Source organism: Lygodium microphyllum, chromosome 15, assembly GCF_053477565.2.
Source record: "Lygodium microphyllum isolate KBCC chromosome 15, Lygodium_microphyllum_v1.1.10, whole genome shotgun sequence".
NCBI classification, from domain to species: domain Eukaryota; kingdom Viridiplantae; phylum Streptophyta; class Polypodiopsida; order Schizaeales; family Lygodiaceae; genus Lygodium; species Lygodium microphyllum.
The window spans coordinates 41519377-41591465 of record NC_141149.1 but is presented as its reverse complement, the minus strand read 5'-3'; the positions used below and the strand labels follow the sequence as shown (position 1 = coordinate 41591465).

Genomic DNA, 72089 nt, shown 5'->3' with positions numbered 1-72089 from the left:
TACTTCGATGCTCGATATGAGGCGCGCAAGTGCTCAAGCTTGAATCCGTTGGTCCCAACAATATGGAACCAAAATGTGGGAGCCATCTCTCAACTGCCAAGACCCATGGAACGCTTATCGTTTCAAGCGTTCCAAGCGAGCTCTAATGGCTATCTCTCACCTAGCCGACGCGTCGTCGATCCTACGAGTGTAGTGAGCTTACCTTGATGCTTGATCAAGTACCCTCCTCTCTCTTGCACTCCGGTAGCTCCATGATTCTTGATGCTAGCTCAAGCATCCTCAAGCCTCCTCCATCTCCAAGCTCCATCCTCCATAGCCGCGCGCGCAAGAGAAGAGAAGAGAAGAGAAGAGAATAAGAGAAGAGGAGATGGTGAAGAGCTTCACCCTCTTGATCCCTCACTCCCACACACACTCACTCCCTCACACTCTCATACTCCCTCTCTCAAGAGCACACACAAGCAAGAAGGAGAGAAGAAGAGAGGAAGAAGAAGGCTCTTTTTGCCACATACCAAAAGAATGAGCTTCTCATTCACTTTTCAACTTTATATACAAAGCCCTAAATCCTTTTTGGGCAGTCATCCCCTTTTCCCTTTTTTGCATGGCCGGCTATAGCCTAGGTCCTTTTTTCCATTTCCCACCATTCTAATTTATCCTATTCCCAACTAATGCGTACATTTTGCACAGGAGCAAGCATGGCGCTCTTTTACAAGGATTCGGGAACACTTCCACATTTTAATGGTGCACCTTTTACTCTTTTATTGTCTCAGGGCGACACTGATACTTTCTGAGGGTCGTGCCTGCACATTTAAATTTTTCAGGGTCTTGTTACCTGTCAATGCGTCTTTTTCTGCATTTATCCTGCACCTTTTTTGCTATTTCCTTTTTTCCATTTTTCACTCCTCTGTGCTGCGAAAACATGGTAACAATTGTTCTAGTGCCAAATTAGCTCGATCGAAGCTCAAAAGGTATTCTGGAGCAATACAAGACATGTGCCAACCTCCGTATATATCCATGTAGTCATATGAGTCACCCAAGAAGCACCCATGACCAATAGATAGAGCATACACTATTGTTGACCAAATAGGCTTCATCCCTGGTTATTACAACAATCAACTCACTATCAAAACTAAGTAAATCAATCCTCAAATCAAGCTCAAAGCCACCTCAAATCATGGCATATGATATATCATTGTACTAGCATCAATGGTACACAACAATAGTGCATATAGAACACCCGAATCATGGCTAGGAGCAATAGCATATAAAATCCCTATTAAAAGAGATTCATACCTACTATATACAGTAGTGAATAGACCATCAAGCCAATCTATTTTAGTACCAAAATCACCTCCAAATCCAATCCATAACATGGGCATAGCATTCCCATACATGTAGACATCAGCCCAGCATAACCATGCATCATAAGACCAACAAAGCTAACCATAGAATCATCAAATAGAGTGCCACCCTGTATTTCCAACCAACAAACCTTAGCCAAAATAGAGTAAATGAAGTGGTTAAATCAGTCCAAAATCAACTCCAAGCAATGACATGCCATCCCCAAATATATAACCATCAACCGGGCATAACTGGGCATCATCCAACCAATGGCAATGATTGTAGACATCAAATATAAGTGTGCTACCATGTTTTATGATAGTTTATGGATTATTAAAAAAATTCAAAATTGAAGCTTAACACTCAAATCGAATTCCAAGAGTGAAAGGACCAATGCCAAGCATAAAAACCAAGTGTATAAGTGCTTATATAGCTGCCCAATGAAGAAGATATGTTGTAGGAGATGAAAAACGTGAGCTGCTACTAAAAAATGGCATATTTCACACAACATGATGCTGCACTAGCAAGGTGAGGGCTATGGAGGGCTGCTCCAACTTTCTCGAGAAGGCTTAAAGAGTGTCGAAGAAGAATGCAACTGATAGGAAGCTCAAACAGAGTGGCTATGACTGCCAACAAAGAGATGATTGCTACTCTAGGTATTCAAAGGAATGCTGCCAGACCAAGCTCAATCTCGCAAAGAAGAAGGATTTGATATCAGTTGAAGGGAGGTGAGCCTTGAAGTGGAAGCACAAGCAAGAGCAAGAGCTATGGTGGAAGGAGTAAGAGCAAGAGAGAGAGACACACACAATGTGGAAACTCCAACAGACACAATGTGTGATGCCCTTCCCTTTATTCGAATGTCACTGAAAAAATAAAGAATGAAGTGACATTGATGGGTGTTGCAATGTGTAGGCATATTGTCAGTGTAGTAATACACGGGCGGCTAGGTAGAGGCGCCTTTACCCCCAACATCTACTTGCAAATCGACTTTGATTTTTGGTCTTTTGTAAAGTCACTTATAGCTTAAGCCTTTATGATCATCTAGTTTGAGATTCTTGGTCTTTTTTAATTCTAAGAACCTTACAAGTCAATTTAGGTAGTCTCTTTTAAGGCTTTTGCCGCTTTAGAGCTAGCCACTCTTGATATGATGTATTTTCCCAGTCTTGTTTGCTCTTCTTGGTCTCTAATATTCTCAGTCTGTGTTTATGGATAGGTCTAAATCAACTTAAAGTGTCAAGGTATTTTGATGCACTTTCTAACACTCTTGATGGATATGAAAAATCAAACTCACAAGTGATCTAATTCGTGGCTTTGACTAGTTAATGGTCTTCTAATGCACTAAGGCAGTAGATGGAATTGGTGAGTTCAATTTGAGCCATTAATCAATGATGTAGAGTTAGCCTAAGGTACTCTAGTAGAAAGTGGTAATGTGTATTGAATGTAGCTCACGGAATTAGGCTCTACTAGTGACTGTTTGGAATCAATTAGAATCATCAAAAATCAAGGCACCACAAAGGATGCTTGCTCAAGGTAGAAGTTGCAAGCCACTATAGTTGCTTATACCTGCATAGGAAAACCTCTCATGTACTCTCTCTAGGGAAGTGCTAGTTTGATTGTGGACACAAAATATATGTATGGATCAAACTCAGGAAAAGCGAAAGTATTGTTCCACGTTTGAGGATCCAATCCGTGTGCAAGTTATTGTACGATTATTATGTGAGTACACATGCTTACATAAACTATTACATAGTTAGAAGACAATATGACGACTTCAGTTTGTCGATCATCAATGAAGTAGGGTGGCTATTGTTGATGGGTAGATGATTGGACACATTATCATTGTTGCTTAGGGATAGTGGAATCAATGGGGCATCATGAGAAAAATGTGGAAGTATTGTATTGCCCATGGGCCTTATATTCATGGATATAATGATAGATGTCCCTTTTAGTGAATAGAGATTACAATCTTAGTAGGAGTCCCACATTGAGCAATGTGCCTGGATGACTTGCTAGTTGTCATGCTTCCTGTATTGTTGCCATGGCCATGAGAGATTGGAAAGATTAGAACTTGTGTGAGTGACTTAGGGAGACATGTCTAGGCGAGTTGAGGTTCCCTAAGTATGTCTTTCCCTTGATGTGCCCTAACTTTACATGGGGGATTAGGAAGCAGAGCTAGGGGGTTAGGGATGGATCTTGCCACACATTAGGGCCAAAAACGTTTCAAAAATGGCACTTGTAAGAAAATGATTAAGTTACTAATTAGTTGAGGTTTTAAAATAATGAACCCTCCAAATTTGGCCATTCAGACGTGATTAATGAGAGAATTTATTATTCATTTAAGAGGTTAGCCATTAAATGCCTAAGGACGTTAACTCATGTCAGAGGTCACTTTTCGGCCATTATTCTTTCATTTTGAATATTTTACTATCACGTTTCCCACCAAAATCACGCTTCTTTTTTCTCATGCATTTATTTGAATCATCGTTCTCTCCTCTTCACTTTGTTTCTTAGTTCTTAAAGTAGATTTTACTCTGTCGTAAAATTTCTCACCAAAATCACGCCCAGTTCTTACTAGCAGCGTGCATTGGTCTCCCTTCGTCTCCTTTCACAAAATCTTGAGAAGGTGATCAACAATCAAAAGAGTCTCTACACAGAGGATCAATACCACTTACTTGCCGATTGAGCTATAGAGATATGGTCCTCCATGGACCTGAGACAAGATCATCTTGTTAGTTTTCAGCAAACCCAACTAGGTTGGGACATCCAAGCCGCATCTTTACTTCAACCCCTAAGATATCCATTCTGTAAGATTTTGTTTCAACTAAATCCAAGCTTTTTCTTCAATCTCTTCAATTTGATTCATAAGAAAATGAGTAAAAGAGTCCCATGGTGTTGATGCAAATTGGTAGGGATAGATATACTAAGGATAATCCTTAAGCTAATAGAATAGAAAGTGAAAATTTTCACTTTGATCTTGACACTTGAAAATAGAATATCTTCATTATACAGTGTTGTAATATCAACTTTTTAGCAAGGACTAATTGATAAGACAAGGATAATATATTATAATTAGAAGAAAGGAAGTACTTTGATTTCTGGGAGATAAAAATATTTACCTAGTAATAGATTAAAAATATTTATTATTCAATTTTCTCTTAAAATATAAAAAAATTAAACAAGTAATAGATAGAAGTATTAGTGATATTGTGTATCATATCAACTTTAGGACTAAGATGATTTTATGTGTGCAGGATGCTTCGAAGAATATGAAGGATACAACTTCTTACTTAATATTAGCTCTTGGGAGTATTTTTCTCATCATACCCTCAACTATGATTAGCACTATGGGGTTTCAAGTTTCAATATCTTCAATTGTGATTCTTATTAGCACTATCAGATTTCAATACCTAAATGGTGGCTTGATGTCATGGGATGATACTACTCATGATATCATATCCTAGCAAATCTCTTAAGATCTATTCCCTTGATTTGTAAGAAGAAATAGAAAGGACTTGAATCTATTTCTTTCTCTCAGAACTCTGATTCTAAAGCAGATTGATTTTATAATTGAAAGCATCACTACATTATTGATGCTTTATCCTTGTATATCTTTTTTCAAATGTAATATATCTCAATTTCACAAAAAAAAGACCATCAAAATAATTAGTCTCCATTTCACAAAAAAAATTACATAACTTTATTAGGCTTTGAAAAAATTTTAGAAATTTTTTAAGCTTTTTTTGAGCTCGTTTGCTATTTTAAAAATATTTTAAAGCAAAAAAGGCCTAAAAGAGACCCAAAAAATCACAAAAAAACCACCCAAAAATGTCATGGCCGATACAACGCGAATATGGGTAACCGAGCGTCTCGGTTACCCATATTCGCGTTGTATCGGCCATGACATTTTTGGGTGGTTTTTTTGTGATTTTTTGGGTCTTTTTTAGGCTATTTTTTGCTTAAAATATTTTTAAAAATAGCAAAAGAGCTCAAAAAATTCAAAAAAAAATTCCATGAGTTCAATAGGCTTTGAAAAATTTTGGGAAATTTTTTAAGATTTTTTTGAGCTCGTTTGCTATTTTTAAAAATATTTTTAAGCAAAAAATAGCCTAAAAAAGACCCCAAAAAATCACAAAAAAACCACCCAAAAATAGCATGGCCGATACAACGCGAATATGGGTAACCGAGCGTCTCGGTTACCCATATTCGCGTTGTATCGGCCATGCTATTTTTGGGTGGTTTTTTTGTGATTTTTTTAGGTCTTTTTTAGGCTATTTTTTGCTTTAAAATATTTTTAAAAATAGCAAATGAGCTCAAAAAAATCTTTAAAAATTTCTAAAAATTTTTCAAAGCCTAATGAACTCATGGAAATTTTTTTGAATTTTTTTGATAGGTTTAAGATCTCACAAAAAATAAGTCATTACAAGGGGGGTATACTTTGCACGCGCATGTTTACTTCTTCACGATACTGAGGGAGGAGGACCCCTACGGAGATTTTGTTGTGACACTCTTGCACCATATCAAGTCATCCATGATATGCAGCGAAAAGTATAGTACCAAACATTATGCTTTTTGCCATGCTCGCGCCGTATGAACTACTCCACGATACGGTGCGAATATGACCCTGCGAAAATTTGGCTTTGCTACTCTCACGTCATATCAACTTATCCTCACATGGTTGACTTTATGAATTTACGAATTATCCTTACATTGTTGCTGCTCATGCTCATAAGATCACCCTAATGAATAAAGATTTTAATATGATTAGCAGAATAAGGTACCGAGGATGATGTTTGCAAGAGAAAAATCGATGTACTTGGACTTGTTAATTATAAGAGAATGGGTGAGGTGTATGGGCAAATGGTTATTAATGTTTCTTGCACTTCTGAGAAAGAGGACTATCTTAGCATATCTCATGAGGACAAGTCCATGCTAGTTGTAAAAAGGATATTTAATTGTTAGATTCTGTAGTTTATTATTGCATAAGGGAAGGCATTTTGACTCTAAAAAATTTTAGTATATAGAATAATTGTGCTATTGATTGCAAATAACACTCCTTTATTTTTGCTATTAGCTTTAGGACATTGATTGCATCTCTTAGCCAATAAATCTCTAAAATTATGTGTATTGTTGATCCACTGTTATCAATGGATTTTTTTTTTAGATTTGGTTCAAATATAACAATGTCTTTCAAAGCTTTTGATTCCATCACAACTACCATAAAAAATTTTATTACATCGGATACACTCACCAGAGAAATTATCATCATGAACTCTCTAAGTGGTATCCATGGCCAAGGAAGAATGTGGGTTGAATGGAATACTGCTTGCTTTTTGGTTAATTATTTATTTTATTTTATTATCTATTTTAGTTACATGTTTCCATTTGCAGTGTTGGCAGGCTCCTGACTACCTTCTTGGACACCACATATGAGGATATTGTTGATCCTAGAAAACCATATAACTCTCTCTAACAAGAAGTACCATTGCAAAGTCACAAAGTCATACATATACTTATGGAAAAAGAGTGCTTTTCAAATGTCTGCAGGACAATAGATTCAAAGATACTCAAGATAGATGGGGTGAATGTAAGTCTCTTTCATATTGTTGGTTTTTTTAGGGACCCCTTTTTACCAACTTGTTACATTTTTTCTTGCAGTGCTGGCAGGCTCCTCTTCCGAAAAGTTTCTACTTAGCCAGGATACCTTCGTTCTTTGTAAATTTGCTGTTTTGAAGCAAGCCACGAAGATATGGAGGGGTACAAACCATGATAAACGTATTCTTCTTGAGATCCTTCCAGCTGTCATGGACTTTTTAATATCCTGAGATATTTTGAATTTGAAACTCTGCACCGTTACCTTGTCAGGAATCTCCCAGTTTAGAGATGATAGACTTGGCAATGGCAAATCTTCGATATTCCCATACCTATCCGCTTTAGAGGGAACCACATACTGTGCATAATATATAAAAACCTTGCATTCACTAAAAAAAGACACAGTTTGATCGGCATAAATAATGTCTGCCAATACCTTATGAATGGCATGGAAAGTCCCACTTAGGCTTTCCACAGGTTGCCATTCAATACTTGTTGACGGAAAGATATCTACAATGACGAACCGTTTGTTAGAACTTGCATAAATGGAAAAGAATTATATACGTTATTCAACTAATAACTTACAATGTGTTTGTTGGGGAACACATTCGTTTGGAGGCAAGTGCATATCCTTGGCCATGTAAACATGTTGCACCTTGACAAACCAGCCTTCGGGCATAATTTTGAAGGCAATGATACGCCCCTTCCAATGATGTTTTATATCATCTCGTTTTCTTCTTTTCACCTTATGAGAGCCCTTGCAAGATGGCAGCATGGTAACCCAATCGTTTACAGCAAAGGTTTTGGGCTCAAAATTTCCATCTGCTCCCTGGCTATAGACTGTGCAAGAGTGTATTAAATGAGAAGGGCGCCTGGAGGAAGCCATGAAAAGAATGAAAGCGTAGAGAAAGAAGCTCAAAGAGGGGTGAATGAACTAAAAAGTAGCGCCAAGAATACAAACGAGTATGTATTGGGCGCCAAAAACAATATTGAAAGATCTCCCAACTTTCAAAAAACTCATTATTAATTTCATCACATCTCTGTCACGTATTTTGTCAAATTTGTAAGTAAATAATGTCTTTGGGACTCCAAAACATGTCAGACTTTAGGGGTTTTGGCTTAAAAAGAAGAGAGAATCACGAAATGGACTCCACTATCTCTAAAAAAGAGGAGACAAGAATACCATATTCTTGCACACGTGGCGAACTCTCTTTGGCCCTTTCCTTAATCCCGTGATTAACAAAAGTGCATTTTTTGAAGCGTTTTTGGCCCTAATGACTAAGGCCAGTGGACATGCCTAACTTAAGGATCCCTAGATATGCAGTGATGTGTTTGTGCATGCATATTTTTCTTTTTCTCTCTCTTCTTTTTTTTTACATTGTTTTTTTTTTTAATACAATATAGTATAGGACTTTCCAGTCTCAATAAGAAGAATAGGGTGGCGATGTCAAAAGAGTTGAGGGTACTCTTAAGGAGGGATGCCTATTCGAGATTCAAGAAGTAATGATGGTGTAGTTTATGGGACTAAAGATGGGGTATCACTGAAATTATGGCCTAATTGATAAAGGAGCTCTTTCCATTAATAAGAGCTTGTCTTATTATTGGTATTGTGCTTGGTCTGTTGGCTGTGATTGATTTTTTCCAAATCCTTAAGGTAGACAAGATAACCAATAGATTCAGTTTTTATTTTTTATGAGTGTAAGACCTATGCACAAAGTGGGCTTGAGATTATTTTCTTTCTCCAAGTTTGGATCTTGGGATTATACAAAAACCTAGGTCTTGTGTAACAAGATAGCTACTCTTCATGGAGATGATTACAACTACCCTTTCTTATGAGCTTCTATGAGATTGATTTGAGTTGGTTTGGATGGGTCATTATGTAAGTATTAGCAGCAATGATGATTAGGCAATGTGCCTTAGTGCTTACAAGCACTCATCTGTAGCTCATGTTGCTAGAGATGGTAAATGTTGGTCTTAATGAGCTTGATGATGAGCCTTTGAGTAGAAGAACCTTTAAAATGAAGTTCCCAGGTTCATAACTCACTCTAGAAGAGTTAACTCAGTGATTAAAATCATTGTTGATGACCAAACATTGAAAAAATTTGAAGATGGAAGGAGATTGAAGCTCTTGGCTATGGATGCCAGTGAGAGTGACAGTTAGGGTTTGGCTTATAGCAACCAATAGAGGTTAAATTACCTAGATCCCTCTTAGGGGGCTACAAAAGCCCTATGCTGGCCAACTTCAATGCACCCTCGTCAGCACACCCGGCAGCACGCAATGTCTCGCCTACAGATCTGTGCCTCTTTCTGCGATTTTGATCATGCTGAATTTCCCAATGCTTAGGAGAAGATCTCCAAAAGAAACCTGAGTTTGAAACCCCTTCTATTGCCCACACCAGCTCCTCCAAGGTTAGGGGGTCTAACTAGCTATGGAGTTTGAAGGTCTAAAATGAGAGAGATGGAGATTGTATTGTGCACTTAGTGGAGCTGAGATTTGAGAAAGCTGAGGGGATCAGAGGAGGCTATGATACCATGTGAGAAAGCAGAGTTGCAGCATTGGAATGTGTGCACAAGAGGAAGGAGAGAGCTCAAAGTACAAGAACAATATCTTGTTTACTAAGTTGCTTACAAGTACAACTTGGGTACACTCCCACACATGATAGTGACCGATAGGCTATTTATATAGCCTTTGCCAAGCTAGGGTTAGGTTTTCCCTACCCCTAAGGCTATGCACACCCATCTGCCCTTATGCACCCTTGCTTATAGTGGGTTCCTATGCCTATCTTCTAACACTTGATTTGAAACTCATATTGTTGAGTATCTAGGTTCTGAGTATGAAAATATTGTGTTGTATCATAGTTTTGATGTTCTACGTGATTAATGTTTCTTATCTTGTTTTTTCTCTCAAGATATCGACGAGTATCGAATTGGTGGCAATGACTGCATAGAGGGGTTGATGAGGTGTGAAAACACAGCCGGCAATCACACCTGCCACTGCAAGTCTAGATGGCATATGAGGGACGGGAGGCGGAGCAGATCTGGCTGCCGATTCTCTCCGACAACAAAGACAGTGCTAGCTAGCATTGGAGGTGATTCAGCATACATGTTTTTCTTATGTTATATGAGGAATTCTGATACTATCATCATGACATACTTACTAATCTAGATATATGCAATTGAATAGGATCTCTTGCATTGATCTTGGCTATGATTGGGGTTGTCTAGTTGAATATTGTTTTGAATAGGAGGCGGAAATACTTCTTGCAGAATGGTGATTTTGAGCTACAAAAGTACATAGCTGTGGGGATGGGACACAATAAGGTTCTTCTCATTGGAAGAAGTGAAAGAGGCGATGCAAAACTTCGTGGAGCAAAGGAAGCTGGGTGCGAGGGGGTTTGGGACCGTGTAACAGAAGATTACATATCATGCCTTTGATGTAAATTTTTACATATCTTGCCTTTGATGTAAAATTGTATTTTCTTCTTCTCCACCATATAGAGTTGTATTGGATCAGTTCCTGTGTAAGACACAAATGTGCTGGATCGGTTCTTGTGTAAGACACAAATGTATTGGATCTGTTCCTTTCTAAAACACAAATGTATTGGATCAATTTCTTTTAGGGGACAAATGTATTGGATCAAATTTCGTCTCTCTTCTCTAGGCTTTTTCTATAGCAATATATATTTCTTTGGGACATCCTTGTTGGCTCTCAATGTGTGAGAAACTGTGCATTCTCTAGGTTACTACATTGTCCTTGCATGAGGAAGGTATTTACAATGCTAATCAAGGTATCGATTTAGCAATTTTAGTAAGCATTCAATATAAGCATTAATTGATTCAGAGTTAGAAACTCTAGATATTTAAGCATTTACTATATCATTAGAGTTTGTGCTAATTATAAGGGTTAGCTCAACATGATTTTATTAATTGAGAACATGCATACTTTTGAATTTCACGTATGGTATGCACAGTTGAGGGAGTTCTCATGGAGCCCCCATTGTATTTTTCCCCTCACCCAAGAAGGGGAAGAAGAGAAGAGCATGCACAAGAAAGGAGCTTCACCTCTCAAGTTCCTCACTCACACTTTCACTCTCAAGATGGAGCACAAGTAGATGGAATAGAGGCAAGAAGAAGAAGAATGCTCACAAGTTTGCACACCATAAGAATGAGTTTATCTATTGACTTTCTAGTTTTTATACATGGGATTTAGAGTTTGGGCTCCCACTTAAGTTGCACACCCATCTTTCATGTTGTTGACTCTTGGCCGGGGGATCTCTTTCCAGTTTATGCATATATATTAAATCATACCAACTGTCACAAAAGTGAATGAAGGCTAGTGCCCATGCCCTTGTCTAGCTATGAGTCTTCGTGTCTAGCGAAAAATATTACAGCTTGTACAGGTGCTACGCTTGACTTTCAAAATAATATTACAACTAATTGTCTGATTGGGCTTGATTTGCACTTCTCTTTGCTTTTCCCTCCTTTATATATCTTTGCCAATTTCTCTACTACTTACTTCTATCCTGTGGTTAACATGCCACTCCCTATGTGCTTGCTTAAGCCCATACAAACTCTTCTTCAATTTGTACACCATGTGTTTTCTACCTATTTTCACAAAGCCCTTGGGTTGTTGCATATAAATATCCTCATGTAGATCCCCATGTAGAAAAGATGTCTTTACATCCATTTGATAAATTTCCAAATCCAACTAAGCTACATGAAGGGAGGTGAGCCCTAAAGTGGAAGTAGGAGTGGGAGCAAGAGCTATGGTGGAAGGAGCAAGAGCAAGAGAGAGAGACACACACACACAATGTGAGAACTCCAATAGTCACAATGTGTGACCAACCTTCCCTTTATTCAAATGCCACTGAAAGAATAAAGAATGAAGTGACAATGATGGACGCATGTCACGGCAATATACATGCACGGGTACTGTCAATGTAGTAATACATAAGCGGCTAGGTAGAGATGCCTTTACCCCCAACAACCTCCCACTTAAAGGGAAATCTGCCTCAGTGAAGTAAAAAGGAAAAAAAATAGACAATACAATATATACATAGATACAACAGGATGAGTAAAGATGTCATCTCATCCAATGCCCATCAACGTCCTAAGGAAGGCAAAGCACTCTGTAAAGAGGCTTATCCTGAGAAAGTCTATAGGATTCTGGTTAGTTGAGATCTTGACAAGATTAACATACCTATCATCAATGATCTCACGAATGAAGTGATGCCTCACCTCAATGTGTTTCATCTTCACATGGCAGAAGACTGAATTCTTAGCTAATTGGATAGCACTCATAAAATCCGAATACAATGTAGAGATAACATCTGCAATACCAAGGTGAGCAACCAAATGACCTAACCAAATGGCCTCCTTGTAAGCCTCAGTGACTGCAACATACTCAGCCTCTATGTAGTAGAAAGGGTCATGCATTTCTATACCCTAGACATCTATGAAACAACACCTCCAACAAAAGTAAACACATAGCCAAAAGTGGACTTCCTACTATCTGCATATCTTGCATAGCTAGATTTAATGTATCCCATGACTCCTATATCTTGGCTACCATAACATATGCACATATCAACAGTGCCCTTCCTGTACCTCATGATACCCTTCACGCCATCCCAATGCCTCTTGCCAGGTGTAGCCATATAACGTGCCACAACACCAACTGCAAATGCAATATCTAGACACATGGCTATCATTACAAACCTAAGACTGTCCCACTACAGATGCATAGGGAATCTTGGCCATTTCAGCCTTCTGCTCATTTGTCTGCAGGACAACAATCGACCTGTGATACCTTTACATGAGAAAGAAATGAACAGCCAATAGGCTTCACATTCTACATACGAAAGCGCTCAAGGACTTTATGGATATACTCATTCTAGTGATAGATAGAGTAGTCCCTGAGACTTGTCACTAGGCATAATGCACATACCAAGTATATGAGAGGCATGTCCCAGATCTTTCATCTCAAATATCTTTTTGAGCTAAGCCTTAAGAGCATCTAGCTTATCATGATCTTTCTGTGCTAAAAGCATGTCATCCACATAGAGTACCAAAATCAGTAATGAACCATTACGGGCTTTCTTCTGTACAAGCAGCACGAATCCATACTACTATAGCTATAGCCATATGATGACTCTATGAATGCATCAAATTTGTGGTACCATTCCCTAGATGCATACTTCAAGCCACAAAGACTCTTCCTTAATCTACACACTAGGTGTTCCCTACCAGGATCTGCAAAGCCATTAGGCTACTCCATGTATATCTCATCATGCAAGTCCACATGTAAGAAAGCCATCTTGACATCCAACGGATACAAGTCCAAGTCAAGCCATGCAGCCAAACCCTAGACTAAGCATAGGATGGTCATCTTAACCAAAGGAGATGGGACCTCATCAAAGTGAACACCATGCTCCTACTTAAAACCCTTTGCTACCAATCTAGCCTTGTATGCCGGCCTGGGGTGTCCAAGGGTACTTTTCAACTCACACCCACTTGCAAGGCAAAGTCCACTTGCCACTAGGCAAGAAAACCAAATCCCATATATGATTCTTATACAACGATTCAATCTCAGACTGCATAACCCTCTCCTAGAAGTGGCTGTCACCCCTATGCATAGCCTCATCATAGGTTCTCCTACATCTGTAACTAAGACATAATTTATGGAGGGCTCATAATGGTCTCAAGAGGTCGTCTATCTCTAGTAGAACATATTAATGTAGGATGTGCTGCCTATCCAACATCTTGTCTAATATCATGTCTAACATCCTATCTAACATCTTGGCCATGAGGATCATCTATTGGTGTAGGCTGTCTAGCTAGCCGCGTGGGAGCAAGGGGCTTCTCCTGAAAGATAACCGTGTGTATCTCAACAACTTTTTTAGGCTGCATATGCATTTTTTCCTCATGGAACAAAACATCGTGGATGCAGATCACTTTCTACACCTGTGGATCCTGAAGATGATATCCCATCTCACCTGCATCTCCATAGCCAAGGAAAATGCATTTCACACTTTCAGGATCTAGCTTTTTGTGTTTGTCCTTGGGCACATGGCAGAAGGTCTCACATCCAATGACATGTAAATGATCATATAAGGGAGGCTTTTCTATCCATACCTCCTCTGCAACCTGGAAGTCAATACCACTGCAATATGACCTGTTAATGAGATGCATGGCAGTAGAGATTGCCTCAGCCCAAAAATGTTGTGGTAAGCTTGCTTGGCTAAGCATACTATAGACCCTCTCTTTGATAGTTCTATTCATATGCTCAACTGACTATTGTGCTCAAACAAGTTTATTCATTAACAATCAGTATCGTGAAAGTGCAAAAATAGTCTTTTTTATGCCATTCATCTAAATCATGATTGATGCGTTGGTTAGGGCTAGTACTAAGCATTCTTGTGTTACTAGACTCTCTTAATTTTAGATAACAATGTACCCTACAAGTTAAACATCATAAAATATCAAAATTTAGCGTACTTTAAACACTCAACAACCCCCTTCTCCCTACAATTTAAAGTTATGCATTTGTTGGTAGGTTTAAGACATATTCTTTATGTATTTTTCTTTTACAAAAGTAATAAAAAACCACTTTAACATAGATATAGAGCCGAAGTGAGGATAAACCTTATGCTTCAGCTCTACCATACATTCACAAACATAAATCTTATTTTTCTCTATTTTTCGAATGAGAAAAAATCTATTATTCTTTATTTTTCTTATTTTTTACCATTTATTTATAGATAATTACTTTTGTTTACTGATTTAGATTGATTGATCTTATTGAGAATGATTTTCTTATCATATTTCCACCTATAGGAATAACATATGCACGACAAAACCCCAAAACGTATAATTTTCCTCTAACCGCAATGTTGTAGGTTTTGCATGTTTAGCATAAAATTATTATACGATTGATTTTTCTTGATTACTTCAACATGGCTAATAAATCAAAGCATTGGCAACCAAATACAATCATTTCCAACCATTTCCAACCAAAATTTATCATAAAATAATGAAATCTACAATTTACTCATGAAATTGCACCTTATAACGTACGCATTTCGAAATTGGAGACCCGTTGACGCTCTCCAACAATCTCATTGATGATCCTTCCAACACCGATCTATGCTTCTTTGTGCTCCCACATCATCCCACGATGATCAAAATATTTCATCTCAGTCCACCCCTTTCTCTCATACATTAACCCATAGAAACACACAACAAGAGGAGAGGGGAGAGAGAAAGACTAAAATCAAATGGCTTCATTTAGTGCATCAATTTTTGCTCAATTTGTGGTGATGGAGTGTGAAGAAATTGAAGATCTTGTTGCCTTCTCCTTGCATCTAATCTCCATCGGTCAGAAAATGATTTAAAAATGGCAATTTAGAAGGCACCGAGAAAAACGACGCCTCCCTCCCCCGACATTTCATAATCTTATGTCTTTTCATTTCTTGAGCTAAACCGAGCTTGTTAAGCTAACCAAAAAAACTAGTTCATTCACTTGTGTTCACACTTAGCATAAGTGGTTTTTTTTGTTTTGGCGGAGCAAACGAGCTCAGTTTCGAGATGATCCAACTGGTCAGCTGACTTCATGATATCAAAATCTATAAAATGACCCCAGTCACGCACTTTTTGGCTCCCAGATCACATAGCTACATTATAACACCAAACCTTGCGGGGATTAAATAGGAGGTTAAATTAACTCCGATCGACGAACTGAGACTTGCGTTGGATTCCTAGCATCGAACTCCATTTAGGAAAACTTTAGCTTATTGATCCACAACCATTTCATTTTGCATGAAATTTGTTCCCCCATGTAACTTTTCAGCTTCAAAACAGGCTCTAAAAATCCACTCTCATTAGCGACCATGAGATAGGGTAACTTAACCCGTCAAATCCCACGAACTGATCTGCACAAAAAAACAACTACCATAAAAGCATCGATCTGCCACAAAAAGTATACTCAACAAAGCTCAAGAACAACTCTCACCCTAACCCCCCCTACAAAGTCAAGGAATGAAGCTCCACAAGGGATAGGCCTCGCATAATTTGATAGAAATCTAGAGCGTCACTAACCAACTACTCCAACACAGATTGGCGAAAAAAACTATCAAAGAGCTTATCCTAGTGGTGGCCTGAACTACCTACCTAACTTAGGATAGACCAAGAACTTCTACTAGGCAAGGACTCCTATAGCGTGGGCATCATCTATTGTCATTTGAGAATATTTTTCCTTCAAGTTTCCATACTCGAGCGTGTAAAAAGGAGGGAGCTGAGCATAGAGTGACCCACGAAGAACAAGGCATCGGCCTCAAGTCTTAACTCGGCACCCACAAGAACCTACCAAGCCCTCGCAATGCAACACTTAATTATTTTCTTTTCCGCTCACTTTTATTTTCGCTCCAACCTTCCTCATTACTTTATTTCTTGTTGGCCAACTGCTACTCCAAGAAAGACAAGGCATCGGCCTAGGACTAACTCATCCCCAAGAATCTACCAAGCCTTTGCAAGGCAATAATCAACTGCTCTTAGGCTCTTCCTTCCTTTTCTTTTCCATTTGAGGGGTTAGAACCCCTTTTTACATACCTCTGTATTGTTTTATTTTTAGAGAATTTTCTCTTCTTTTTATTTTATCAAGCTTCTCTAACTACCTCACACTAGCATGGACTCTTACAAACAGCTACCTAGCAGGCTAGCAGAACAAGGTCACTAGAACTGTCTTTTACAACAACAAGTCTCTCGATGCCTAACAATGTCTTGACAACTACTCGAATCTCCTCCATATGTACCTAACCTAACCCTAGGACTTCATGCCTTGATTGTCGAATCCCAACATAAGAACAACTCTCCCACGAGTACATAAACACATATAACAAAAAAGAAAAGTACTCGTAAAGGAAGAACATCACCTGGACTTGGCTACAAGAAGCTTTCATGCAGCAAGTGGCTCCCTCCATGTCCTTTATCAAACCTTTCTGATGCAATCACTAAAACAGAAAACTATTAAGCACACCCATACCTAATAGACACATGGCCCTTTTGGCCTAAATGAATATAGCATTTCACAATCAACAAACTGGCCCTCTTGACCTTATGAAATGAAACATTAAAACCCAATAGAAATGCCCTCTTGGCCTAATGCAATCAATCCTTGAAACCCAACAAATCGACCCTCTTGGCCTTATGAGATGATCCACTTCACTACCATTCACTAGCGTACTACTGAAACAAACCCTTGGTCCTAAGATAATTCAATTACAGCACAAGAATGACCAAGGATAAGGACTCCTCATGCCCTATACTAAATGCATCATGTTATTGGCTACATAAATAGCAAGGAGTGTCTGACAAATATAATGATAAACAATCCTATGCATCCATTACAAAGTAGGAAGGTGCTCAATTGCTACTTGACTCATAACCCAAACTAGCCATCAGTGGCCAAAATACCAAAATAGGACATGTCAACACGAAGACCCCAAAGTAGTCCAAGGCTAATGTTAAAATATAATTGTTAAAGCTCCCCCTGACCACAATTGAAAAAGGCATCTTCAAAGAAAGCATAATTGGCTAGGGAATCTGCAAAGTGATCCTACTATCAAGGAACTAGATGACAAGTCACCATCTCAAAATATACAACATATCCAATGCTGCACGACGATACATCCATAGGATGGGATCCTGCACACTATAGGTCCCATTCAAGTGATTGATCACTAATTGCAAGTCACCTTTCACCAATAATCGACGGATACCACCACATCAAGCTACATTTAACCCCATGATCAAGGCCTTGTATTCTACCATGCTACTAGTAAAATAATGTCCTAAATATACTCCCATTTTCATAACAACCCTTCATCGAGGATCTTTACTGAACACCCCAACACTCGCATGTTTAGCGGGTCCTCTAGAAGCTCCGTTGAAATACACAAAGTATAGATCCAGTCTTCAGTAATAGGCCATGCCATATTGATCAACTCACTTGTACTTATAATAATCAAAGTCAAGCCAAGAGAGAGGATGTATAACATGTACAATCCCTCCTTCCTCGTTGAACTCGATAGGAACGCTAGTTAGAATCTTTCGACAATGGTGGCAATAGACCTTAATCTCCCACGTGAAAGATTTGTCTTACCACTCAATAACTTGATAACCTTTACTCCACCAGATCACTCGACCTTGGCAGCAACGTTGCTCTAAATATGAATACTCAAGATAAGGAATGATTCTTCCCATCCGATCGTCTTGGTACCTAATGCAAGTTAAAGATGAATCATGAAGAACCTACACATGCACCAAGCCCAACATCAACCCTTACACATAGTAAGGCTTTAGCTGATTAAAGTTAACTTTATTCTTAAACTCTACTGCTTGCAAGTCTGCTAAAAGGGTTGTAGAGCCATTCTTTCCTAAACTGACAATTTTATATGGCCCATCCCATTTGGGTTCTAATTTACCAGGGAATAGCTCACAACGACGAGCATCAAAGTATAGCATTGGACCCCACTCCCCTTTCTTTCTTTCTTTCATATATAGATATCATCCCCCTTTGCATAAGGGCTTGTTGGCACTTACAAGTTCACCAACTTTTTATCTCCCTCATCACATCCCCCTAGGGTACAAGAGTAACACCTAGGGGTGAGAGTTAGGCTGCCTAAGCTCTTGCCCTAAGCGAGATAAGCCCAAAGACTTTCTTAGCAATCTTTACATCACCCCCCAAGCCAAATTGAGGGTCAAGCTAATGGGAGCAATATTTTCATCAACAAGTTCACAACTTGGAAGCAAAGAATGTTGTTTTAAAAGACTCACTTATGAAGTGCTTACACACTTGGTGAAACTAGAGTGACAGATTGCAACAAAAGTGGCTACAACCAATAAAAATGTTGCACATGAAGTCAAGGAAATAATCACCAAAATAGCAAGTATAGTACGAAATTGGAGTAAGAAAGGAGGCGAATCCACAGCTATAGAAGGAAAACGAAATAAAGAAGGGGCAAATTAAGAAGGTATGACCACAAACACCATCTTTTCAATAGTTAATAAATATTTATTGCAAAAGAATACTGAATTTCATGCATTTAAGCGACCTCCCCAAGGGATGCCATGAAAACACAAAAAGAAAACTAGCTAATGAATAGCACAAAGTATGCTTGGAGACATACATGCTAGAGAGTAAACTAAGGCCAATAGTCATCAAGCAAGGAAAAAATCAAGCAACTTTGGAGTTGGAAACATGGAAGATAAAGCCACAATATTAAAGTAATCAGAATATTTCTAGGGGACCAAACTATGGGTCACATATGAACTTCACACTGGCATGAGTGAAATTTCCAAGATGAAGAGACCTAGAAAAATTGGTATTTTTAAAGGTAGGAGTTTAAAAAGCCTAAGCACTAAGTTACTTTTGGGAAAAATAGGCAATTTATCTAGGTGAAAAAGTCATCATAGAGAAATTTAGAAAGCATCATTAAGTTTATTTTGGGACATGATGCATTAATAACTTTGATAACTTTAGTAGTTGATTTTTATTTTGTGCTAATGGTGCCTTGGCATGGGTTTCTTTTATTTACTGATGGCTCCTCGAAGCAGATTGTAACTAAAAACTCTGATTTGTGTCTCTTTGTCCTATATGTCTTTGAGGCATCTAAAAAGACATTAATACAACTCTCTCTCTCTCTCTCTCTCTCTCTCTCTCTCTCTCTCTCTCTCTCTCTCTCTCTCTCTCTCTCTCTCTCTCATATCACAATAGATTCCAACTCTTCATCTCATTACAACATTTCCATCACAGTAGGTTAATACTTCCTATAGCAAATCGACATAACACTCACACCACAACGAGTTGACATCTCCTATAGTAGGGCAACGCAGTAATCCTATTGATAGACAGTGTCTTGCCATATATTCTCATCAACTTTTCAAGAATAGCCTCTAACCTCTCTCTCATCTCATAACTCATCACCTAGTACAATTTGTAGCTCTCTTCTCTTATTTGAACAAGCAACAGCTTGGCAATAGCCCAAAGCTCTCCTATTAGTTCGAATAGTTAGGGCCAACCAGTCCAAACCTCTCTCTCTCTCTCTCTCTCTCTCTCTCTCTCTCTCTCTCTCTCTCTCTCTCTCTCTCTCTCTCTCTCTCTCTCTCTCTCTCTCTCTCTCTCTCTCTCTCTCATGTGTGTGTGTGTGTGTGTGTGTGCTCAATTTTTTTTTTCATCCACTCATAAATAAGCATCATAATCCATCTATCTGATTTATAACTCACATAGATTCAACCTTGTAGCTTTCTTCATACTCTTATTAAATATTCTATATATGCATACACACAAAAAAAACACACATTTATATATAACTACCTGTTTGAATGTATGCATGGTTACATATATCTCTACCTATACATATCTTAAGATATACATGCACACATTGATATATACATACGTATATATGTTTGTAGATTTTGACATATGTATATATGTATACATATGAATACCACTCACATATTCACAGAGTGCACATGCATACAAAATGCATTTATGTGCATGTTGAGATGCACACGCACTCATGTAGACACCTACATGCATGTATGCATTTATGTGCATGTTGACATGTGCATGCACTCATGTAGACACCTACATGACATGCATGCACACACGTGCACTCTTTAGGAAGTCAAAAATTTTGAGCTACAATGAAATACATTTGAATTCATGGTGGATTTATCTCAAGAGTGTATCAAAAGAACCATCTATCTAAAATTGAAAACACAAATTTTATCAAGCTCACAACTACCATTTGTCCAATCTATCATATCATATGTAAATGTATGTCTAACACAACATGCATGCTATAACTAATACGGTATATTTCTACACGACATTCAATGAACCTTTTGAGTTAGTCTTCCCAATCTTCCTATTAAATAGAGAGACTTCAATTTTCCACATTTGACGAGTAAGTTCTAGAGGTTCTTGGTATCTCTAGTAAAGTCCTATCAACAAAGTAGCTTTAATAAGAAGCAAAAATGAAGACAAAGAAGCCATTGAAAATAGCCATCTTCAAAATTCAAGCATCCTTGAATATTGTTCTCAGTAAACAAAGGACCTTTTGTGTGTTCACCTTATACATATGGCTATCAATCTATATGCATACCCAAGTAGCACACCCCCCTTACTACATTGAACTGAGTGCAATTTTGATGGCATCTTAACTTTATGTGCTTTACATTATTATGTTTGCCTCCATATGTAAAGCATTTTGTTTGAACTTCACACCCCAATTGGTATAATACTCTTCTACTTAATACCATACAATAAGCAATGCAATCTTATGCATCCTCTCCACACATTCTCTTAAAGCACAAGTCACTTGATAGTTTTACCTACCCCAATACTTTATAATAAAGTGGAAGTACTTTTGAGATGAAACTTTAAAACCCATACCTTCAAAAGATATGGTCAGGTAGCTTAAGACGGTTCACGAGTAAAATAATTATGTTAATCTTCAAATTTTGCTCCAAAACAAACTAAAGACACATTGTCCCCCCCCCACCCCCTTTCCTAGACATAGTTGTAAGATGGCAAGAAAAGGTGCTCCACCATAGGGCAAAAGAAATTTGTGAAAGTGTGTTGGTTTAATGATGGTCAACAAGTTCAAAGTAGAGGCAACACAATAATGCAATTGCTTATGGATAATGTTTGACTAGTAAGAAACACAATATGGACGCCATTTATTTGATAGTGTTGTCACAAGCTATACTCCAACTTCATTTGAATATAAATAAATATTTATTTATGACCCTACCCACAAAGATATATCAATCAACTCCAAATAACTTTCTTCATATTCAAACTTGAGTGTTGTACTCATCACTATCACACATGTTGAATTTCATGGAGAATACTTGAGGCTTACAATGGACCCAACTATCCTATTTCTACAATACAGTCTTGGCCAAGGCATGTAAGTCAAGGTGCCAGGCTCATTAACATACACCAGTCCTGCATCAGGATTGCCATCTGAAACGTTTAAAGACTACTTTGGGGAACGCTTTCAGCTTTCAAGCATGATGGGCGACTAGCTCCATGATAGAAGTAACCAATCATTCTCATCAAGTCATCACAAGTAAAATACCCTGATTCAAATTTTTAAAGAGTAAGGTCAGCTCCTCTCTCTCTCTCTCTCTGCATACATGCCTCACTGAGCCAGAGAAAAAGATGGCAAGGTTGCAACTACTAGAAAGATTAAATCATTTTCTCTAGTTTTCTCAAGCAAGGTTGCAACAGCCACTAGAAACATTATACATGGGGTTGAGCAAATACCAATAAAAGTCCAAGAGGTACAAAAGGATATTGAAAGCAAGGAAATCAGGAAACTTCTTACGAAAGAGTATTTAATCGCAAAAGTTTCTAGTAAGAAGTTTCCTGATTTCCTTTAAAAGTTTCTAGTAAGAAGTTTCTAGTAAGAGTATTTAATCAGGAAAGTTGTGCTTCTTACAATACAAAGTGAATAGCAAAAGTTAGATATGATGGAAGTAGATAAGTTAGGGCTATAATTATACCAGTTGTACAGTAGGTATAACAATGTCTCAGACTGCTGTGTTTTATCTGTCCAGACTAAAACACAACTACTGTCGTTGTCAAAAGCGGGACAGCAGCCTGCCACATCAATTTTCACTATCCAAACAGCTATGTGCTGCTGTCAAACACAGATTTTGCAGGCTGTTACAACCATCACCTACCTCCAGACTGCTGCATTTTGCTGCTCCTTAAAAGCAGAGACTTGAGGCATTCCAGAACCACAAACTAGTTGCTCTGACAGGATACATTCAAGTATGACGGATTCAGCCAGTTATTTGTGGCATCATCAACAACTCCATCAGGCCCCCTTCACAACCTGTCCTCGAGGGACAGAGGTATGGTAGGGTTTCTGCATTGAGCATCTGCCTTAGCTCCAACTACATGGTGGTTGGTTGAGCATTGTATCATTCTTCGTTCCTTTAGTTTGTTTTCATGTGAGCATTCTTTTGTTGGTTGTTTTGATCCATACAGTTTGTGCACTCTGTTAGTGCTAGGGTTCTCAGTCACACTGCACAGTTCTATGCATTCAAGTTCTTACAGTTAATTTCCTCACAAGAAGCACAACCTCTCATCATCAAGTCGATGCCAAAGGCGGGAGAGGAGGAACCCCCCAACTCCCCATGAAGGAGCAAGGCCAATGCTCTTGCAAAGTCACTTGGGTTACATGATAGCATCACAGAGGGCTCAAAACTCGGCCTCAAGAGAGAAAGCAACAATAATCTATTGATCTGTTCTAGTCAAAGAAAACGGGGTTCAACCGAGAAAGACCAGGGAGCCACTATGCCAGTGCTGAATATACATGTCTCTTGCCCAATCAGAATCAAGGTATCCTTGGAATGCTAGTTTTTGCAATCTCTAACTTTTCCTTCAAAGACTAGAGACCAGGGCCCCCCTCTTCAATAGAAGAGCTGGAAGAAGTCTACTTACAAACTTGGATGTGCAACCATGGGCATTCTCAAAAAGTGATCGCTAATGTTTTGCCATCTTAACTTTCAAGTCATCCCTAATGGAACTTGGACATGCAACCATGGGCATTCTCAAAAAGTGATTTGCCATCTTAACTCTCAAGTCATCCCTAATGGAAAACATGTACAGCTCAGTTCACCCAGTGGTGAGAGTGTCATCCACATTTTAAACAGCCCACAACCTAGAAATGGCCACAAATAGCAAAAAAGAGATGTTTCCTGCTGTAGAAGAGAGCCAAGAAGGTTGCAGAACATGTTGGATAGGACAAACAAAACCTAATGTCCACCTGATGTACCTATGATGAAGGTAGTTGACACAAGAAAAGAACTGATAGACAAAGCATGTGTCAAAACTCCAAATATCCTAGCCAAACTCTAACCAAGGCTCACAAACAGGAGATGCACACAAAAGAAGACCAAGAAACGCATATCTACTTACAACATTGGGTACTGATAAGGGGTTAGGTTTCATTCTACCAAGAGAAGTGGGGTAGGGCGGAGATTTCATACCCTAAACTGACAGGAGAGGTGAGGAATGCTAAAGGGTACCATCTAATTAAAGAACCTTTGTGTACACATTGCATGGAGCATATGTGCCTACCTACATACAAGCTATGCACTTTGCTTCTATGCATTCAGTTCTTTATGTGAAGCAAATAATCCTCTTTGCATAGCATATTGCCTTGAACTACATTCATTTTCAAAGAGCATAACTCATCAAAAGCATGTGGTAAATGTCATATAAATGAAAGCTACGTGAGTATAGAATGCAGCCCAAGTAAATGACAAAAGCGAGTGTCTAAGTGTGAAGTGGAAGACTTGAAAACATAAAAGTGCAGCTAAGCCTAAAGAAAATATCATCTAACTAGCCTAAGGTTCCTAAGGATAATTTAGGACTCCTAAGAAACTAGCCTAATGGGAGGTTATGACCGAACGAGTCAGAAATGCCATAAGGCATTTATTGAGGGGGGAGATCCAAGGTCCACTACACCAATGGCCAATTGGTGACCGTTGATGAGCACGGATACTAGGCAATTGAATCAAGAGAATCATTGCTATATCTTGTGAAGATATAGTCCTTCCAAGGGATGCAAGCTAATCCCTTATGTCCTCTTGTTTGTTGATGTGATCCTTCATAGAAGGGGAGTCATCAATGCTAAGCATCCAAAGTTTTTTCTCAAGAGAAATCTTATGGAGAGAGGCCTTTCTTATGATACAAAGATGCAAGATTCGTCCATATTTCCACCAAAGTCTCCAACTTGTGAATATGGACGTGTTGCATAGGAGAATAATAATTGTTCCACCATGTGATGCACAATATTCGTATCTTCTCATATCTTTTTGCCATCAAACCATCCTTATTAGTATCATCAAATGGAAAGAAAGTCCGTAGCTACTCAATCATTCTATCTATAGCCTCAAACTTCCCTAGTGCGTGGCTGCATATTATCAACAAGTCTTAAAAAATGCATCATAGGTTGCACCTTGGCATCAGTCTAATGTATATCCCAAAAAGAGGTATCTCTTGTGCATGCAACGCATTTCACTATAAACAACAGTGGAGGACAATGCATCTATGTGATACTCATCACTAACGAAGACCTATCTCAAAGCACCATTGCATGTGCTTAAGCAACCAAACATCAAGAAATTAAGCAAAGCATATATTTGACTGCTTCAAGAGAACCTTCTTGGATCTCAATTCAGCACACTTAAATTGATGGCTCAAGACAAATGTAACCATAGCATTTACTTTTTTAATTATAGATTTAATCTATTGTAACTTGCTAATGTCTTTTAGCAAATTGTTCAAGTATTGTACCATGCAATAAGACATTGTAATGTGTGGATATGTATGCCAAACAATATCTCCTACAACTCTATTTGTAGGCTTTCCATTCACAAGTGAAGTGATCAAATTAGGGCCAACCATCTCAATGCTACTAACCCATTCTGTTCTAAGTACATTGGCTGACTTACCAATTTTAGTGGCATCATGAGAGTTAAAAAAACACATCTCATTGCGTGAATATACAATCACACCATGAATGCATCACCTTTGAGTGTCTAATCACCCATTTGCCAATCAAGGTTACCCCATTTGTTTTCCATAAGATCCTGGTGTTTTCAGCTATAATCTCCACCATGCATCCCTCCTTATCTAAAAGAGTGGCACACAGACTCGCAAGATAGTGGACCTACTCTTGCAATTCTTTTACACATATTTTTGAAGTGTTGGAACCTGATTGCATTAAGAGCATGTTTGCATCCTCTTTTTTCCTAGCATCCACATGTGCATCGAGAGTGGTTTGCCTAATATGTGCCACTACATGTGCTATAGAGCAGCTAGCCATATCAAAAGAACCACTGCCTATGTTGCTAGCAATGGGGGTTGTAGTGGAATTTGGACGATATCCTAGTTGAACTTGGCATGCTAGATATATCAGTAGTATCAATGCCAATTTGCCAAATAAATGTGGATCTATTGCCACTAGTTGTGATTCTCTCCTCAGTGATGAAATGACATCAAGGCTTGCATTCTTCTTGACATTCTTAAGAGTGTTACATTAATATTTACACTACTAAAATATCCCGAGCGTGCGTAAAGTTTTTAGCTTGCAATATGTTATGCTAGCATGTTTTGTTTTGAAAAATGTTTTCCTTAGTGTGAAACAAAACTTTTATGCAACTAGAGGATTTGAATATATCAATGCATATTCTTATTCCTTACATGAGGAAGCCATGGAGCTTCTTGTTATTATAATATAGATAAAACTCTCTATATATATTGGTCTTGTCTAATAGATTTGAGAAGGGTTTTAGCTCTTTTGTTCTATTGAGGAGTTGATTTAAGAAGCATACTTGTAGTTTAAATGAGTCATCCTCCTTAGAGCATGACAAGCGGCTCAAAGAGGTTGGTTTCAATAGGCTCCACGAAGGCATTCATGGTAGATTCGAGAGGAGGGAAGCAAAAGGCAAAGAAACAGGATGGCAAGAAAGAAGACATGAAGGATACTAAGAAGCAGCCCAAGTGCCCACACTGTGGAAAGGGCACTCGTTCAAACGAGAAGTGTTAACGGAAGCACCCCCATTTGAAGCCCAAGGAGGGATCCAAGGATTCAAAGGCTACCCCCACCACCACTAAGTCCATCTTTGTACATCTATTCCAAGAGAAGGATACTGCTCTTGCTTCATTCTCTACAAAGAAGCCTTGGCTCGTGGACAATGGGGCTTCTTCCCACGTGACTTTCCAACAAGATTGGCTTCAAGACATGCTTTTCAGAAGGGAAACCCTCACCATTGCTAGCACTTCTTCTATGTCCATTCATGGAGTGGGAACTATTCCCCTATTGCCAAATCGACAACACTCTTCAGCCAAAGTTTCTTATGTATCAAATTCGGGTTTTAACATATTGTTTGTTCATGGTCTTACATAGCTAGGTAGCCACATTGTGTTCACATAATATGCAATGACTATGAAGGATGCTTCTACAAAAGCAGTTCTTTGGACAAGTACACAAGAGGGTGGGCTTTATTCACTCACAACCCTTGGCACAAGGACTTTCCACGACCTAGGAGAGCTTTGGTATGCCCAATACAAGCACCTCAACTTTAATGCTATCAAGTGTGCTTCTCGGAAGCAAATGGTAGAGGAACTTCCTTATTTCCCTCCCATTCACACTCTTTGCCCGAACTACTTGAGGGCCAAGCAACGTAAGTAGCCTCATTCACACGTTGCTTCTAAGAGGGCTTCTATACTACTCAAGTTGGTTCACACCGACCCTTATGAACTTGGGGCATGGCCTCTCTTGGAAAGGCCAAGTATCTAATGCCGATTGTTTGCTGATGACTTCAATCATTGTGCGTGGCCTTATTTTTTGAAGTACAAAAGCAAGCATCATAGCGACCAAAAATGTCAAAAACGTTTAGAAATGAAACATCAAAAACGTGTTTCGTTTCTTTCAAGCGGAGGTAAAATAAGAAACGTGGGTTTTTTTATATAGGAATTGTTTTGACAAGGGAAATAGATTCTAAACCTCTATGAAACTCTCTCTTAAACAAAGAATAGCCAATTAAGCTTGAGTGATAATGGAGTCGATTGAGAATAATACGTTACATATCCATGATCCATTATTGACTTGTCACTTATGTCAAAGTTAATCTTAGGACAAGCTATACTATGGTTTAGAACTCGAACATTATGATTCATACATATCATACGAAAAATTTTGAAATTAACATATAAATAGTCTATCTACAATATAGATTGAGTCAAGTTGCAACATCATGATTCTCATTCAAAACAAACTAACAAAATATCAAAATCAAGAATGAATCATAATATATCATAAATAACTCATAAATGAGACTAAAGTCGTATGATATCCAACTCTCAATATAAGAATAGATACTAGATTGACAAAGTCTAATAACTAAACAAAATCACAAAAAAATTAGTCTCTTGTCCAAAATCTTGAGCCCTTACGAGTCATTATACATCATCATCATCATATTTAACATTGCCCAACAGTTTTTGTTAAAAAAAACCATGTTTTGGGTTTCAACTTACCAAAAAAAAAACGCCCACGTTTTTTATTCTCAAAAACATTTCCTACTTTAAGAAACGTTTCGTAAGTTTAAATTTAAAGAAACACGTTTCTTAGCTGCTATGACAAGCTTGCTCCCACTTCAACGTTGGAAGGTGTTTGCAGAAATGCAAGCATCTTTCAAGGTTCCAAGCAATCAAGCAGACCATAGTGGCAAAACATTTTTTCTAAGTTTTGTAGGGATAACAGAATTCAAATGAAATTCCCCCATTCGAGCATAACATCTAAGAATGGTGTGGTGAAGCATGCCAATCGAACCTTACTAGAGATGGCCTAATCAATGCTAGAGCATAAGGGTCTTCCTTGCTCCCTTTGGGGCAATGTAGTGGCTATTGCAATTCACATCCACATCTGGTCTCCTACCTCTACTTTATAGGATATGACTCCTTACAAGGCTTCCTTTGGAAAGAAGCTTTTCGTTTTCCACTTTCGCATCTTTGAGCATGATGTATTTGTCCATGTGGACAAGAAAAAAGAAAAAGCAAACTCGACTCGAAGTCGAAGGGGCTTATCTTTGTGGGCTATAGTACAACCACAAAGGGCTATCACATCTACGACCTGACAACACGAAAAATCGAGGTGAGCAAGGATATGATCTTTCGTGAGGCTTCAACCTCTGATGATCATGTTAATGGTTCTTTGCATGTGGTTCTTCGTCTTCGATTGTCTCCTGCCCCCCCCCCCCCCCCTCGCCATCAGCCCCTCCCCTTTCTTCCAAGTTACTCATTCGCACTACTTTTTCATCTGACTCCTCCCCCTTCTTCTCCCTCTCCACGCACTCCCCTTCTTTCTTTGACAGCACCTTCCTCTTCTACTTCAAGTATTCCTACTCCACCCCCATCCTATCAAGTTTCTTTTGGAGATATCGAGCCATCAAAAGGGAAACCTCTCTCTTTAGATAAGGGGGATTTGCCTTTACCCAATGAGGGGAAGTCCCTATCCCAAATAGGTGCTTTCCAGGTATCGGAATCTACTCAGTCTCCTTCATAGCAAGATGAGCCTATCATCATTCCATGGTGGTATCGGCAACTTATGTAAGATTCAGATATTTCCCATTTTTTGCTACTTCTACAGCACATGTAGATCAACCAAATTGCACGCCTAGCAAGATCATTCACTCTATGTGAACTATGCCCTTAAGACACAAGCCTAGCGGAATCATTCATTCTATGTGAATTACACATTTATGACAGATTCTTCAGGATCGTGAGCTTACTACAAGTGCTAAGACTCTTCCACAAGATATTTGGCGACATGCTATGCAAAAGGAGCTCAATTCTATCAAGCGCAACCAAACTTCAAATTTGGTCCACATCCAAAGAAGCAAAAGGTAATTGGTATGATTTTTTATGAAGACTCCTACCCGAGCTCACTAGAGAGCTGCTTTGCGCATTCTACGCTATTTACAAGGGACTCGATCCTATGGGGTCATCTATAGAGAGGAGGCCACTCTTTCTAGATGGAGTGACTCAAACTGGGCAGGTGATGTGGATTCGCAATGATCCACTACACGTTATGCTTTCTCCCTTGGATCACGAGCTATCCCTAAAGCAATAAGAAGCCACCTACTATGGCACTTTCATCTACAGAGACTAAGTACCACGCCCTTTGTTCCACACCTGTGGAGGCAATTTGGCTCTGCAACATGTTGGCAAAGATTGGCTTTCTGCAAACAGGTCCCATTCAACTACGTGTGGATAATCAAAGTGCCTTAGCATTGGCCAAAAACCCTGTGTTTCATGCTCACATGAAGCACATAGAGGTTCAATATCATTGTGTATGAGAGCGGTTCGTGGATTTCGAGTTAGCGGTGATCCATTGTCCTATCGTGGATAATGTAGTGGATCTCTTCACGAAGCCTTTGCGCAAGGCTTCTTTACTTCATCACATGAGATTGTTGGGTCTTCAAACTCTCCCAAGATCTGAGAGGGGGTGTTAGCTTGCCTTATTTTGTCAATCTGTCATCTCTTGGTCATGAGCCCTCATTAGATTCCGACAATGACATTTGGAGCTCTGACCTTTCTTCCAATTTAGTGTACTTTTATTGTGCTGCCAGTCAAAGATTTTGCCCAACATACTACGATTTTCCCAGAGTAGCCACGAAAGCATTTAAGCATTATTTTATTTCTGCCAACTGCATTAAATGCAAACGGCCAAATTTTTCAGCCATTTGCCAGTTTGGTTGCATTTTAACTATTTTTAGCTAATCAATTTGGTTCGGGTAGACATTCACTTTCAATCTTGCAAGTGCTTTGTCAAGTGGCTGCAGTCTTCTCCATCTCCGTTGTGAACAGCAAGTTGCACATTCTCCATCTCCATCACTGTTAAAGCTACTATCATCACTATTCATCCTAATTCGGTCCCCTCACTAACGCCCTGGGCTGTGTGCAAGGACTAATCAATCCTCATTGTATTCAACCTTCTTCTTTGTTCAATGCAAATCATTCTTCTCTTCTTGCTTTATCTTCCTCTCCTTTTCTCTCCATGTTCGTCATTCTCTTATGTTGTGCACTCTCATAGGTGTAGGTCCGAGTGTGTGATTATTGTTCACTCCCTATTTTCTTTAAGGAAGAAGGTGACTTATCAATAGAAGAAGAGCGTTTGTGCATTTAAGTAACCGCAGAGGGTGGTACAATGTGCACAAGGGGGTTTCCCCACACAATAGGACCAGAGGATAGAGAGTGACACACTTTCGAATATAGGAAAGGTGCATATTGGGCAAATAGCATTCTCAACATCAAAGCACCAGGGTGTAAGCCAATACACTTCTAAGTGTCTAGTGATGGCCTAAAACCTAAATCTACATTAAAGACAATGTGAGCTAAGATAGGATAATCTATGCTAGGTCTAAAGTAGGGGTCTAGATTAAATGTAGAGGAATCGAAGTGTGAAGTGAAAGTGGCAAGGGGCAGCAAGAAGTATGAAGATGAATGTAAAGTATCAAACTCGTACTCAAATGAAACAAAGGATGAAGAATTACCTTGTAAAACATCTCTGTATATAGAGTGTTCTTCAAATCCATACCAGTACCAAATAGGATCTCTTACGTGACTTATAGTTGGGCCCTACATGACTAAAGCAACAGTATAGACATAATCAAACTCCCACAAAGAGTATCCACTCAAGGCACAATCCTCTGGGCAATGGACTATCGAAGTAATTACTGGAAGGTGAAGGACAACTCTCGAGGGAGCGAACCCCAATCCTCAAATGGCGTTAGAGATGAGAAAGATGATCACTAGGTGTCAAGGGAAAAAAGCACAACCCTTGGATGCTAGAAAGACAGCATGGGCTGCAAACACAGATCCCTGAGGCCTGTGTGAGCTAAAACCTCATGAGATAGAGCTCATCACATGTGAAGGGGCAGCCACCTAGAGGGTAAACGCAACCGATGAATGCCTATCAACCCAAAAACACAAGTATCTAGGGCTGCAAAAACTAACGCCAAATGTGGAGGTGATGCCAAGCAAGAAGATGCTAACACCTAGCTAAGAAAGGTGACGCTAGATGTGGAGGAGGTCACTAGGCTGAAAAACGCAAGTGAAGGTGAAGCCTAAAGGAGAAGGGTGTTAACGCCAAGCAAAGGGATGGTGACACCAACTGAAAAATGCTCCAAACACAAAGGGTGACGGTTCCTGAAGCTAAGGGAGAAGATAGTGATAGAGAAGAGCTATGAGCCACGTATCATAATGTCCTCCTAGAGGGGTGTGAGGGCAATGGAAGGACTAGAAGAGGAGAAGTGACCAAGAGATAGAATGACTTGAGTGAGGGGTGGACTATATATAGGCACCAGTCTATCTCGGGTGGCGCCCCACTGATCACTCTAGGATGGCGCCCTACTGATCACTCTTGGATAGCGCCCCAAAATGTGGGCACCCTTTTTGGGGTTGTCCGTGATGAAACCCTAACTGAAGCGACTAGAGTGAAAGAGTGGTTTCTCAGCAAGAGACTAGTGCTACAGCAAATGCTTTGCTGCATGGGAAGGATTCGTGCTTCCTAGAGAGTGAGGAGAAGTCAAATAAAAAGTTGTTTAAGGCTAAGAAAAGAGGAATGAAGGGAAGAGAATACACAATGGAGTGCCAGATGGACACGCGAGTAGCAAAGCTAAGAGTCAGGGAGAGTGAACGCAAAGATGGGTGTACCAGATTGTGATGGTACACAAAGAAAGAAAGAATGTATTTATATGTTAGGGTACAATAAGGGTGTGTTCACACCCATATGACTATATACAAGGAGACGAAGGGACTTTACATCCAATAACCTCCCACTTAAAGGCCTGAAGTGGTACCTTTAAGCTAACCAACTCCCACTAAACGAATGCAATGCTCATACTGAGCCTTTGCAAGACACTTAGTGAGAACATCTACAAGGTTATCTTGGGTTTTGACCTTAGTTAATGTGACAAGACCATCATCCAAGACCTATCGTGAAGTGATTCTGAACATCTATGTGTTTGGTACATGCATGGAACATGACATTCTTAGCCAAACATACTGCACTCTGGCTATCACAACCAAGCACTGGAGTACGTGAAGAAAGACCAAAATCCTTGACCAGACGGCCAAGCCAAATAGCTTTCTTAGAAGCTTTTATGGCTGAAATATATTCAGCTTCTATAGTACTCAGTGCCACAATTTTCTGCAATCTTGAACACCAAGAGATAGACCCACCAGCCAAAGTAAAAACATACCCACTAGTAGATTTCCTAGTGTCAAGATCTCCTACCATGTCCGAATCACAAAATCCCAACAACTCTAGTGTACTCTTTTCATAGCACATACACTTTTCTTGTGTACCTTTCAAGTATTTGAAGATATATTTCATTACTTCCCAATGTGGCTTGCCAGGGTTAGACACGAATCTACTAACAACTCCCACTGCATGAGCAATGTCAAGGTGAGTTGCAACCATGGCATACACCAAAGATCCACAAGCTGATACATAAAGTATACCCTTCATGGCACTAGCAACTGCATCATCCTTAGGGCAATCAACTTTGCTAAGCTTTGTTTGTGGCGGTAAAGGCACACCAAGAGGCTTAGCATCAACCATATTAAACCTGTCAAGTACTTTGCTTATGAGCTTGTTTTGTGAAAGAAACAACAAACACTGCCCTCTATCTCTTTTAATGCGCATGCCCAAATTGTGTTCAGCTGCCCCCAAATCTTTCATGGAGAAGGCTGAATTCAACTGCCTTTTAAGAGCATTCAAAGTACTCTTATGCTTCCTGCAATTAGCATGTCATCCACATATAAAACCAGCACAACAAGGCTTCCATCATCAGCTGTTTTAGTGTATAAGCAGTGATCTGCATGACTGCATTTAAATCCACGGTTGAGCATAAAGGTATCAAATGTTTTGTACCATTGTCTAAGGGCTTGTTTCAGCCCATATCAGCTGCATTTCACCTTACAAACCAAACGCTCTTTTCCTGGAATAACAAATCCTTATGGCTGCTTCATGTACAGCTCTTCATCCAAGTCACCATGAAAAAAAGCAGTCTTCACATCCATCTGATCCAACTCTAAATCCAAGAATGCAGTGAGAGCAAACAAAACATGGAGCGTAGTCATCTTCACCACTGGTGAAAAGACCACTTGTAAGTCTATGCCTTCCTTCTATGTATAGCCCTTAGCACCAGCTGTGCCTTGTACTTGAGCTTCCCATCAATACATTTCACTTTGTAAACCCATTTATTAGGAATAGCTTTCCTATCCTTGGGCAAAGGTACAAGCTCCCATGTGTTATTTGCATATAGGGACTTCATCTCTTCCTGCATAGCAAGCTCCCACTCTCTCTTGTTTTCATATGACTGTGCCTCTTTAAATGTTAGAGGCTCACTCTCATCAGTCAACAAAATGCAATTCAAAGATGGCTGAAACCTTTGTGGCTGCCTTCTGACACGTATAGACCTTCTTACCCAATGATCTGTATTATCAAGCAATGGGCCTACATCCTGAGGAATGTGCACACCATCACCAGGTGACTGATTTTCAGCATTTCTTGCTGCTGTAATCTGTTTTCAGCATGTTCTTCTTGCTGTCCTATTTCATCATGTGCATCAACTTGCTATCCATGATCTTCTAGCAATAGCACAATAGGTTGCTGCTCATTTTCAGCATCAAAAGGGACAGAACTTTCAGCTAATGGCTGCTGAATGGCTGGCTGTTCATGCTGAAATTTAACCTTCTTTTTGTCAAGATCACCATGGGTAGCATTTTTTAGCAACTTTGCCTCATTAAATACTACGTCTCGGCTGCGAACTATCTTCCTACCTTGAGGAAGCCAAACTCTACAACCCATCTCTCCCTCATCTCCATATCCCATGAAGATGCCCTTGATGGATTTCATGTCTAGTTTGGTCCTTTGTTCTACAAGTACATGCACAAAGGCATCACAACCAAAGACATGCAAATGGTCATTTGAAGCAGGTTTGCCAGAACAAACCTCTTCAAGAATGCTATTTTCCAATGCACGATTGGGAGAGCGATTACATACATGAACTGCAGTTTTAAGAGCCTCTCCCTAAAACTAGGGCGGGAGATTAGCTGTGGACAGCATGCATCTGACTCTCTCACAAAGTGTGTGATTATATCTCAGCCACGCCATTTGATGCAGGATTATAAGGGGCTGTCAACTCCCTCTTAATGCCATGCATCTCACAAACTTGTTAAATTCATTTGAGATATACTCACCCCCATTATTTGTTCTTATGGCTTTCAACTGAAGCCCTTTTTGTGTGGTAACAAAAGCATGAAACTTTTTAAAAGCATCCAACACTTCCTTTTTGCTCTTAAGTACATACACCCATGACTTTCTACTGAAATCATCAATGAAAGTAACAAAGTAGCGTGCACCCCCATACGAATTAACAGGCATAGTGCACACATCAGAGTGTACTAAGTCAAGAGCATTAGACTTCTTAACGACACTGGAGTAATAAGGAGACTTCACATATTTTCCATATAAGCAATCATTACAAAATTCGAGACCAAAGCCAGATCCACCACCAAAGGTAGTAAAATACCCTTTAGCATCAAGCTGCCCAACTGATAGTAGACTTTTCTTTATGCCAAGTACAAATCCGACATCCTGTAAAATCGGCTCCTAGCCATTTTCAAAGGCCAAGTGAATGGTGCCAACACCCTCTATCTCACATGCATAGTTATTACCCAAGTAACCCTTGCCTAGGCAACCTGCAATGTCTTCAGAAAATGACTCCAAAGAGGGGGTAACATGAAAAGAGGCACCGTTGTCCACTATCCATGATTGTGACAGCCCATCATGAGCTAAAAGTAAGGCATCAATTACCTCCTTTTTGGTGATGTGCATATCACCTACTGCTGCCATAATATCTGCATCATTACATGAGGCTATAACAAGTATCCCTTCAATATCACGAAGCTCTTCAATGGCCACACTAGATGCAACATTTGCCTTTGCAACTTCTTTTGAGGAAGAGTTGTCATCATCTTTCTTATCATCCTTCTTTTTCTTACCTTGTTGTTTCTTTCTTTCTTGCTCTTTCTTGAAGTACTGGTAATCGGGCTTTTTATGCCCTTTACGCCCACACTAATAGCATGTAACATCTTGCTATTTGCCCTTGCTTTTGCTTCTGCTTTTGCCTTTACTAGCTACATTACCCCTCTTTTCATACCTCCCTCTTACATGGTAAACTGAGCCACTGCTTTCACCACTAGACTTTCTTCTGATTTCTTTGTTAAGGATTGAACCTCTAACTGTTAGGATTCAGATCCTGTCGGAGGGCAATCGGACTACCACGTGGCAGTCCGACCTGTTTCTGGACAATCAGCCGACCTGCATTTACTGAGCACCTATTTTGTGGCTATTTATAGCCGATATTCCAGCAATCATCTCTCACTTCTGTTCGCACATTACACGCTGGAGGCTCGTGCAGATTTCATCTTTGTCTGAAGATTTCAGGTTGGAGATCGTGCAGACTGCAGCGGACTTCGAGGTGAATAGCAGGTTGCATCGTCGAGGTGGAGACACGCAGTCCCGCACACTGTGCCCGTGTACATATCTGCATATCTTTGTATACATCAGATCTTCATCTTCCACTGTCTCTTTCTCTCTCTTCTCTCTGCGTTCTCTCTCTCTCAGTCGGTCCCACGCTTCCGCATCACTGCACTCTGACATGGTATCAGAGCAGTGTAGAAGGGCTGGCTGAGTGAAGAACCAACCTGAAGAGGAGTCTCCATCGCGACACAAGGCTGCGTTTCCAGCGTTTGAGGGCGAGCAGGAGGGCGAGCAGGAGGGCGAGCCTCGGAACAAGGCTGAAGCGAGCGTGGGCGCGTGGGAAAGAAGTCTAGTTGGTGGATTTGCTGCTTTTTAAAGAGGAGGAAGGCTAAGTTTTCAGTCTTCAAGTGCAGGTTTTGCTTTTTCATCGCCTCCGGCGGGTGAAGAAGGTTCGGGACGCGGAAGAAAGAGCCCTAGCAGGCTGCGTTTTCACAGTCAGAGGGGACTACTTTTGCATTTGTGAAGGCATTACTGGTGAAGATGTCTACAGAGATTGACTTGGAGTTCCAGACGATCATGGACCGGAAGATGCCTGTCTTGCCAACTCTTCCCGCAGATCAAAAGCTCGATGGCGACAATTACCGCATCTGGCACGTGATGATGTTGGCCATCCTTAAGTCCTACGATTTGGCGGAGCTTGTACAGGAGGAGATCGACCGGCCCTCGGTGAGAGATAAGTCCAAACTCTCTTCCGATGCTCGTGCGGAATTGGCCAAGGCATAGTCTCACTGGGACAAACTGAATGCCCGGATTCATTCTTTTCTTTTTCTATCTTGTACTACAGCCGTAATAGCCCACATCGAGCACTTGACGATGGCTAGGGAGATATGGCTGGAGCTTGATCAGATGTATAACCAGATGACCCTTATGAAGCAGGTTTCTTTAGAGGTGCAGATGCGGACCTTGTCCGTGAACAAGTCTTCTTCGCTGCGGGAGCACATAAACAAGCTTAGACAACTTCAGATACAGGTTCAGAATGCAGGAAAGCCAACTTCCTCCGAAGACATGGCGATCACACTCTTGTCCCAGTTGCCGCCACGATTCGGTGCTTTCTACTCCGCCCTTATTACTTCGGGGCGTGAGTCTACTCTTCGGTGGGAAGAGCTGGTTCCTATGGTCTTGGACCAAGAGGAACAACTGAAAGGACAGCATGCTTCCAAGTCGGAACCCTTGACCGGTCAAGCCTCTCAGAAGAAGGGGAAGGACCAAAAGAAGAAAAAGGAGGACAACAAGTCAAAGAAGGACAAGGATAAAGAATCTACTAGCCATATTTGTGGAAAGACTGGCCATTGGAAGAAGGATTGCCCTGACAAAGACAAGGACTCGAAGGATTCTGGAGCGGTGGCTGCACCCTCATCAGCTGCGTCTCTTCATCTAACTGTCATTGAGGACTCTACACCGAATGATTCTGATGCTGCGATGACAACTCCCCAGACTCGAGAGTGGATTGTTGACAGTGGTGCCTCCCGGCACATGACTCCTTCATCAGTTGGTGTTGCCCAGTTGCAACCTTCGCGTGGACAGATTCTCATTGGAGATAGCTCTTCGGTATCTATTGTAGGAGGGGTGAGATGCAACTTATTCCAGATGAACGTGGTGGTGCCCATACCTCAGAGGTCTTGCATGTGCCAGGTTTAGGGTATCATGTACTTTCGGTTCATAAGATTTGTTCCCTTGGACTTTTGGTGGAGTTTGACAGTGATTCGGTGCAAGTCCTTGATTGTGGGTCAAGGAAGATTCTCTCATCAGGATATGAGGAGAACGGCATCTACAAATTGATGTCTTCTACCGCCCTCCCTACTCTTCTTATTACCTGTTAGACACAGTCAAAGCTATGGCATGCTTGGTTTGGTCACCTAAACTATGATTATTTTCAGAGGGCGTCACGTGGACAACTTGTTCGAGGGTTGCCGGACATAGTGGTGAGCGAGCAGCCATGCGTCTCCTACATTCGTGGGAAACAGCATAAGGATGCGATTCCCCACAAAGCTTCGCGGCAGTCCACTTCATCGATGGAGCTTGTATCTACGGATCTTTGTGGCCCTATGAGGAACGAGTCCTTGAGAGGCAGCTCGTACTTCATGTTGATCGTAGATGACTACAGCAGGATGACTTGGGCCTATTTCTTGGCATTGAAGTTGGAGGCCTTCTTCCACTTCAAGGATTGGCTTCTCTTTAAGGAGAACCGATCACGTCGGCGATTGAAGACCTTGCGATCCAACAAGGGTGGTGAATTTATTTCTAATGAGTTTGCTCGTTTTTGTGCAAATAAAGGCATTCACCAAGAGTTTGCTAACACCAACACTCCTCAAGAAAATGGCATTCTTGAATGGAAGAACCGAAGTGTGATCGAGATGGCGCGCACCATGATGTAGCACCGACAGACACCTCAATTTCTATGGGCCGAGGCTGTGGCTACTACAGTCCACAACCTTAACCGATCCCCCACTTTGGCCGTTGATGGGATCACAACTTTTGAGGCTTACTTTGGGACTAAGCCCGATGTTTCTTATTTTAGGGTTTTTGGGTGTGCTGCCTATGTTCACATTCCCAAGGCTCATCGTGATAAATTTGAAGCAGCTTCCTGAAGACAGGTGTTTGTTGGCTACAGCTCTCAATCCCAAGGCTATCGTTTGTATGATCTCGTCAAGCGGGATGTGTACACCAGTCAAGATGTGCGGTTCGTGGAGGTTCCGACCATAGCAGCAGGTAAGGAGCATCCCGTTCTTGGAGATCCAGGGGAGAGTTGGGCTCCCGAGACAGTTCCTTTGGAGCCCACGCCTTTTGATTCTGATTCTGTTTCCGATACAGAGTCTACTGTTCCACAAGTCACCCCCCAGGAGTTACTACCGGTGGATATCCCTGAGTCTTCAGCTGATGGGACGAGGAGAAGTCCGGCCTCCTCCTCGTTGGGCCCGCGACACACTTCGTGATTCAGGGATCGAGGGGATCCCTGAGGAGTGGGGACCACAAGATGGTTCGCGGCGGTCACGGAGGCACCAGGCACATTCTACGAGCTTGTTTGCTCTAACTATTGTTTGATGACCCGTGTTATGCAGGATCGAGAGTCCACCACCGTGAAGGAGGCTTTACAGTCCGCACCATGGAAGAAAGCTATGGAAGCCGAGTTGGAGGCTATTGAGAGGAATGGCACTTGGTCCCTCGTGCCTCGCCCCCCGAATAAGAAGGTGATTGGCATCAAATGGATCTTCAAGACCAAGTACCTTAGCGATGGTTCTTTGGACAAGCACAAGGCTCGCCTTGTTGCTAAAGGTTTTGCACAGCGCCCAGGGATTGATTATCATGATACTTTTGCCCCCACAGCTCGTATGGCGACTATTCAAGTTGTTCTTGCCTTGGCTGGCCATAGAAGATGGCCTGTCTACCAGTTGGATGTGAAGTCGGCCTTCCTCAATGGTGATTTGAAGGAGGAGATCTATGTCGAGCAGCCTCCTGGCTTTGGATCTTTAGATGGGAAAGTCTACAGGTTGAAGAAGGCCTTGTATGGCCTCAAGCAGGCTCCGCATGCATGAAACAAAAAGATTGATTCGTTCCTTCAATCACAGTCGGGATATCGGCGTTCCAAGGCCGATCCGCAGCTTTATGTCCACACTTCCGAGGCTGGTTGTGTGCTTTTTGTGTTGTATGTTGATGATTTGATTGTCACAGGTGATCATGCACAGAAGGTCAACGAGACGAAGGCAGCTTTACATCAGACGTTCGAGATGACGGATTTGGGTCTACTCCATTTCTTCTTGGGCCATGAGATTTATCAATCTCAGAGGGGGATTTTCATCTCTTAGTAGAGATATGTACAGGAGCTCTTGGTTTCTTTTGCGATGGAGGATTGTCGGACCATTTCTACTCCTATAGATCCGAACTGGAAGGCCACTTCACATTCAGCTTCTCCCATGGCAGATGCTTCCCGCTATCGTCAGTTGATTGGATCATTGATCTGGCTTCTCAACACTCATGTTAATCTTTGTTTTGCTGTTGGGCTCTTGGCGGGGTTCATGAGTGAACCTCAGACGGTGCATTGGCATGCTGCCCAGAGGATACTTCGGTATTTGAGGGGAACATCTGACTTAGGGATTCATTATCCAAAAGGCACAGGTGGTTCAGATCTTGTACTTTCAGGTTGGAGCGACTCGGATTGGGCTGGTGATGTGGACCGCAGGCGGTCTACCACAGGTTACTGTTTTACCTTGGGTGCAGGTGTTATCTCATGGAGTAGCAAGAAGCAGCCCACGGTAGCCCTTTCATCTACTGAGGCAGAGTATGGGGCTGTGTCTTCCACCACATGTGAGGCTGTGTAGCTTCGGAGATTGTTGGAGAAGCTTGGTTGCCCCCAAACTCGTCCTACTTTGCTGCAATGCAACAATGAGAGTTGCATTGCCTTGGCATGGAATCATGTTTTCCATGCCCGGACAAAGCACATAGAAATCCAGTACCACTTCATCAAAGAAAAGCTTCTGGATGAGACCATCGCTGTGGAATACTGCAAGACGGAGGACAATCTTGCAGATTTGTTTATGAAGGCACTTCCCCAGGCTCTTCTTCAGAGACATGCCAAATCCCTCAAGCTTTTGCCCCGCCCAAGCTCTGAGAGAGGGTGTTAGGATTCAAATCCTGTCGGAGGGCAGTCGGACTGCCACGTGGCAGTTTGACCTGTTTCTGGACAGTCGGCTGCATTTAATGCAGCCAACCTACATTTACTGGGCGCCTATTTTGTGGCTATTTATAGCCGATATTCCAACAATCTTCTCTCACTGCTGTTTGCAGATTACAGGTTGGAGGCTCGTGCAGATTTCATCTCTGTCTACAGATTTCAGGTTGGAGATCGTGCAAACTGCAACTGCTGTTTGCAGATTACAGGTTGGAGGCTCGTGCAGATTTCATCTCTGTCTACAGATTTCAGGTTGGAGATCGTGCAAACTGCAATGGACTTCGAGGTGAACAACTGGTTGCATCGTTGAGATGGAGACACGCAGTCCCGCGCACTGCACCCGTGTACATATCTGCATGTCTTTGTATACAACACACTTTATACAGCAGATCTTCATCTTCCACTGTCTCTTTCTCTCTCTTCTCTCCGCGTTCTCTCTCTCTCAGTCTTGGTCCCACGCTTCCGCATCGCTGCACTCTGACACTAACACCATCAAAAGTCAAAGTGGGGTTATTGCTAAGTAACACAACCAAAGATTCCCAGCTGTCAAACAAAGTCATCAATAAGAAAATAGCTTTCAATTTATCATCGAAAGCCACCAAACCAAAGTCCTGCAACTGACTCAAAACCCCTGTGAAGGCACTCAAATGCTCAAATGATGGCTTAGACTCATCCAACTCCATGTTCACAAGTTTACGCATAAGATGCACTTGATTCATAGGAGTTGTATTTTCATAAGCGTCCTTAAGTTTTTTTCCATATAGCATAACCTGTATCAAGATGCTTAATGTCTGTAAGTACATCATCAAACACTGCCATCTTAATGCATGCAATGACCTTCTTGTTAAGTCTAGCCCAATCCACATCTATCATAGCTATAGGCTTAGTCTCCAAGAGAGCATCTTCACAGTCCTTGAGAAACAAAATGCCTTGCATCCTATCCTTCCACAAGTCAAAGCCAATACCATCAAACCTCTTGATTTCAAAGAGGGATTTAGTGTCACTGCTGCTGGAAGCATTTGCAGTCATTTTTCAGCAATACACCAGAAATTCAATGCTGCAATTAATGACAGCAAAAATGAGCTGAATGTTCAGCTGATTTCAGCCCAAATTTTCAGCAAATAATAGCAAGATTCAGTCCAAGTACATGTGCAACAGTAGAACGAATGAATTTCAGTAGTATGACTGCAATTTCAGCATACATTAAATGCATACATCACTGCTATGTAACTCCCATTTCAGCAATATCACCAAAAAAATACATCTGCAACAATCCCAAATCTGCAAATGATCACTAAGACTGCTGCAACATGAATAATCAGCAATACATCAACTCCATGAGAGCTGTCCAACATGTGTACTACAAACATATATACTCGTATCAACTTCTGATACACAAAACATCAAGAAAACTCTGCAATTTCTCCAAAATCGCACAAGCAAGAGATAAAAAATGCTCAAATCACTCTGCTTATGGCACAAGATTGCTTCAGCAATATTCCCAAAGTGCATTTCACGCATCAACTTTGCCAAAATCCACAAATTTCAGCAAAAGCCCCAAAATTTTCACTATCAAATCTGCCCCAATTGCATTAATACATGTTCCCGAGAGCATAAACTGGGCAAATTTAGCAAAATTTCACAAAATTTTGCAAAAGCCCCAAAATTTTCAGGTCCAAGTGTGCACGAATGTCAGCCAATCTAGCTCAGTTGAACAAAATTTCACAAATACAAAAAAAGCCCCAAATTTTATGGGTCCAATGTTGAGAAATTTTACTCAAATGAGCAAAGTTTCACTAAATTTGGCGAAATCCCCAATTTAAACATGCACAATGTCTGCAATTTCTAACGCAGATGCCTCAATTATGCATGAACAGCACTAAATCTAAAAAAGCCCCAAATTTTTGGAATTAAATCTACACAAATCTGAGCTTTGTGTATCCAACGCATGAACCCTTATTAAGTGGAAGGGGGTAACTTTGAAATTAAAGAAATTTTTTATTTCTTTTTATTAAAAAGAAACTGACAAAAAAGGGGGGTTCATTGACCCTACCCCGACGGCTGTCATCGTTTGCCGGCACTTGGTCTTGGTCGTCGTGCAACAAAGTCGCCTACCAACGCTTGGTCATCATTGGTCCCAATAGTCACACTGGACACAAACTCCAGTTGTCTACCCTATGCCACCTCTTACAAGCAGCCGCCCGTCAATTGGTCCTTTGTCGTCCCTGTCGTCATGCTAGACCTGCCGCCTAGTCCCTCGACTGTCGCCTAGACTGTTCACCACCACGCAACAAGTCGCCTACACACGCTACAGTGTCACCTGCGACTTGACTATCGCTTGTGAGCTGCCAACTACTCGTCTCCTTTTAGTGGTCTCGAGAAGCACGCGAAGCCTTAAGCTCTGATACCAGTTTGAAGGGAAGAGAGTGCGCAAAGGAGTGTGAGATGGAGGCGTGAGCAACAAAGCTGAGAGTTAGAGAGAGTGAACGTAGAGATAGGTGTACCAGATTGTGATGGTACACAAAGAATGAAAGAATGTATTTATATGTTAGGGTACAATAAGGGTGTGTTCACACCCGTATGACTATATATACGAAGACGAAGGGACTTTACCCAACAGGGAAAATCTGATAATCAATCTTGAAAAGAAGCCAAAACAACAAAGAAAGGGCTCCAAAACATTAACACAGCATAGAGAATCGATGGCTGTAAATAAATGCTTTATTTGTGAATAGAAGGGTCACATTGCAAGGGACTGTCCAATAGGCAAACAAGCTGCAAATCAGAATATCAAGGAGATCCAAAGGAAAAGAAGCCCAAAACATCAGTGAAATTAGTATTCGATGTTGTTAACAATCAACCCAATGATGATGCTATTGAGTTGTACAAAGTATGGGGCAAAATTAGGAATCAGTATGCATTGATATTCTTTGATAATGGTGCACAAGCCAACTTCATCTCTGTGGACAACCATCTAGGCATCAGAGAGAATGAGATGGGACCCATGGAGAAAGTTGGAATGGCATGTAAGGGTCACATAGAGCCCATCACACCGCTCATTGAAAAGCTTCGATAGCATATACACAGATATGTGGATAGCGAAGAGTTCTTCATTGCTCCTCTTGAGGGTTGTGATGAGTTACTTAGTATGCCGTGGTGTCACCATATGTACGCAATGATTGATTCACATGCAAAAGAGATCACTATCAACATAAGGGAAAGGCACTCAAACTTGATGTAAAGTTAAAAGGGGAATCTGTCCTTGTTGTATCTACAGTTACTATTTCTAAAGCACAAAAATCATCTTTCAATGTGATTTGTCATAGGAATGTGGATTTTTTAAATACTTTAATCTTGTTGGTAACATTTGATTAAGTTACTAATCAAACGTGCAATGTTGTTAAGCACATGTGATGCATATGGTAGTCATTTCATGGTAACAAGACAAGGACCCTAAGGATGCAATGAGTGTCAAAGACAAAAGTTGTGATGAGCTATGGCTTTGGTGGTCAATTGGTGTCAATTTGAACCCTAGGACAATTATTTGGCCGATAAGTGTCAATGGTGTTACTAGGGACAAGCAATAATTATTAACTAATGTCATTCTACATGTCCACAGAGATTGAGGACCCCTCCATGTTGCAAACGGCCTCACTAATTTAACTATGGATGGGCACATTTAACTTTGGGTAAGGTTAGAAAGACTGAAATCAATTTTCAAAATTATTCAATTCTAAAAATTAAATTAATGACTAGATAATGCTGAAAATTGGATTTAGAAGGCTGCCACTTGGCAAAATAACACCTGCAAACTGTGAGAACTTTTTTGGGCCTGTTTTCAGCCATTGAGAGTTTTCAACCTGTGAGAGAGAGAGAGAGGAAGTTTTGCAAATCAAAACTCTGACCAATTTTCAACCATCTACTGTAGGAGACAGCAGCTAGAGGCCCTTGGGGATCGGGTGCTAGTACAAAAAGGACCACCAAGATCACATGACAGCATCTTGAGGCTGGTGACAGTAGATTTGGACCTCTCTAGCACTAGGCAACAGCTACAAGGACAGATTTGACAAACTACAAGCAGAATTCAGCCATTTCCTGCAAGGAATCTTTGAATTTTCTCTCTCTCTAGCATTCTCCCACCTATTCCAGCCCATTCTCAAGAGATCTCAATCATTTGGAGTAGATCTCAGCCAAATTTGGTGGACAGCAAAGGTAATTCTGCTGTAAACCCTAAATTTCTGCCGAAATTAGGGTTTGGCAGCCACCCTGGACCCGTGCTATCAATAGAAGGCAATGTACACTGAATTCAGCACCTGAAATTTGTGGAATTATCAAGGAATTCAAATGCCAGCCCATCCATTGTGAATTTGGGGCAGCATTTGGCCTTTTGGGGTCAAAGTAGAGCAAGTCTTGGGTGAAATTCAAGGGGCAATTTGCCCATTTTGTGTCCTTGCATTTACAGCAAGGGGCTTTTGGATCAACCAAGAAGATTGTGGAATCTCAACTTGTACCCAATCCATTAGTCAATCACGTTAAAGACTTGACTTAATTTTTCACCAACAATACAACAGAAAGGGGCGCCAGTTTTGGGGCCAACAAGGTGTCTACTATCCAAGAATTTTATAAGTAAATTGTGTATTTTCAGTTTATGTTTATTTACTAATTGATGTAATTAAGTGCTTGATCAAGAATTACCACCCTATCCAAGAAGAAAGGCTGGTTTCAATGAGGGAAGAGTGACACTTCAAGTGAGGAATGGGATGAGAAGGAAGATGGGATGTGATAAAGGCATAAATTTCGACGGCAAAGAAAGGTAAAGTAGTGTTATAAAGGGTTAAGGGGAAGCTGGTTTTTGCATTTGAGAATGGGTCTAATTATATTGTCCAAAATAGGCTCAACATTAGAACTGCAGCAAATAATGCAAGATCAATCAGCATATTGGAGCTACATCAACTATACATATTCAAAGCCTCTCATGGCAGCCTGGGGGCAATAAGGGGGAAGAAACCAAGGTATCACAATGTGTCAGGTTGTGATACCCCCAAACATGAAGGAAAATGTGCCCAAGCTCCTAATGATGTGAGTCACCCTATAGTGCCTCTCTATGAATGGATCATGCAATTCTAGAGTGCTTCCGAGGCAGCTTCTGCCAAAAAGTGCTCAATACTGAATACCAAATAACATTGAGCTTTTCAAAAATGGCGCCTGTGAGGCTCCCAATAAGGTTGCATAACTCTGAATGGGACACAGTCCATGGCTCCACAACTGGTACATGACCCAGCCACAATAATCATCCCTGGAGAGCAAGCAGCACCCTTGGTTAATCGACTAGCAGGCTGGCAGCCAAAGGCTCCCCAGGTGATGCAACCGAGGCTCAATCCCAAGTACCTCTCCAAACCAGCTAAGACTCATTGCATGCTAAAAGATAATGCTTCTATTTTTTGGGCATCTCTAACAAGCCTTGTCCTACTACATCTGTGCAAATGTTGCCAGACTACCATAGAGACCAGCCAAAAGCACACCTTCTCGAGCTGCCGATTGTCTCACAGCAATTTTACTTCAAGAGAGCTTGTAGCCATCACTTGGTAATGCCATCAGGACCTTTGAGCACTGTAAAGCCATGGTGGCCCATGTGCATTGTGCCTATGCGCAGGCAGGTGCAGCAACTTCTGGGAGGCTTCCTCAAAAGGCTCGATAATGCTATTCTCTGCCCAATTTCTAGCCCTGGTAGGGTCCCACTCATGATCAGCCTGTATCAAAATATGCCCACCTTCCCTTAAATTGTGCAGTTTAAGGGGAGGTTTCTTGTGAATTAGGTGGAGCATGGCACAGGTTAAAGAAGATGACATGTACAGTTGGATGCACTTGCAATTTTTACTTCACTCATTGTGCATAGAACATGATCGCAAATGTTCTTAAACTAGACGGAGGGACTAAATATAGTAATTTGGACTCAGTCTATAGGGTGAAATATTGATGTTAACTCACCATCATCTCTTCCCCAAGGATTCATATTTCCATATCAACACTCATTATGATTTTGTGCAGCCTAAGTCAAAAAGACTTTCATTGTTTCATCATATGTTGGTGATGAGAACCATGGTCCATGAAGGCAGTAGGACCTTCAAAAACAGGATGGAAAGTTGAGAAAAGATTACAGTACAGCACTAGAAGTTACATGTAAACTATGCTGTGATAACAGGATAAGGCAACAACCCAATACAATTGATTGTGGGCATGCTGGATATAAAAAATCAAAGTTGATGAGGAAAGGAGTAGGGAATTGGAGACAACAAGGTTATAAACTGTTGAGGCTGATCAAAGCCTTGTGGCTGTCTAAGATAAGGTAGCTTGAGTGGTACAAAAAATTTAAGAAATGGAGAAAGCTTAGGCTGCACATAGCCATGCTAGTAGGGCTGCAAGTGGCTGGTCTGTAAAGGCTCAGACTTCAGACACTCGGCACAAGCCTGCCCAATAGTCAGCAGTACCAAAAAGAGCTCTCGCACAGGATGTTACACAGAGATGAGACTCACAGACTTTACAAAAACATTAAGACATACTTGAGACAAAGATATAAATATGCAGAAGCTATTTGTAATGCTGAAAACTGCCCAAATAGTCAACAACTTGCAGAATGATTACACACTTACATACATTTCCTTATTGGTAAAGTGCAGTGCATGGCACATGGTGGTGCATGCATTTGCCCTAGCATATTCACAAAAGAACTCACCTGATTGTCGGTGTATGCACTTGCCACACTTGATAAATAGTAGTAAGGGTAATTCTTTCGCATACAAAGCTGAAGCCATATCTATCTCTACAGATGCATCTATCTTCACAAGCTACACAAACATGAAACAAAGAATTAGTTGCTGCACAGGAATCTCATCTGTTACTACTTTGGTTATCTTGACAATTCAGATACAACAGTTTCAAAAGAGTGTTCAAGGAGTCCGTATGGATCAGCAAAGGGAGATGTTGTGATGCAAGTATCAATGTTCCGTTGTTTTGAATAGATCTTTAGCATATCTATTTTGTTTGGTGTTAGCAATCTAGTCAGCTCATGTGCAAGTCTGGGCATGTGCAATAGTGGGCCCGATATTATAGTGTTTTTAAGGCATTTTTTATTCGTCATTATGATGGTGATTTGCGTATTTATTGCTAGCCAACCTGACCATATTATTGGCATATTTCTTGCCTATTTATTTGGCTACCTCCTCCACAATCTATTCATTCACAACTTGCAAATTTCAGTGCATGCCCTGCTGAAGAGAGGGAGCCAGTACCAGTGCCCACGCAGCCAGAGACTCACTATTGTACACAATTGTATATGGATTTCATTTCCCAAACATATCTCTAAGTTCTCCTTTGCAATGTTATTGTGTTTTCTATTTTCTCCTTTTGTCTTGTGTTCAGCAATTTATTTCAGCATTCTTCTATGCTTCCATTGCTGCATCCACTTCTGACATGGTATCAGATTTCGGGATATGTGACATGGTATCAGATTTCAGGATATGTGTTCCTATTGCTATCTACTGTTAATTACTGATCATTTGTGTCTACTACAATTGGGTGACCAGTTTTTGAGACTTTTCAACCTTCACAACTCTGTGTTTTGCTACTGTGATCACCTTCCAAGCTGTGTTGACTGCATTTACTGCTGTTGCTGCCTGCGTTTTGATTTTCAGCCTCTGCATTTTCTGATTTTCTGCATTATTCTTACGTTGGCAAACGCATTCAATGCTTCTTTGTCTGTGTTTTGACTTGCAACATTGGCATTTGCAGCATCTTCGACTCCCGTGAGTTGGGCAACAAAGTTTTTCAGCCTCTGTCCATCTTTGATTGGCTGATTCTGTGAGAGTGCGCTGCGGAAGAGGAAATACGAACACGAAGGGAGAGAGAGAGAGAAAGCAGAAAATAAGGAAGAGAAATCTGCACTGACTGAAATGAATGCTGAATACAAACGGGAAGGCGGAAGGAGACTGATCAGTCCCTACACGTAGCCCACAGCGTCAGTGAGGGCACCAGATCAGGCTGATGATGATGGCAACACCACCACAGGGGAGGAGTGTCGGAATCTGCAAGAAGACAAGTGATCAAGTGGGGAGGGGGGCTGCCTATAAATAGGCAACGGACAAACCCTAACCCTAACCCTAAAATGGGCGCAAACCCTAAAATGCCCTAAAATGGGCGGCCCACAACAGTGACCAAAAAGTGGCTGCCCACTAAAAGAGGCCAAAAAGAAATACACAACCTAAGACAGCCAGTCGAGAGTGACTAGCCTCCCCCATCATAACACATGATAGACATGTCAGAGCTCCTAATGTCCTCATCTGACTCAGACTGAGGCTCACAAGCAGGAGATGACAAGGCATGACAAACATGACTGCTAACAGATTCTTCCCAATTTTTGCAAAGTTTGTGATCAGTTACCCTCGATACTATGTGTAATGTCATGAGGACATGTATTTTTGAAACCTCACTTAACATGTGGATTAATTTTTAATCGCATGGTTAAGTAAATGTTGCACATGTGAGATTTAACTGGGGGTTAGAGGAAATTTACGAGCCCGAGACTCGAGGAAATCACAAATGTCATAGACAAAAATTGCTATATGTTATGTTGTATACGTACTTGGTGGTATCTAGTGCCAATTGTTGGCTTGGGTCATCCATTTGGCCATAAGTGTCAATTGGTGACACTAGAGAAGTGGTGTTTAATGGTACCTAATGCCAATCTGATGGTCAAAGATGGCGCAAAGACACTCGAAATGGAAGTTACCTAGCCAATTTAATTATTTGCCAATAAGATTTTTTTTTGGACACCAAAATATTATTAGATTAATTTTTAGTATTTAAAGACTAAATATTAATATTTAATTATGAATAATGCTGAAAAACTCATTTGGGAAGGCTACCACTTGGCAAAAATACCCATGCAAGACCAAAAAACGTTTTTAGGGGCTTGTGGAGCCTATTCCAACCATTGTGAGAGAGAAGGAGCCTGCAAAAGAGAGGGAGGAGATGTTGTTGGTCTAATCTGCAACCATTGGAGGACCTTCTAAGGCAGCCAAGGGCAAGAGAAGACTAATCAACAACATGCGACAACATCTACAAGCTATTGAGACAGGGTAGCAGCAATAAGTGACTAATTTTCTTCAATTCTTCACGAAAAAAGTCTGAATTTTCTCTCTCCTCGACATTCTCTCTCATCTCCCAACCTTTCTACAACCTTACTCCAAAGATTACAGCATTGAGATCACCAAAGGCTGAGAAATTTCAGGCCTCTTTATTGTAAACCCTAATCTGCAAAGAAAAAATGAGAGTTTAGCAACGGCCTCAAGAAGCGTGTCAAAAATTGGAAGCTCCAAGACTTGGATTCAACAAGGCTGAAGCTGTTTTCAATCAAATTCAAGTGGAAAGACCAATAAATCAATGAATTTGGGGCATTTTTTCATCTCCATCAAAGCGGGGTGAAGGCAAATTGGTTGCCAAATCAAGGGGCAAATCAGATTGAAGACTTGCTAGTCATTTTGGACAGCAAGGGGAGTTGAAATACCGAAAGGGATTGGAAAATTCCCATTGTACATCAAATTCTTCTTCAATTAAAGAAATACCGACAGGGCTGCCAATTTTGGGGCCAATAGGGTATCTTGTCCAATTTGCATTTCTCAATTTTGTAATAAATGTTGCTGCTGTAACTAAGTTGTAATCAAGAAATTACCACCCATCCGCAGAAGAAAGGCTTGTTTCATATGAACTCTTGATTGTATCATTTGTGATGTGCTTTGGTTGTGCTCTCTCTCTTTTCCTTATCTTCTCTTTCTATCCTCTCCAAATGACTCTTCCCTCTTATTCCACTGATAACAAACTTCACTGCCCTGATTGTTAACATGAAGTGCTCTTACGAAAGTCCCATTTGTGCAAAAGCGCTTGCGGTACGTTGTTTCTTCTAGATGATTTCAATGACAACCATGAGGAAGCTGTGCTTATATGGGATTTCGATGATACCCGTGTATATTCTGCTCTCTTCATTGTATCTCTAAAGAAGTTCTATCGGTGGTCACATCCTATAGGACAACTTCAGTAATATGGGTGAAGCTATAGATGTTATATGAGGCTCCCTCGTTCATGCGTGCAGTTATCCTCTATGGACACCTTCAGAAAATGAAGTTTAAGCTAAAGGATACTATCCACTCATTCTTGCTTCATGTTACACAAGTATAGGGTCAACTTTGTTAAACACAATCCGCCCTTCTAAAGACTCATCTTGTGGAGATTGTGCTCTACAAGTCCCCCCTCCAAAGTATGATGTAGTAGCCAATGCTTTGTAGGCCCAAACGTCATCAACACTAGGGAGCTTTGCACATATGTCCTCAATGCTACCTAAGCATGAGGTGTCCTTGCGATTACAAGGGAGGCTTCCATCCTAGTAGGGTAGCTCAAATGAGGCATTTAACACGTCAAAGAGGAGTGACATGAAAAGGAAGTCAAAGGCCCAGTGTTATCACTCTAGTAAAAAGAGACATTCGCGCAAGGATTGCAATGAGTTAGCGGCTTCAAGGAAGAAGAGAGAAAAAGAATAAGCAAGATACGGACTCCTCTACCAAGTCATCCTCCTCTAACTTTGACTCGAATTCCCCAACCAAGGCATAGACTAGGTCATCTTCTTCAAATCAAGGGAAGGGCTTCACTACCCATCCTTCTCCTACTTTCTAATATGGGTGATGCGGTCATCCCTCATGAATCTCCACTACCAAAGAGGGCATGTGAGAGGGTGGTGAGGTGGGCTAGGTGAACCTCATCCGTACAGGTATATACATTCCAAAGAGGGACTTCCCTAACGCATCAATTAAAGTCTAGCATGTTTTAAAATCTTAGAGCTGGGATTGACTTCTAGGTTCATGAGCTCGGACTGGCTCCTAGTCCGAGCTCACATAAGGGAACACTTTGGCAGTCTTGGCCAAAGGCAAGGAATCCATGTCCATGTATACTCAATGGCCTTTTTAGACAGGGTGGTCTTGTATGCTACCGTAAGGCATTGTTAACAAACACAGAGAGTTGTTAAACTTCTTCTCTATTTTCAAGAGTTGTTACGATGAACATCGACATCAGGTTCTCTCCGAGGCACCTTGGTAGTGGCTTGATCACCCATTGCTTCAGTATCCATGGTTCTATTTTGGTGGTCTTTGTTATATGGACTATGATGTGTCATTACCATTGTATCATTGTATTATATCAAATCACCCATGGTTTGAGAGAGTGTTAGCAATCTAGTCAACTCATATGTGAGCCTAGGCAAGTGCAATAGTGGGCCCAACATTATAGTGTTTTTTAGGCCTTTTTTATTTGTCATTATGATGGTGATTTAGGCATTTATTGGCATATTTCTTGCCTATTTATTTGCCTCCCTTCTCCACAATCTATTCATTCATCACTTGCAAATTTTAGTGCATGCCATGTTAAAGAGAGGGAACCAATGCTAGTGTTCATGCAACCAATGACCCACTATTGTATCCTATTGTCTCATGTTTGGTATAAGGATTTCATTTTCCAATCATATCTCTGAGTTCTTTGCAATGTTCTTGTGTTTTCTTTTTTCTCCCTCTTCTGTCTTGTATTCAAAATTTATTTCAACATTCTTCTATGCTTCCATTGTTGCATCCACTTCTGACATTGGGTTGATGAGATATGCACCTGTGATCATCTAAACGACAGCAATAAAACTTGGAATGTACTCTTCATTGTGACCCAAAAGTATCAAATAATGCAAAGAACCTCTCTTGACTTCTTTAACACCCATCATACAAAACTCTATTAATTATTTTCCTTCCATCTCCATTAAAGAAACTGCCAAGGCGTTTTTGTTGATTTGTGAAGCAAAAGACTCCCTTGGGAACATGAGGATAAGTACATCATATCTTGATATCTCCAATAAGGTCAAGGTTATCATAATGTTTTGATCCAACACAAGCAGTTATTGGCAAGGCTTCGGATTACTAAGGGATTACTTACGGCATTTTAAATAGATGTAGCTTTGTTGTTCATTATTAGCTAAGCTATCTTTCCAAAAGCCCAGTTGTTCAAAATTCCTTTTGAGAGTTATTCATGCAATCGATATGATTTGAATCACTCTTCAAAAGAACTAAACTTGAGGGAGGTGATTGAGCCATCGACCCCTTGGGCTTTTGATGCTGCATTGACCGCCCCACACCCTCATGAGTGGATTGTTGGCAGTGGTGCTTCTAGGCACATGACTCCTTCTGCAACAAGTGTTGCCCATTTGCGGCCTTCGAATGGACAAATTCTCGTCGGAGATAGCTCTTTTGTCCCTATTCAAGGACGGGTAATATGCAACTTATTTCAGATGGGCAAGGTGGTGACTACACTTCAAAGGTCCTTTATGTGCTATGCTTGGGTTACCATTTGCTTTCAGTAACAAGATTTGTGCCCTTGACCTCTCGGTTGAGTTTGACGAGGATTCCTTTTGGATTCTTGATCATGGAGCGAGACAGGTGCTTACTTCCAGTTATAAGGAGAATGGAGTCTACAAGCTAAGGTCTCCTTCTGCCTTGACCTCTCTTCTTCCCACCTCTCAAACACGATCCAACTTTGACATGCTCAGTTTGGCCCCCTAAATTATGATTACCTTCAGAAGGCTTCTAGAGAACAACTTGTTTGAGGACATTGTGGTGAGCCACCAGCCATGTGTATCTTGCATTCGTGAGAAAGAACATTGTATACCATTCCCAACAAGGCTTCAAGGCAGTCTTCAGCACCTTGGAGCTTGTCTCTACAAATCTATGTGGACCTTTGCAAGCACAAGCACACCTCAAGAAAATGGCATATTGGAGCAGAAAAACTGAAGTGTGATCGAGATGGCTCGCACCATAATGGAGCGTAGATAGACAAGTCAATGTCAATAGGCCAAGGCTATGGCTACTACACTCCACATCCTTAATCAATCCCCCACTTCAGCCATTGTTGGTACGACACCCTATGAAGTGCATTTTGGGTCTAAGCCTGATGTTTCGGGTCTAAGCCTGATGTTTCTTATTTCAGGTTTTTTGGGTGTGACGCCTATTGTCCACATCCTGAAGACACAGCATGATAAATTTAAAGCAACTTCCCCAAGTCAAGTATTTGTGGACTACAACTCAGTCCCAGGGTTACCAATTGTACAATCCCATCAAGCAAGATGTCTACACAAGTCGAGATGTTTGGTTCATGGAGGTCCAACCTCAAAGGGGGGTAAGAAGCACCCCATGCTTGGAGATCCAAGAGACAGTTCAACACCAACAATTGTACCTTAGAGCCTGTGCCTCGTGGAGATGCTTCATCTTCAAATGAGAATATTACTTCTACACTGGCCTCTCTGACTCACCCCCCCCCCCCCCCCCCGAGTGGATATTCCAAAGACTTCAACAAATGGTGCACACTAAGGAGAGATCCAGCCTCCTCATGGGGCTCGAGACACACTCCATGATTCAAAGATTGAAGGAGTCCCTAAGGAGTGGCTCCATGGTGGTCTTAGAGAATCAATGCACATGCTACCAAGCTTGTTTGTACTAACTATTGTTTGATGACCCATGCCATACAGGATAGGAAACCCACCTCTGTGAAGGAGACTTTGCAATCACAACTTTGGAAGAAGGCTATGGAGCAAGAGTTGGATGCTATTGAGCGAAATGGCACTTGGAATCTTATGCCTCCATCCGTTCATAGGAAGGTGATTGTTGTCAAATGGGTCTCCAAGACCAAATATCACAGTTATAGTACTTTGGATAAGCACAAGGCACAGCTCATTGTAAAGGGCTTTGCACAATGGCCGAGGTGGATTTCCATGATACCTTTGCACCTACAACTCGGATGGCTACCATTAGAGCCGTTCTTGCCTTAGCCAGCCATAGGAGATGGCCGGTTTATCAGCTTGATGTAAAGTCTCTCTTCCTAAATGGTGATTTGGAGGAGGAGATTGTTGGGTTTCACTCATGTCTATGCTCACAAAGGAGTATTGGTAGTCTACAGTAGGACATTGGGACACTTTTTACTCTTCATAAGAGAGGTTCCCCCCCCCGGGTCGCTTTATTCTCTATTTGTGTGTTTATGTCACACAATTCAATCACTTACCACACTTTCGGGTGTGAATGCACCTTAAGGCACTTGCACAACCCTAAGGTCTAAGGATTGTACTTTGCACTTTCACTTACACACTTAGAATTGAATCATGTGTCGAGTTGTGTCTACACTCTCGCTCTCTCTACTATCTACACTATGTGCTAAGTTTATTGTTGTCATCTCCATCTTCAACAAATACATGTCTTCTTTGCTAAATAATTTTTGAAGCAAAAAGGCACTGCACATCAATATACTACTACATACACTCCACAGTAGAATGGGGTTGCAAAATGGAAGAATCGATCACTCATGGAGATGGCTAGATGTATGATGAAAGCTAAAAATTTGCTACATGGTTTTTGGATGGAAGCAATTATGTGTGCTTGTCACATTGTTGTGCCACTACGCGGACACAGTGTGAAAAACTCAGGAGTGCACCATCATCCAACTTTCTTATTAATCTAGAGAGTCAATGTGATCTGAGTCATTAGTGCTAGTGTCTGTGGCATGGATGGTCCAAAAATACTAGATTTTTGAACAATTTTAGCCTATTTTTTAATATTATTTATTGTAAAAATCCTAAAAAGTTAGGAAAGCTTCTAGATTAGGATGGCATGCAAAAAGCAAGTTGCTTTTCTTCAGTCAATTTTGGGATTTTTCATAAAGAAGAAAGATTGGCAAAATTGCACGCGTCGTAATCACAATTGACAGGCAAAAAACAGCACTTTGAACTGAAGAAGGAGTGAACTAGGAGATTCTGGACCAAAGATTCTAGGATTTTACCTCCCTTTTGGAGCCAACGAAGCCATCAAATTTGGGTTCCGAGCAATAGAGAGGAAACTATTGTTTGATCCACATTCTTGGTTTACGAGGGAGCTCCAAGAGATCTAAGGCTTGGAGATCGCTTCTAAGTAGTGCCAGACAACAAGGGATTTCAGGTTCTATCAATACATATTGATTCAATTCATTGTGCTTTGTGTTTTATCATGTTTATCTCTTGTCTATTCTTTTTATTCTCTTCCATCTCCTATCCTCTACTTCCTTCTATCTCTGATTCCCGGTGGATACAACCTTTCGACTAAAACCCCTCCGACAACGTGTTGAGCAAGTACCCTACCAAGGCATTGAAAAATGTCGCACCTTTTGAGGCTTGGAATAACCGTAAACCTTAAGTTGGTCACTTTCATACTTTTGGGTGTCTTGCATATACTCATATTACTTGCAGACTTTAAAAGACAGTCATTTGGCTGCTCCTCTTGCTAGTGATACTAGAAGGCATGCACGTCTGCATGATCATGCTAATACAATGGAGTTTGTTATGGCAGCGCACACATTTGATGCTGAGGAGACTGATTCTTTTGAGGATGCACAACAAGGACGGCCAAGAATGCCTTCACAGATAAGACTCGTTTTAACGAGTCGAATATCACCCCTTGGTAGAACTTCATGCAACAAGTACTTGAATGTCAGGCAATGCCACAGCCAATGTTGAGTTAATGCAAGGGTTGCTTCCTGAGTTCCAACGTTTTCCCCTCACATCTAAGCATTAGAGTCATCTCATTGACCACTATGCGGCAAGAGATTGCACTCGACATATCAATCTTGATTTTGAGCTTCCAGAACTTTCCATTAAGAAAGGGGATGATCTGAAAGTCAAGTTGGCCAAATATCAGCAATTACTCGTGGAGTTTGCCACTATTGGCTCTCCAAATAGGTCACATTCTTCTTGAACTACTTGCCCAAAAAATACTTCCATTTTATCCAGCACATTATCTCCCTATCTCGATTGTTGACCTTCTACGAGTTTGAGTACCAATTCTTGCATTACACAAGGCTACATGACCAAGAACACGAGAAAGCCTTCACAAAACCTTACTAAGACCAGAGGGGGTTGGTTGCCTCTTTTTCAGGAGGAAAAACTAACAGTGGCAAGAACTCACAAAATGAGAAGGCAAGCCAAAGCAACAATTCCCTAAGAAAAATAGGTTTTGCACATACTGCCAAAGATCAAGCCATGTGAACAGGAAGAGTCGTACCAAGGCCCAAGGTCCTCCTCCTACGAAACCTTAGTAGACCACTCTGACTGCCATCACTCTGGCTAGCCAATCCAACATGACTACACCTCTCGTTGCTGCCCCATCTGCTCCTTCAATGTGTTGGGTGTAAAGTCCCTTTAAGCTCTCCCGTGTATCTCCCGTGTATATAGTACTTCACACACAAACTCACCCTAGCGGATCTAAGTATACCATACCCTAAGTATAAATACATTCTTTTATTCTTTGTGTGTACCACACCGGTACACACCTATCCGTCAACTCACTCTCACTATTCAACAACTCGATTGATGTGCATGCTCTCTCTACTCCCGCTTGTACTCATCAAACTCATATCAGAGCACGACGATGCAAGCCGACAGTCACTACAGACAATGTAGTTGTCGTCATTGGGACCAACACTTGGCAACTGTGTTAACGCATGCTGCAGGCGTAACAGATTGGCAAGCTGTTGAGGAGCAGGTGGCACGATAGATTAGATGGGCTATTGAGGAGCAAGCATCACTCGCACCTGACAGGAAGCAGCCGTAGGTGACAGGCGACAAGCAAAAGTAGCAGGCGACATGACATGTCAGGCGAAGACTGCACGACAGGCTAACCAAAGCACGACTGCACAATGGACCAACGCCCGAGACCTACACGTGACCAAGAAGGTCAACGGCGCTCGCGACAAACACGTGACCAAGACTAGCACACGCAAGGACTATCCACGACGGGTCGGGCATCAGATCATTGGTGTCACCAGGCTGCAGGACGTGGTCAAGTCAACGTTTTTTTTCTGAAATTTTTTGTTTTCTCCGCGCGTGCAAGCACAAAACACAAATCTATGCAAATCTGCTCCTAGAAATTTGGGGCTTTTCCCAAATTTGGTGCTAGACACATGTTTCAATGACTCCCGATCCATAAATTACAAACATTGAGTACACGGGTCTTTGAAATTTTGGGGATTTTTAAATGCAAGTGAAATTTTTGCTCGATTCAACCAATTTCTTTGAAATTTGTGCACCCTTGGACCCCGAAATTAGGGGCTTTTGCAAAATTCATGAAATTTCTGCAACATTTACCCGCACTTGATGCTCGGGAAGATGTATTGATGCAATTGGGACAAATTCACTACAAAAATTTTGGGGCTTTTCACATTGGTGATGTATTTTGAATTTATTTGATACTGGACAGTAAAATTTACAACAGATTCACTGCTGAATGGGAGTTTTTTTAAGCTTTGGATGCTTCAAATGTTGAAAAAGGGCAGCTTCTCTCGGTATATGTATTGTTGAATACTCGTATGCAATGAAAGTGGAAAATACAGCATTTGGGTCATTTGAGCATTATGGTGATGTATTACTAAAGTGGGAGCCGTCATTAATGCAAATGTATTAGATTTGATTTGTGTATATTCATGCCTATATATTCTAGGCTGCTTCTCAATCGATCAATTCACCACCTAGAGGTCTCATGGAGAGAGGAGCCAGTGCCAATGCCCACGTAGCCACTGACTCATTGTTGTATGCGACAGTCTCGTGTCTAATATATGGATTTCATTTCTTAAGCATACATCTGAGTTCTCATTTGTATTGTGTTCCTCAATGACCTTTCTTTTCTTTTCTCTTTTGTCTTGTGTTTTAGCAGTTTATTACAACATATGTTTACGCTTCCATTGTTGCTCCACTTCTAACACAGAACCATATGGAAAGTATCCCACAACTTTTAGATAGAGTACTAAGCAAAAATGAAAGATGCAAAGTATCCTTGAACTGAATCTTGTACGAAGCTAGATGGCTGATGATGGAGTGAAACTCATTCAAATGTGTAAACATAGAAGTCCCTTCCTTTATGCAAAGGTCCATCAACTGTTTCAGCCAATACATTTGAGATGCAGGACTCTACTTGTCATAAAGATTCTTAATCTGAGTCCAAAGCTCATATGCATTCTGATTGTCAATCACAACATTGTAGTGAACCTACTTAAAGAGTGATAAAAGGCTTGTGGACTTGCATAGCTCATCCAGTTTAGCCCGATCCTCGGCCTCAATGTTTTCAGATTTGGTACACTCATTTTTTAGAGATCTAACCTACGATTTCTGCACTAGAACCTACCATATTTGTGTTTACCAATAGCTATGGTTGGTCCCATCCAGTTTTTCAATATTGAAAATAACATTGTCATAAAAACCACTAGCCATAATGAGACCAAGCAAGTGCACAGAAGGGCAAAACAAGCTGCTATAATTTCCTGCAAATCAGCCCCAAAACCACTGCCAAATCAAGCTGGAAACAAGAAAAAGTGCCAAGGTAATGAGCTGTCCACAAACTGCAATCAAGAAAATGTAAAGTAAAAGAATGCATAGATCAGAAATGATAGGCTGCTGTAATAAACTGCAACAATAGATCAACAATCCACTGTGAGCAATCAAGATGAAGAGGCCAAGAATAACCAGCACTAAAGACTCTCACAATTGAAGCATGTCAGTAACCATACATGCAATACGCATAAACATCATGCACAAGGTAGGCCTCAAGAGTAAATGAAGAGAACTGCCAAATGCATAATCCACTAAGCAAAGCTCAATACATAACCTAGAAGCATATAAATACCACTTATAACACCCTAATAAACATAAGTGGCAAATCCAAGCAAAGAGATCAAATCAGCCCACAATAGAATAACTGCATCCAATACATATCAAGAGAGTATAAACATGTCACAATGAGTCCCACTGTCTAACTATAATACACTCAAGCTCAATTGCAAATATCAAGTGCTCTATATAACATCCAAGTGTCAAGTACCGGCTCCCACTAGAACAAAAGTCAAATGCCAAATGAGCAATGCAAGCTCAATACGCTAACTACATGACATCCGAGCATCCAAGGTACATGAAGCATAAGCCAAAAGCATAAAACCCATATATTCTTCAAGCCTGTAAGGTCAATGGCAAAGGTATCTAAAGCATAAGACCAAAGTGCCAAAGCATCCAATGTAGCTCAAAACGGAACCTCAAGTGTCACCATAGACATGTCTGAGCCCATACATCAATGCCAAGTATGTACATTAGTATATGTTGCACCTGAGAAAAAGACAGCAAGAGCAAGAGACATAAGATGTGAGAACTCCAACAATCACAATGTGTGACTAGCCTTCCCTGATGGGCACCCGCCACCTGCAATGTACAAGTGTGCAAGTATTGTCAGTGTAACTAATACATGGGTGGCTAGACATAGGCGCCTTTACCCCCAACATGGCTTCCACCTACTCACGGTCTTCCACGAATTCACAAATTCTCCAGGAACACACTCAGGGAGGCTAACTACTCTGTACCCACAATTACAACTGAATCTTTCACAACAACTCACCACCTACTCGCGAGTAGGGTCTTTAGACAAATGAACACCAACACCTCCTCTTCAATCCACCTCGCAATGAACTAGCAACCTCCATCTTTTACTCATCCACTAGACTCAACATGTGTTGATGTTGATCCACGAACTTGCACTTCTTATGCAACGTCTCCTCAATCTCCTCGTCACCTTTGTGTCCAAGTTGTCTACTCCTCCTCCCTTAATGCAATTTGCCCTTATATAGCTCCATGATAGGCTTGCTTCATCTCCATCTCCTCTCAAAACATCATTGCCAACACTTGCACCTTTGCTACCATAATAGGCCACATTTGCAGTAGTGCAAAAAGCACATAATTCCATCCCTGCCATGAACCAAAGCATGATTATCATCATCATCATCACCCATGACGTCACTACAATCAAAAATCATGAGCACATCCTCATGTCCTTATCTATTAGGTTGATACATAATACAAGGAAGTTTCGAAAACCAGGGAAACAAAAACAACAAAAAATGGGCTTTCAACCAATTTTGGAAATGGGGGAAGGAGTTTCGAATTTTAGTATTAGATTCAGACATAGTTACTTTAATATATCAATGCATATCACACCCCTTACTCATATGTTACACAAAACTCTAAGCCTTCATGTCACATGAACTTGTCTCCATCTTTCTATGCCTCCATCTCTTATAATAAAAGAACTATGACAAGTTGAGGGTTTCAAGCCTTTGTGTCACTAGTTAATAGCTAAAGGTTGCTAGCAAGAGTTGAGAATTAGTACTACTTTTTTAGTTATGCAAATCTTTGTGTGATTGTTTCCATCCTCTCACTATAAATAGCTTTAATGAAGAGAAATAGCCATGCATACACATGTAATAAAAGTATTTTTGAAGGCTAGAATTGAAAGCTAAGAGCTAAAACACATTGCCTATTGGCCAAAAAACGAAACAAGTGGGTAAAGTTCAAGATCAAACCCCCTAAACAAAAACTTGTTTTCACAAACCCAAAACCTGCAACTCAAAAAAATTAATTATCCTCCCCAAGAGTCAAGAATAAGGAGCCTATCACTTCTCTGTCAAGCAGGAAATCATCAGTCTTCATTGGTCTTTCTCTCAATTCAACATACCAAGCAGTGTAATAAAGACTGCTTAGCCCTACATCTCCTCTTGCTCAATTTTCTCATGTGTCAATCCCACCCAATCTAAAATGTATGAACAGCCAACACTCTTTCTAGCTAGACGTACTAGCTCATATAAGCCACATGACTCGACAGTAGCTGGGCACTTAAACTTGTAGTTTCCTACTTACCTGAACTTTCGGACATTTTATACTCTTTGAGGCTAAGGTATCATTCAATTAATTAGAGCGTAACACGGAGACTAACTGTTTGATGGCTTATTGCAACCAACTAGCCAATCAAAGGCCCATCATAGTAGCCAGTGTAATTGGAATAAATCTGGCATTAGGTTGTGTGGCTATGGAGCTTGTACCTATACAATACTGCATTTGTGACCCAAAGCACCGTCATTTGTGACCCCAGTGGGTGCAGGAAACAGCTCCATTGCAATTTGGTCCTCTATCATGGCTTGGTCATCTAGTTTAGACCTATGTAGTATCTTTAGCAGTCTTTCAACTCCTGCATCAGCCCAGCCCAGCATTGTCTACAGAGAGGTCATTTTCAGCCCTCCATGGCATTTCAACTTACTTTTTGTGGGTTTTCTGCTCAGCTTAGACATAGAAAGCATCAGCACAGCCTAGGATAAACTCCCCTCAAACTGGATCAAGCCCAGGTGCAGCTATCAGCCACATCTTGCTCAGCCACAGCTTTGGTGTTTTTCGTTTTGGCAGATATCTTTGCATTTCGACCTCAATGAACTCATATTTGTAAGTATTATTAGACAGCATTGAGCATCTTGTTATCACCATCAGTATATATGCTGTATACAAAGCAGGTCCATATTTTCACTGAGGGTTTATGTCAGAACCACATCCTCATGTTCTGCAGGGAATGTGTCATGCTCTTGTTGCATTTGCTTGTGGTCATAACAGTCACGCTCATTTCAAGGATCAATTGCGTCTACACTGTTTAGTGCCAATCTCATAGATTTAGGTTATACAACATTAATGTCAAAAAAACAGATGGTTACTGGCAGCAGTAAGGCCAACACAATTAGTATGTGGAAGCAGTAACGTAGTCTGCTATGGAGACCCCAACTCTCAAAAAGTATGAGGCAGTAATAGCAGCAGAATATTTATTTGGCTGTATCATTGTTATCTGTTTAAATTTTGGACAAACACAACTATGGCAAAGGAAATCATAGAAAGCCCTTCAGTGACGAGTAAGTGGACCAAAATCTACAGTGGTGCAAAGGATAGGTACATGTTTACACTTGAGATTATAGCAAGCTGAATAGAAATGACTTAGAGAAGGAATTTAGTTTGCATGAAATAGGTAAACTGATTGGATCCCAAGTCCAATACAGGCTGTTATCACATGCATGCTCAAGGTAAAACCTTTAATTATCCATATGGGCATGTCTGTGGTGAAGCAGGCTCAGATCTGAGATTTAGGATTGAAGCACAACAGCCTAATCTAATAATTCAATACAATCAACAACATACAAGTTTTGAGTCCAAATGACAAAATTTGAATCTAGAAGACCAATATTTCAATTGTTTGAGGTCAATGGTGTTCAGCCCAGCTCTTATAAAATATGTTTCTCTGTGTAGTGTGTCCATAGACATTGGATAAAGCAAATAACTCCACATCTCGCAACCCTTATTGGAGTTCACACTTACACCTTGCCCAATGATCAAATTTAGGGCCAATTGTGTTTAGCCTAAGGTGTCCAAGCACAGTTTTCTGATATGTCCATAATGGAATGTGTTTGTACATGAAGGCAGGCATACACAAGCCATGGCTGGAACTACCACAATGAATGGCTTGTAAGCAAACACAAGGCACAAACTAGCTCTATATGTTTGTCATTACCGTTATGCACTGACATTGCACCAATGCAAATGCAAGATTGCATATATGATAGACATCAACAACCATGAAAAATGGCACATCTAGTAAACCCAGTTCAAAATTCCACATACTATGCCAATATAACAGTCTACATGCATACCCGAGGTGGCAATCTGTGTGACTCCCAGATTCGATGCTGCTGCCTCTAGCTCTCTAAGTACGTGGTAGCATTCACGTGCTCTGTTAGCATAATGTAAAAAGAAGATTGAAAACATAAAAACCACCAAGCTAAACTACATTGGAAAGGTACAATAAGACACCACTTCCTCAGAAAGAAAAAAGACAGAAAGCAGAAAAGTGAAAGCTCACTTCTTTCCATATCGCTCAAAGACTAGAACCACTACAGGGCTTGGATCCTCAAACACAGTAGCAGTCCACATCATTGAGTCAATCTCCCTTGCGGACCACTTTTCTGTCTCTAGATCCCAATCTAAATCTGGGGCATCATCATCATCATCGGTATCACTATCCTCTTTCTTAACTTTCTTAACCTCAAGCTTTTCTTTGAAAAATTCTGAAACCCTAAAGCCCCAACCTTCATCGGGCTCATCCAACCAGTGAGGATCATCTTCATCAACCCAAAGTGGGTAATCATCATCCTCACCATCATGTTCCATTTCTCGGTGTTTCTTTTCAATGCGCACATTTATAAAGTCCTGTATTTGCTTTTGGAACACTTTTGAACGACGACCTGGAATGTCTCCACTTTCAGTTTGGTCACTCTTATAAGATTGTTCACTAGTCTCTGGCATAAAACCCTTCCTATTTTCTGAGGCTGTGCTTGCTTCTTCATGAGCAGCACTGCTGCCATTGCTGGATGAAGCTATGGAAGCAGCATTGCTGATACTTGGCTCCTCCAAAAAGTCTTTGAGAGGTTCAGTAGAATTGCCAGGCCCGTTAACATTACTCAATCCAAGAACCTCCCGTGTTCTACCTCTCCTTGACCTTAGAAAAGGTGGAGCTGTGTCACACAAATCATCCTCTACCAGCCGCGAATGTGCCTCCTTGTCATTCCTCTCTGAACCTGAATCACTTGGGCCTGACCTCAAGACAGGCAAAGCCGAGTTATCGGTGTCAACATCTGCAGGCGGCAACAAATGTGCCTCTTTGGTATTCCGCTCGGAACCTGCACCATCTGCAAGTTTTCTTGGCCTGCCGCGCCGACGCTTCTCTGGAGTCTGAGACTCTCCAGCAGCAGCAGCCTGAATGGGAGGAGGACATATACTCTGCTCTAAAGAGAGTCCATGTGCCTGGCCACCTCCATGTGTGGCGAAGAGAAACTACAAAAAGGGGATGCAGAAACGTCAATCACAGCAATAAGACATGTGCAGGAGGCCTTAGTTTATGCACATTTGACAGTTGCTCTGATGGGAAGAAAATGAAGATCGCTTACTGTGGCGATGGAAGGGCCTCGCGTGTGTGCAGGAGCCCGAGAAGAGAGGAAAGGAATGGATAGAGGCTTCGCTAGCATGTCTACCAGCCTCGCCTCCGGCATCCCCTTCACTCCGGAAGCTACGATACTTCGACCTTGTAAAATGACAAACAAATATTTAAGGGAGGTTTTTGGAAAGGTTGAAGGATTAAACAACTTGAAATTTCAAAATGAGTTGCCTTCAAGATGGGGAAGCAAGGATTTTTTTTTTGGGTGCAGTGTGGTTGGTGAGTGACTTTGGGTGTAGAAATGTTTTATCTCAACTCAAATGAGTTGTGGAAGGCTCTAAAGCTTGTTTGTAGATCTATGTGGAGAATTGAGCGGTTAGACCATTGACAACAACTTGCCATGCACAAGAGTTTGCACTTGAAGTTGTGTAAACGCAGTTGATGCTACTCATTTGTGAGTTGGTTTCCATAGACCTCCGCAACCATTATTGCAAGGCTATTACGAGGCCCCTTGTTCGTTTCTCCCATCACAATGACATCTTAGACCTTTGCAAAGTTGGATGTTGCCTACTTGAGGGCATTTAGCACGGAAGTAAGTGTGTTGGTTGGTAGGTTGTAGACATTTCTTGTGTTCATGGACTTACAAGTGGCCCTTTTGAACTTTGCCACAAGAATCTCAACTTGAAAATAGGAAAGATTGTCATGGCATTGTAGTCTTGCAAATGTCCTTGTAGTGGATGGCCAAATTATAGGTATGGTGGCAAGCAACCCTATTAAAGTTTGCTGGCTTTGGGGTTCTTACATGCTTCTTGCAAGCAAAGGATGTCAAAGCACATGAGCTTGTTTGAGGCAACTCAAGGGCATTGTGTTTAGTAAGTGTACAAGAAAAGGATGTGTGCATGAGCTTGTTTATTTAAGGCTTTTAAGTCAATAGCAGCATTGTGTGTCATCACCAAAAACTAATCATGTGTCTTTGCACCCATGTCTACCATGATATGTGCCAACTTCTTATCTATATAGCATCAGCTCATGGTGATAGCACAACAGTTACCTATGTAAACAAAAACATTAGCATGAAATCTCTCTCTCTCTCTCTCTCTCTCTCTCTCTCTCTCTCTCTCTCTCTCTCTCTCTCTCTCTCTCTCTCTCTCTCTCTCTCTCTCTCTCTCTCTCTCTCTCTCTCTCTCTCTCTCTCTCTCTCTCTCTCTCTCTCTCTCTCTCTCTCTCTCTCTCTCTCTCTCTCTCTCTCTCTCTCTCTCTCTCATATTAAGACTTGTCCTTGTAACAAAGATACATAAAATTGACTCATATTCATGTTAACCGCAAGGAGTCTAAAGAAGCATATTTTTTGGATTAGAATTGTGCCATGAAAAATCAAGGATTAATTGTTTGCAATGTACATGAAGTGGTCGCACAATTAAATTATTAAGCAATTGCACAATTGTATTAATTTATCAATGAAAATCCAAAGCCGTGCAAGTTCTAATGATAGGATAGGCTTTCAAGGAAAATTTGCAATGGTTCTAGTTCATTCTCATTGTAGGAAAAACATGCAATGAGAGATGATCTATCTTTTGGCTAAAAGTGAGTTGGATGCCCAAGAGGAATGGACCCTAAAAATTTTGAATAAAAAGAATGAGAATGAATAGAACAAACCATTCATGTGTGTGCAAACTTTGTGCACTTGACTTCTTTCTTACAAGAGTGAGTGTGATGACGAGAGTGAGAGTGAGGGAACAAGAGGGTGAGACTCTACTATTCTTCTTTCCAAGCACTCTATTTTGCCATGCCCATGCTCATTCTTTCACATGTGGAGGTCCTAGAGGATTGAGGGATGAAGGAGCACTCGCTTGAGTTGTGGAGTGTATGTGCACCTCCATCATGGTTGATTGTATGCTACACAATACTCACTACAAATGGACTTCGATCCATGTGCGAGCAACTAGGTGAGAGATAGCCCAAGAATTTTGTGCATTGAAGCTTTTGTTGAAATAATAGGAGTGTGTCTAATGGTCCCAAGACGTTGAACACATGTTGCCCAACATTTTGGTCATGTTATCGAGACCAAGGACACATCGACCTCAAAGTCACTTGTGCGTATGCATATTGCAAAACAAGATGTGGGCATGCAAACACCAACTTTGAAATGCATACACATTGGGTACGGAATGTTTTGTGATTAGTAGATTCTGGAAATTTCATTTGTTCAATGGATATAATGAGTAGTAGCACATTTTTCTCTTTATTTGATTCATAACACTTTTTTATTTATTTATATTTATACTTGATTATATTTAATATTTTTAAAAAATTGTGGTTGTGCTGTGATTAGGGAAGGATGATTATGCTTATATGTGTGTTTTAATTTTAATGTTCTTATTGAAAAATTAAATTTTAGGGATGGAGAATGGATTTTTAGGGTTGAAGAATAAGTTTTACAATTTTTTTAAAAAAATTTAAAAAGGGTTTAGAATAGAAGAAAGTAGAAGAGAGAAGAAAAGTAAGAAGATAAATATTTTTATTTTCTTTTGTTTTTTTTTTAAGAAGAGAAGAAAAGAGAAAGAAAAATAGGAAATTTTGAGAAGAAGAGAAAAGAAAGAAGGAGAAGTAAGAAAAAGAAGAAGAAAAGAAACCGGGGGGGATGAACCTACACTCGTTACGCACTCAACACGGCATAGAAAGGTAACACGATATATGAGCTCAAGGTATACTCTTGTATTATTCAATCCAAAAAGCGGGACGACATTAGACACATCCCAAGACTACACCCTCGTGACGCGGCACATAAAAGGGTTCACCATTGGGTATAGGGAATCACACGTAGTGTGGAAACAAGGCAAGGTTTTGAGTCACTACTACTTCCTATATAGGTGCATTCGGTAGCAACGGCATGGTATAGCTACAAAGCCCTTACACTCACCCGTGCTTACTGGATTTCTATCCTTAGCAATCTAAGGGTAGCGCTTGTTATTGACTCATCCGGGGTCTTAACACAGTTTTTCCTATCAAGCTGGTCAACGTCTGCCGGTCTATGTGATTGCGGGGTCTTAACACAGTCTATACTATCAGGCTGGCCAGTGTCTGCCGCACTAGAACTTGGGGGTCTTAACACATCCTTTTCTAGCGAGTTGGCCAGTGTCTGCCCATCTAAACTGGATTATTGGGGCTTTGTTGGATTTATTGATGTTGATCACCATGCGGGTCCGCCCTCGACTCAATTACATTTGAGAAGTGGAGGCACATTGGGGTCTATGATTGAGAACCGCTTTGTTTGGGTTGGAGAGGCTCAAGGGTCATTGGAAGGAGCAGGGGGTTCTCCTCTAGCCAAAGGGCGAAGGCATCTTTGCTCGTTCGTGAGCCTCCGCTTCTGAGATCCAAGTGGCCTCCTTGAGTGGACGCCCACGCCACTTGGTGAGGTATTCGGGGAAGCCTCTTTGTTCCCGGCGTCAGAGGAATGCTTCTACTTCGAAGGGACCATTGGAATGGAGCATTGGTACGTGCCGTCCCCATTGGTTGTTTGGATAGAACCTGTGTAGAAGACGAGCATGAAACGCATTATGAACACAAACACTATTTGGCAGGTCCAGTTTGTAGATGACTTCGTTCAGCACTTGAGTGATTTAGTAGGGTCCATAGTAGCGGTGATTGAACTTGGGAGTCATGTTCTTGGGAAGTGACATATTCTTAGAGCTGACTAGGACCATGTCTCCTTTGGTGAATAGTATGGCCTTTCTTTTCTTGTTGGCTTGCTCGGTCATGGTGATTTTCCTCTACTCAAGGCTCTACTTAGTCGCTGCATTTCGGTCTCTCCATTTCTTCAGGAACTCTTCTGTATCTTGATTGGAGCTGTTGTAGTGGAATTCCAAGACATCAACGTACAAGGCCCAATCTTTTTGGTCCACTCAGGCATAGCTCCGAAGATAGTCTTCGATGCCTTGGTTGACTCATTCTATCTGTCCATTTGTCTCCGGGTGGAAGGATGATGAGAATCTCAATTGTGTTTCCAGGGTCTTAAAGAGTTCCTTCCACATGTCACTCATGAATCTTCCATCTCTATCTGATACTATGGCCAGTGGTAAGCCATGAAGTTTGAATACATGTGTGAAAAAGAGGCATGCTACCTCCTTGGCATTTAGTGGTGGTTTGGCCGGGATGAAGTGGGCCTGCTTGGAAAAATAGTCCACCACTACAAAGATCATTGTGTACCCATGGGACTCAGGTAGTTCCACAATGAAATCCATGTTGATCACATCCCATGGACGGTTGGGTACTGGTAATGGTTGTAGTAATCCTGTTGGTTTTGATCATGGTGCTTTGACCAATTGGCAAGTGGGGCAGGTTTTGATGTAGTTTATTACTTCTTCCTTCATATTCGGCCAAAAGAATTGCTTCCTAAGGGCCTCCAAGGTTTTGCTTTGCCCTTTGTATCCTCCAAGTTTGCCATCATGTATCTCATGTAGGATGAGTTTCTTCAACTCCAAATTTTTGGGGATATACAATCTTTTGCCTAAAAATAGGATACCCTCCTCTAGGGTGTACATTCCATGCGGGGTCTTCTCTGCTTCCACATCTCTGATTATGTTGTGCATCTCTTGGTCTTGCTCTAGGGCCTCCTTGACTAGTTCTATGAAGTTGCTGCTGACCACACTGATAGCTTTTAGGTCAGCTTTCCGACTCAAGGCATCTGTTATTTTGTTAGTGGAGCCGGGCTTGTGTTTAATCTCTAGGTCGAATTCTACTAGGAAGTCTAGCCAGTGGGCTTGCTTTGCCGATAATTTGGGTTGTGATTGGAAGTATTTGAGGGAGATATTGTCAGTGAAGATTATTGTGTGCTTGTCTTGAACATAGTGCTTCCATTTTTTGAGGCAGTGGATGACTGCCAACATTTCCTTCTCATGTGTACTCCACCTTGTTTCAGCATCGGTAAATTTCTTGGACTCATAAGCAATGGGGTGACTTTCCTGCACCAGTACACCTCCTATGCCGTAGTCGGAGGCATCTGTAGAAATTTCAAAGGGCTTGGTGAAATTCGGCACCCTTAAGACGGGAGTTTGGCTCATGCACTTCTTCATCTGCTCAAAAGCTTCCTGTTGCACATTCCCCCATGTAAAAGGGTGATCTTCTTTGGTGAGGTGGGAGAGGGGGGCTGTGATGAGGCTATAATCTTTGATGAACCTTCGGCAAAATATTGTGAAGCCTAGGAACTCCCGCACTTCTCTTACAGTTTTCAGTACAGACCATCTTTGGACAGCTTCCACTTTCTTAGGATCCACTTTGATTCCAACTGCTCCTACAATAAAGCCTAAGAACTCCAACTCTTTCACTGCTAATTCACATTTTTCAGGCTTGGCATATAACCGATGCTGTCGCAGTTTCTCAAAAACTCGGTGTAAGTGTTGCTTGTGCTCCTCTAAGGTTTTGCTATAGACTAGGAGGTCATCTATGTAGATAATGACAAAGATATCTATCTCAGGTCTAAAGACTCCATCCATGAGGCCACAAAATGTGCATGGCCCATTGCTTAGGCCAAATCCTAATACTAGCCACTCAAAACTACCATATCGGGTGCGGAAGGCTATTTTTGGGATATCTTCTTCTACTATGCAGATCTAGTGGTATCCTGATCTAAGACTTCACCATTAAAGTTACAACCCACAAAATTCAACAAGCTAGTTTGTGGTAGCCGACCATGCATGGCAATCTCTAGAACTAGGTCCAGCATTGTGATTCCTATTAATAGTTGGGTCAAAACTTGGAGCCAAAGACCACTTATTGCTCCAGCCAATCCTACCTCTGGAACCTTTTTAGAAGTGGGGACTGGACTTCATACTGATGGCAACAGTTTACTACACCAACTGAATAGAAGCATGGCTCCTATCAAACAACACTACTGAGTTAGTTGATAAATGTTTATTTAAGAATATCTTCACCAAATATGGCACTCCAATCAAACTGGTTAGTGAGTGGGATACACACTTTGTAAATAAAGTCATCAAGGAACTCTCATCATTCTTTCTAATTGCTCATAAGAAATCTTATTCTTATTACCCACAAGCTAATAGCTTAGTTGAGTCCACCAACAAGGTCTTATGTGAAAGTCTAACCAAGGTGGTAGACGAGAAGAGAAAAGATTGGGATACTAAGCTTTCTGCATCACTATGGGCTTTCTAGACTTCCTTCAAAGTCACAAATGGCATGACTCCGTACAAACTAGCATTTGGCCTAGAAGCCATTACCCCCCTTGAATTCATAGTCCAAAGTTTCTTACTCATGGTGAAAGATGTCATTCTGTAAGAATCACTTCCATTCCAGATAGAAGCCATTGCCCAAGTAGAAGAAGACCAAATCGCAACACTTATATTCTATCCAAGGTCCCAGCCCAGCAGAAGCACCAAGTTGACTGCCTATCCAAGAAACCGTTATTCCAGAAGGGCCAACCTATCCTAGTCTTTAAGAAGAAGACCTAGAAGGGAAAACCTCCCAACAAGGTTAAGTACCAGTGGAGCGGTCCTTTCCATGTCTTTCATGATTCCTTCACTAATTCATTCTATCTGACAAATTTATAGGACAAGCTACAAAGCCTATCAACAAGTTTCAACTTGGTTAGTATCGTGCTATAAAGGTCTCTAGTGTCCAGTCCCTATCAAACTAGATTTCCTTGCTTTCCTTTTGCCATTGGATCTTGGTATTCCTTCCCCACTAATTGGTGGCCTCCACATCGAATGGCTCTCAAACATCCTCACCTTTGCTGACGTGGCACTTATTTATGGAATCTGCTCATTATCACATGTAGTCTATGACACCCTAGTATCTTGAAAAACCCATCTTTATCATGTTTGCTTATGGTCTGTTTTGCTAACATGGTGCATTTGCATTGGCCATTGTCTATTCAAATTAATCATGTCTTCTCTTAAGAAAGAATCTCTTCCTTGACCCTTTTATTATTTGTCCAACACGTGCACATCTCTCCTTTGCCTCTTCTCACCTTCTCTACCTCTGGCCATCTCTCCATCTTCTTGCCATGACATCCTTCCATCCGCCACTTAGGAGGTTACACCCATCAATACTATGGCCCTCCAAGTTGCTCAAGCATGGATTGAGTACTTGTAGTTCACCTAGTTTTCCAACCTCCCATGGGGCTCTACCCTTGTCCACCTTAACACACAATCCATCTTGGAACAGCTGATCAATAGCTCCACCATCCAAATCTAGAGCAACACATACAAGTTCTCCACAAAGAGAGTATAGAGGATTATTTGCTTGCCTGCCCATGGGAACAAGGCCCACCATCCCTCCCCAATACCACCATGGAAGCAATCTTCGGCCGCATCATCAATAAGGAGTACTGACATAACTGACTAACCT

At 41.0% G+C, this 72089-nt stretch overlaps 1 pseudogene across 1 annotated transcript; it reads right to left on the bottom strand.

Annotated features, from left to right (window-relative positions):
• Positions 1-21704: 21704 nt before the first annotated feature.
• On the bottom strand, positions 21705-64880 carry LOC148024456 (uncharacterized; annotated as a pseudogene). The gene is made up of 5 exons (XR_015693312.1): positions 64738-64880; positions 63654-64624; positions 63445-63524; positions 47531-47642; positions 21705-22074 (listed from the first exon to the last, which is right to left on the bottom strand). The product of XR_015693312.1 is annotated as an uncharacterized LOC148024456 (transcript).
• Between the last annotated feature and the right edge of the window lie 7209 nt (positions 64881-72089).